Source organism: Chelonia mydas, chromosome 11, assembly GCF_015237465.2.
Source record: "Chelonia mydas isolate rCheMyd1 chromosome 11, rCheMyd1.pri.v2, whole genome shotgun sequence".
NCBI classification, from domain to species: Eukaryota; Metazoa; Chordata; order Testudines; family Cheloniidae; genus Chelonia; species Chelonia mydas.
The window spans coordinates 65,881,264-65,942,211 of record NC_051251.2 but is presented as its reverse complement, the minus strand read 5'-3'; the positions used below and the strand labels follow the sequence as shown (position 1 = coordinate 65,942,211).

Here is a 60,948-nt window from a genome sequence, read left to right as displayed (position 1 = left end):
ATACCTAGGCTACAGCAAGATCCCAAATTGTTTCCCGCAGAAAATGTGGGATGTGGAATAATGTTCTGCCATGTGGAATAATGACCAAGCAAAATGAGAATGTACGTCATGGTGGAATCACTGGAGAATTCAGTTGGGGAAGCAGAGAAAAAAGAACCATTCACAGAGCCACTTGTGAATGCTGCAAATTGGGCAGCTATGCAGAACTGCCAAATCTCACTCCAGGGCTGGGCCTCTGAGGTTCTGAGCATCCCTTGAAAGTGAATGCCTTGAACTCCAGTTGGCATGAGCGTGATCAAAATTAGGTCCTCCGTTTGAAGGCTGTTCTTAATGGACAGCATCTCACTTTGTGCTGAAGGGGTTTGCAAGGTGATTCAAACAGTCAGGGAGGACTTTGCACAGTTAGTCATAATGCTGTAAATCTCACTCACCTAAATTGTCTTAAGTTCCCAGTCTGCTCTTTGGCTGAAGGCTCTGGGCCAGGTTCCCTGGTCTACATAAGTGCACCGCAAAGATGAGGTTAACATGGATGAAGATGCCATGGGAGAATTTCCTCTGAGTGCGGAACGTTCTTCTGGCATGAAGTTGGGCCAACAGCCCCATGCCATCCCTAGGCCCCAGCATTAGGAGGGCGGGGGGAGGGAATGGATCAGGGTGGTGTTCATACTAATTTAGATGGAATGAATAGGTGCCAAAGGTGTTAATATAAACCAATGACTGTCCAACATTAAACTGTGTTAAACAAGGTTCATGGTTTGGTACACAGAGACTTTAGCTTGCTTAGTACTATGGCAAACACACTGTTAAAAATCCTTTTAACTTTTTTTATGAATGATACAGAAAAAAAGAAAAAAACAGGTAAAACATCTGTAATGTAAAATATTAAGTAAGGCTTTTACTTTAACAACATTTCTTATTCCCTTTCCCTTTAGCTGAGAGAGTTTTAGAAGGAAAAAAAACTCCTTGTCTGACAGTTTTTAGAGGGTATTAAAGATGGTATTAACTGGTTATATTTTGGGGAGAGTGGGTAAAGGAGAAGAAATTAGATGAGGTGAGCTGAAGTTGCTGCTGCTGCTGTTGAAGTCTGATCCCATTTCATCCAAGTAGTATTTGGGATTCAGTTGAAGCTGGTCGTGGGGATGATGCCATCTGGATCCCTCTCTTTAGCCCAGTCAGTCAGGACAACTCACAGGATCAGGATGATGAAAGCCTGGGGGCCTGCAAAATGATAGGGGTGGCAGCCATGATGATGAAGCTTGCTCCAGTAGCCTCTGTTCTTCCACATTTTCTCTCCGAAGTCTCTTTCTTTAAGGATCCGAAAAGGGAATGATGGGTGGAATAGTCCATCCCCTTGTTATTTTGTCCACCAATTAGGCCTAGTTTCTGACACACCAATTTTGGTTCACTGATTTTTCTGGACCCACAGAGTCTTGTTTACCAAACATGATCTTAACACAGTCCTTGAATTATATCAATAGGCCTTTCTGTAAACTAATCCAGTCTTTCTGTCTCCCTTCCATACATTTCCCCACCGACATTTGTTGTTATCAGTCATAGAATCATAGGACTGGAAGGGACCTCGAGAGGTCAGCTAGTCCAGTCCCCTGCACTCATGACAGGACTAAGTATTATCTAGACCATCCCTGACAGATGTTTGTCTAACCTGCTCTTAAAAATCTCCAATAATGGAGATTCCACAACCTCCCGAGGCAATTTATTCCAGTGCTTAACCACCTTGACAGGAAGTTTTTCCTAATGTCCAATCTAAACCTCCCTTGCTGCAATTTAAGCCCTTTGCTTCTTGTCCTATCCTCAGAGGTTAAGGAGAACAATTATTCTCCCTCCTCCTTGTAACACCCTTTTATGTACTTGAAAATTGCTATCATGTCCCCTCTCAGCCTACTCTTTTCCAGACTAAACAAACCAGTTGTTTCAATCTTCCCTCATAGGTCATGTTTTCTAGACCTTCAATCATTTTTGTTGCTCTTCTCTGGACTTTCTCCAATTTCTCCACATCTTTCCTGAAACGTGGTGCCCAGAACTGGACACACTACTCCAGCTGAGGCCTAATCAGCGTGGAGTAGAGAAGAAGAATGACTTCTCGTGTCTTACTTACAACACTCCTGCTAATACATCCCAGAATGATATTCACTTTTTTTGGCAACAGTGTTACACTCATCAGATGCATCTGACAAAGTGGATATTCACCCACGAAAGCTTATGCTCCAGTATGTGTTAGTCTATAAGGTGCCACAGGACTCTTTGCCACTGTTACACTGTTAACTCATATTTAGCTTATGGTCCACTATGACCCCCAGATCCCTTTCCACAGTACTCCTTCCTAGGCAGTCATTTCCCATTCTGTAAGTGTGCAACTGATTGTTCCTTCCTAAATGGAGTATTTTGCATTTGTCCTTGTTGAATTTCATCCTATTTACTTTGGACCATTTCTTCAGTTTGTCCAGATCATTTTTAATTTTAATCCTATCCTCCAAAGCACTTGCAACCCCTCCCAGCTTGGTATTGTCTGCAAACTTTATAAGTGTGCTCTCTATGCCATTATCTAAATCACTGATGAAGATATTGAACAGAACCAGACCCAGAATCGATCCCTACAGGACCCCACTCATTATGCCCTTCCAGCATGACTGTGAACACCGATCACTACTCTCTGGGAACTGTTTTCCAACTAGTTTTGCACCCACCTTATAGTAGCTCCACCTAGGTTGCTTTTCTCTAGTTTGTTTATGAGAAGGTCATGGGAGACAGTATCAAAAACTTTTACTAAAGTCAAGTCTTATCAACTTTTACATACTTTTTACAGTTGAGTTCACAATTGGAGTAAATCTGTAAGCCCGGTTATGACAACAGTGAGAAGAAAGTATGGGAGAGCATAGCTCTGCTTTGTCTGATCCTCCAGTGGCATAAGGTCCTACAGGGCTTAAATTAGAGCTGCCTCCCTGCAGGTGTAACTGGCACTGGGTGGTTTAAGATTTGCTTAGTTTCTGAGATAATTTGGCCTTACTAATGTTACAAAATTACCCCTCTCCTGAAAGGCTTTTAGGGACTAGACTAGAAGGTTGTTCCAGGAAATGTGGCCAGCCATTTCCAGACTGTGTTGATAGGGTTTAACTATTTTAAGTTGTTGCTAAAAACCAAAGTTGATTGTTACAGGAGTGCTGTGTAAAAGAGATGTCTGCATATATGTAAATAGGCCAGATGCCAGTAGATGGTGCTCAAGAATATGTGGCAGAGTTCCTGGGTTTTGTAGGACCAATAAAATTTGTTGGTTGCCCTGCAAATGGCTTCCTTTGTGCAACTCTTGACATTGATCTTGAGAATGTTTTCTCATTGAACCTTCTGCTCTTCGTCCATGTGCTAATTTCTTCTATGTACTGGACCATCTTGGTGATGAGACAAACTCTAAACAAAGTAAGAGAGGTTGTAGCGATCATATGAATGATAAAAAGATGTTTGAAGAGATGGACTTCAAAAAGGGACATGAAGGAAAAGAATCAAGAACATGTGCTACAGATATTTGCAAGTACACAAGATAGCAAAACCGAGATCACCAAACCCAGTGTAGGAAATGAAAGGAGGGATAAAGTAAAAGGAGTGGGGGGAAATGTAATGAGTAAAGGGGAAGTGGCTTGGGGAGTATCTGGAATGGCCAGGTGTGTCATGGCATAAATACTTACAAAGTTAAAAATCCTTTGAAATAGTCTTAAGTTTTACATTGGGGTAGTAAAGCAAAGGTCAATGAATTTTCTTGTCTTACACGAAAACAACAGGACATGTGTTATTGAGCCATCTGAACCAGCAGAATGTTCCAAAGCAATAGGCTGGCTCCTGAATAATCTCTATCCTGGCATTCATCCTTCTAATGTTCCAGAAAGGCCTGACTTCCTCATATCCTGGCTCTGATGGTCTTTGTCAGAACTATTCACTCCTTTGCACAGAGGTTTCAGAGGCGATCACTATAACATGCAAATATAGGAAGGTCAAGACCTAGAATTCTGACCTGTGGGGTAAAACCACAATCATTTAGGCAGCCCTAGTCAACTGCATTTTATAAAGGAGAAAGCCATAAGTTTTTTGTGAATTTTTCTTCAGTTTGGGCTGGTGAAGGTCCCACTGAATGGGACTATCCATATCTGCAGAATCAGGACTTTAAAAATTGATTTAAGAATCATGAGGTGAAATTCTATGGCCTGTGTTATGCAGGCACTCAGATGATCATAATTGCCCTTTCTGGCCTTATAATCTATTAATTTATTTAATGACATAGATGGTGCTTCTTAAATAAATACAGGACTGAGTCCCTGCTAGGGAGCTTTCAGTTTTGGACGTGGTCCTACAAGCCATCATGGGCTTGATCCAAAGCCTAGTGAAGTCAACTGGAAGAACTTCATTGACTTCAGTGGGCTTTGGATCAGACCCTTATAAGTAGCCCCTACTCGTGTGAGTAGCCCCACTACTCAAGTGAATAAGGGTTGCACGCGGCAGGATCAGGCATCTGAACAAGCATGTCTGTGTAATCACATTTTGGGCTTAGAGAGATGCATGGGCCGGATTAAAGGAGAGATTCTTTCTTGACTCTTGACAGGAAGAAAGAGTGAGGAGGCTCAGATTTATTGATGTTGGATTGTTTGTGAGGCTGCATCATTTAGAAATCCAGGTAAATCAATAAAAAGTTTGGCTCATGATGGATTCAAAATATAGGGCCTTATTTTCTCATTGAAATAAATGGGAGTTGAAAGCATTGGCAAGAGGCACTCGGCACCCAGCTGATATAGGCCCTAATCATGCATTTTAAGGTCCAAAATCAGAAAGATCCTTAAGCCTGTGCCTAACTTGAAACACATGAAGTCAAATTTGGGGCCATTCTTATGCCTAAAGTTAGGCCGGTGCTTAAGTACCTCACTGAATCTGGGCTATAACTCTGAGGAGACATTAATATATCGCATTTCTGTGGGTGAAGATCACGCAGGCGCCTCAGGGAGGGCAAAAGGAGAGAGAAAATATCATGTGCCGATGATAACTGTTGCAACAGAGAGCTCAGTAAATTACAAGAAGCTGGTATCAGATTCCAAGGGCAGGTGGAATTTCTGGATTAAGAGTAACAGAAAATCAAATAGTAACCCAAAAGTGATAACATTCGCTTGAGTCTGTAGGTGGCTTTTTATGGATTTATCTGTTATCTGCTAGAAAAAAATATGTTTCTCTTTGAGGTACTGCATTATACTGATAGTTATACAATCGGTATCTATGACCTGACAAAACTGAGAGAGATTTTCCCCCATGACAACTCTTTCAATATACAGCTGTATGTTGCTCTATACAAGCCTGTTGTTTCTTGTAATTATATTGGCAATATAATTAAACAGGCTTCAGGGAGTTTGTGATGGGCTGTCTACCCCACACAGGACTGGAAGAGCTTAAAATGGTGAGGCAGGCCTATTAACTCCACATGCTGCTTCTGGGCTGGAGGAAGTGCTAGAGAGCAGGGAACTGATTACAAGCAGGCTCAGTTGGGCAGGAACAGCCGGGGCCTATAAAGCCAGGAAGCTGGAAACAGGGGCTGCTGCTGGGAAAGGGCCGTCACTCCTTGGGACAGGGAGGAGTGTCTAGAGGCTGCAGAGACGAGTAGGCTCTCCCAGCTTCAGGTCCTCGGCTGTGCCCCACCAATGGCTGAACAGTTGAGCTGAACCAGTATTCAGGGATGTAACAGAGTGGCTTGCCTGATGCACTGGAGAGCTTGGAACTAAGCCAGCCTTGGTGACAGGATGGGCTCCACCTGAGAGGAATCAGGTGATCCTAATACAAAAGGAGCAGGCAGTTGCAGTGAAGAGGGAAGCCCAAGAAGCTGCAGCTAGAGCTGTACACACTGTGGAGAGCAAGAAGAGTCCTGCAGGGCTGAAGCTCAAGAGACAGGAAAGAGGTGAGGAAATCTCTTCAGGTGGGGAGACCTAGGAGAGACCCTGTCCAGGCAGGGGAGAGACTGCAGCGGCCCAGCTGCAAAGACATAGAGAAGGACATACTCCGCGCAGGAGGCGTGGGGAAGCAGAAGGTTCCTCAGGGAGGTGGCAGCTATGTTCCGCTGAAACTAGGATGAAGACTGAGTTCACATCCCATTTTTAAAAGACATTGTGAGATAGTGGACTGCTGGGTGGAGAGACACTGAAGTGGGGTTGAGAGGCCTACAGGGTCAACACCTATCTGAGGACTGAACCCCAGGAGGGGATTGTTTAAACTATCTGTGAACTGAGTGAATTCCAAACGGAGCCTAAGAAGGGGGAAAACAGAGGCACTTGCGAGGCACTCAGCATAACCCTCCAAGAGCCATCAGGCACTTTAGGTGGCTGGCCATGTTACAAGGGAGGAGTGACTTGGTGTTGGCACAGGACAGAAACACATCACTACACCTTCCAGAGGAATTATGGCTTCTTTAGCACCAGGCCCTCCATGGGAATGTTCCTGGGCCAGCACCACTACATCCCATATATATAGTCTGTGTCCTTGTGGCACAAGCTAGCGCTGAATATTCAGAAGCAAGATATAGAGTAATCATTTAGATTTCGCTGTTTTATGGAATCTATCTAGTTGTTTATGCTGTGCCCATCACTGTGATATGGAGAGGTATGTATGTCTGAACCATGATGATAGAAATAATTCTTTTCAAGGAAAGTGTATAAAGTGATGGTATGTCCTAGTTTTTCATAAATGTCCCAGAAACATCTTTCAGGACATCTGGAATATCCTGGTTTTTAATTGAATCCATCAAAATGTAGTAGCTTTATACCTGCAGGTTGTTTTTGGTTTTTTTTTTACAGTCTATTGCTATAGAATAGAATTTGTTCTGTGTTTACCAATAGTTCAATGGAACAAGTGTTCAGTGCTACGAACAGTGTTTGGAGTGAAAAGTGGAATGAATGGAGATGCTATCAAAGCTGTTCTTCTGTACAAAGTGAATGTTAATCACCCTGTACAGTATTTCATGCATTCAGACAGTTACAGAGGGGATATCTCCAGTCCACGAATAAACCTGTGTCCACCGTTGATTTACAAACTGGCTGTAGCATCACCAGTGCAGATCTTGTACTTTAGTTTTCTGTGTATTTTGCAATCCTAAGATGTTTTTGCCACAAAAATTACCCCACTTCTGGATTTTCAAAATATGGTCACTTTGTATGACCAGACCTAGAAAAATGGTTAGCAATGAAAACATACTGGTGACTTGTTAAGGGGAAGGGTTTTTAATATCTTCCTAAAATGTAATTGTTGCTTGCGATCAAATCACTGATTGATTTTACTTTAGTCACAAATTCCTTCTGTGACATTCATGTTCCATTACACACATCCAGCAGGAACCAGTCATGCTTTCAAAGATTTGCACAGAAGATATTCCTGAACTACAAAGTATGGATCAAAGTCTTAACTTCCCCAAACTAGAGAAGGTTCAGATCAAGGGTTTGTTTTAGACCCATCTCTGATTTGCTTGGGATATAGCCATAAACCACCTACACTTGAACAATTGAATGGCAGGATGTAGATTCCTTGCAGAAAATTAACAGAATATATGGGTCTGTTAGAGGCCCCAATTCAGGAAAGCACTTACACATGGGCATATGCCCTGTTGACTTCAAGGGTGCTTGAAGTTAAGTACATGTTTTAAGTGCTTTCCTAAGTAAAGATCCTGGTTCAGGTTAGCAACATGGCCTTCAACCATGCAAACCAGGGCTGGCTTACAGGTGAGAGCGGAAAACATGTGAAACTTGGAGGTTTCAAATGGTTTTCATCTGATCACAGGCGGTATAGTTTCGCTCACATGTGAAACTCAAAGCAAAACTGAAAAAAGACTTGGCACTAAACCTTGTGAACTGAAACTGCTGAAAGTGGCACGTCTCTTTATTCTCCCTTCTCCGAGCATAGTTAACTGCCATTAACATGCATAAACTTCATTATCTTAAATCATTTTAGGGCAACATTCTCAATAACGTAGCTAAGGGAATGGAAAGAAAAATATAAATCTGCCCCATTATTGCTGATCAACCAAATTACATGTGGTGCTGCTGTTATTCCACCCATATGCCACTGAGATCATTAGAACGTTCAAGCATGATTGGTGTGCTTTATGGGCCACAGGTAGAATAGTGAATGACATGCAAGGGGTTAAAGTAAGGTAACAATATTGAGATTCCACAAACAAATTCTAAGCTAAAACAAAAAGTGAGTCTCTTGTTTGCCTCGTGGTGTTGTCTGCGGTTGAAAACCTCCTGAACTTTATCCTAAATACAGTTGCTCCTTTTTGACCTGAGAGGCTAGTCAAATTTCAGGGCCCTGTGGATGTTCCACTTGGAAGCAGACACTGATGCAATCTTGCTTATTTACAAGGCATGCATAAAGTCTGGCATCTCCAAATGCGGGAGGAACCAAAATCAAGGGATTGCTTCTTTGGTTAAAGCCCCAATTCTCTTTGGTCAGCACCAGACTCCTTCTCCACTCTTTCTAGGGTCACACTCACACTGTGCTCACAGGCTACTTGGTTTTCTTGCTGTTTGCTTCTGCAGCATACTGTTCCTTCCCCTTCCCTGCCCCCTCCCCCCACCCATACCACAGACTATACTCAGCAAAACCCCTCTGCCCACTCAGTGCAAACTCCTGGATGGGTTCACAACCCCCTTTTGTCTTAAGGGGAGTGGGGGCTTCTGATTAACTCAACCTGACAGATATGTTAATTGAAGTGTGCATCCACATCCAATCTCAATGAGGTTTGTAAGCCAAGCAGTCACCAGTACCTTTCAGCATAACCTTCCATATTTACAACAATATCCAGGTACAATGGGGCATGCTAAAAGTAGAGATTTTTAATTTTAATTGTTAACTTCCTTATATTTATGTGTTTAGGATACTAAGTGCCAAACAACTGTACTCAGATTTTGTGCACACAACTGTGTGTCTAAAATACACACTTGTTTGAGCAACTGGGCATTTGTGGGCACAACTCAAGGAGCAAGGCGTGCAGGGATACAGGTTATGCATACATTACTTTTTTTTACATGCACACCTTTAAGCCTCATTTTGATAACTTGACTTCATGTAATGCAGATTGTTTGGTGCCCTGTGGATTCAAATCTGTTCTCAGTTTTAGCATGGAAGATGAATACAACATTTTGATTCTCAAGCGCCTACTTGCATTGAGAAGTGACAAGTTATGTCAATTTCCCCAATGATTGTTTGCAACTGTGTACCATCTTTTGATACTATTTATTATGCATTTGTGTGTGTGTGTGTGTGTGTGTGTGTGAGAGAGAGAGAGAGGAAGGGGGTTGAGGTTGAGTTGAGAGTTCGTTCTGCTGCTTCGCAACGCAGTCTAATATTTGAGAGTCCGATAGTAGTCTGTTTAATGGAGTGGTTTGGGCTGGAAGACACCAAATTTTCACCTCTGGAGTACTAAATACCAGTCTTGTCTTAGTTCGCAAATTAAAACCAAAGCATAGCAAACACTGAAGTTTGTTGTGACTGCTAGTGTGACATAAAATCCGGATTGAGGAACAGCTGTGTCCCCTCAATTTGCCAATCTGGGGTGCCTTTTGCACTGCTTCTCTATGGGAGCAACCTCTCTTGGCCTTGCTTTCACACAGCCTCTAGCATGTAAATTACTCCCAGCTGAGTTATGAGTGCTTCTAGCCAGCCACTCCTGAGCTGTATTGTAGAGTGGCATCAGTAAATTCCCAGTCCCAAACTTGTCCCCAGAAATGTGCGTCTTGTACTGCCCAGTTCTGTCCTTCTGTACAATACAAGCGCATAGAAAGTCTGTCATTTTATTAATAGAAAATTATATGCACAAACCCTGTTATCTCAAATGAAGTTTCCCAAATACTTCAATCCAAAGACACATGGGTTTAGATAAAACAATAAAACAAATTTATTAACTACAGAAAGATAGATTTTAAGTGATTACAAGTAATGAGGCATAAAATTAAGAAATTGGTTACAAAGAATTAGTTTAGGTATTAGTTTGCATTTTGACTTATCAAGCTAAGTGAATTCAAAGCAAAGATTTCTCTCACCATATGCTTACAGTAGTCTCACTGAATCTTTCAGCCAGGATCCCCAGCCCCCAGTTTAATGATGCTCCTTTTGTCTTTCAAACATGGTTGATGCCAGGAGGGGGGAGAGGAGATTTGCGGCCTCTGTTCCTCATTTTTATATCTTTTCCTCCTCTTTGACAATCATCTTCCTGGGGTTCAGGCAAGAGCCAGTCTTTTTACATGGGATGTACATTTCTCGCTTACACCCTTCTTCCTGCCAAAGAATGGCTGCTAAAGCAGGTGATAGTTCGTTTGATTTTGTTGACACCTGGCTGAGGCATCAGTTTATCTTTGTCTCTGAGGAAATGGTTTGTGCCTGCTTGTCCAAACTTGGAGCATGTCTCAGCCATGTCATACAGTAGAGTCTTATAACTTTACATACAGTGTTGCTACACACATTTTACCAGTACAGTAATGATCAGCAAAGTGAGTTTTCAAATGATGCCTCACAGGGTATACTTTTTACAAAACTGTGATAAATCTTGTACAAAGGATGGAACGTGAGGGTACAGACTGTCACGCCTAACCAAGCATATTTTCTGCTTGGTTCAATTTCAGCAAACTCAGATGACTAAGGAGAATGCCCCACAGCCTATTAGCCTTCATAAATCCTCTACAGTCTTGCTGCTGATGTCTGGGGGCAGGAAGGAAAAGGGGTTGATGGCCTAACTACCCTTCACTCTTTGTCCCAGAATAAAGTCACTGTTTCCCTCCACTGTACCTAGTAAGGTCTTTAAGGGGCTACTAGGTCTGGGCTGTTTTAACACTTCCTTCGAGTCCATTTCCAAAGTTTTTGGAAAACATAGCACCTGATCTAGAGCCCATTGAAGTCAATGGAAAAACTCCCATTCATTGCAATGGGCTTTGGATTGGGCCCATATCCCTTCAAATTCAAAAAGCTTCACTTTTTCTGTCTCATTTGCCTCTGCACTTTCAGGTGTCAAGTGAGCCCTGAAGATGTCACCAGGAGCCTGAGACTTGCAGTGTTTACAACCCAGTGAAAAGCAGAATGTGTAAGAAATCTTGTTCCTGTGGGCTTTCCGGCAGAGTTTCTAGGCCAAAGATGTTCAGGTATGTTTGAATACATTTTGAGGCAGCTTGCATGAAGGCTACTGTCTCTAACCGCATTCTTCCTTTCAGCCAAAAATATTTTCGCCTCACAGACGTGATATTTCTGACACTAATGCAATCCTATTAGGGGTGAGGTTTTTCCAGTTCTGTCACCTTGCCCAAGGGCTGTTCACTCTTAAGCATTGTTGAAGGGTGTGAAATCTCCCCAGCAAATTGTCCTTTGAACGTATGGGGCCAAGTTTTCCAAAATACTATTCACGTATTGCAGTCGTACCTAGGCATCCTAGTGTAGGATCAGGACCACATTGTGCTTGGTGCTGTACAGACAAAACAAAACAGACTGTCCCAGCCCTAAAGAATTTACACTCTGAGTGGAAGATAAGAGATGACAGGTGGATACAAACACATAGGATAAGCACAAGGAGCCAAAATAGCTCAGCTCCAATTTAAGCACAAAACTAACACACACCCAAAAAATCCCTCATCATGTTGGCTGTTGAGATCGCTTGAAAATCTGGCCAAAAATGTCACCCTGGGAGCAGCTAAGAGCTGAGGACCCTTGAAAATATGGCCCATCGTGCAGAAGTTTAAAAAGGAAAGGTCATGTTCATCTACAAGAAAACCAGGGGGTAAAAATGACACATCTGCTCCATCTTGTGGCAAGCACTATAACTGCACATGCCTCCTAATAATTCTGAACAAGTATCAGGAATCCTGATATGCTAAAGTTTTCTGAACCTGAATACCTGATCTCAAGTCTGGAATGGAGATTACCTTTCTTAGTGTGGCTGGTTTGTATTGGTGACACATGTTAACTTTCAAGTCAATTTCATGATCTATCATAAGATACTCTGTCAAATAACACAAGTGAGTTGACACTAAGAGAATTAATGAGTTATTTGTATTTCCACAGCACCTAAGAGCCCTAGTCATGGACCAAGGCCCCTTTGTGTTAGGTGCTATACAAACACAGAATAAAAAGACTCTTTTTCCTGAAGAGTTTACAATCTAAGTTATAGGTCAGGTAGGCAATTTTCCATTGCATCTTTTCTCAACAGGAAATTACCATTTCAACTCAATGAATTGTTTTAATTTTTCATCTGAAAACCAGAAACTGAAAGCTTTCAGTTTTTCAATGAAAAGTAGACCTTTTCCATAGAAAAGAGACTCCAATCTCCAATTAGTTCTACTGAGTTACAGATCACAATGGGATTTGAAAATATGTACACAAATAATTGTTTCCTCATCTCCTTATTTTAATAGAAGTAACATTTAAATACAGCTAATAGATAATTATTATAAATTGTAAATTACAGAATCTAAGGATCCCTTGATCAGCTGAAGATTTAAGGCCCGAAACTCAAAGTCTAGATTTCCGTTTCAGTCCAAGTGATCATAATTATAAAATCTTATATTAATGTAACATCTTTACATTAAAAAAGATCCCAAAGTGTAACTATGGGCTAGGTTTACTATGGGTTTTCATTTTCTTCCACAGATCTAATTCAGAATGCAGGGTCCCTGGTGGAAGTAAGTCCACCATGGATGAGGGTAGGCTGAAGTGGCAAAAACAGCCAGTGCTACTGGAGGGCTTGGGGCCATAAAGGGTAGTATAGCCCAATCCTTGTTAAAAGTCTTAAAGCTCCTGAGCCACTCTGGCAGAATTGTGTTTTGTATTATAGGCATGAAAAATTCACCATTTTGCCAAATTTTGGAAACTTGGCAGTGCTGAGTTTTGCTTTGAGACTTTGAGTTGGGTCAAACCTGCAGTTCAGCACAAAACTTGCTGGGTTGGGGCATAATCTGAGGCACATGAAAACTTTGCATGAAAACCTGTGAAATCAGACCCTACAGTTTCACGTGGTCTTGGGGTTTCTTCTCCCATCTATGTTGCCCACGGTCACACAGGAAGTCTGCAAATCCGTTAACCTCTCTGTGTAGGATTTTGCAAAAGGCAGATAGTCAACAGAACTTGTGCTCCTAACTGCTGTCGGTAGCTTTGAATCCTCCATGCCTGGGCTAAACCATCAGTAAGTTGTAAGCAATGCCTACCTTTTAGGTGTGCTATTTATTTGGTAGAACCCAAGATTGCAGTAGTCACTGCACAGAATTCTGAGGCAAAGATGTAATACTTTTAAGTAAAGAAAGGTTGTGTGGCAGAGTAAATAAGGGCACAGGACATGGAGGCAGGAGCCGTGAGTTCTGCAACTCTGCCACTGACTGGCATTGTGACCTTGGTAAACTTAGCAAGATTCAAAAAAGGACTGGATGTTTATATGACTATAAAGAATAGCCATCGTTAAAATAGTTAACGTAAACGTACACTTTGGAAGAAATATTAATCCTTATGCTTCCAGGTTTAAAGCAACATCTACTGCAGTTTTTCTTGTAGCCTCTTCTGAAGCATGTGACACTGACCACTTTCAGAGACAAGATGGTGGACTGATCCAGTCTGATCCAGTATGGCAATTCCTATGTTCCCAAGACATAGTCCTGCCCCAGAATAGCTGACTGCATGAGGCCCTGATGATCCGGCAAGCTGATCCGTGGAGGTGAATCCCTGCACCTGTGCTGATCCCCGTTATAGTAAGCACACATTTTAAGTGATCAAATTTTAATAGTGAAAAATCAATGTTCTTTCCTGGAAACCATGGGAAACTGAAGTCAAGCTGAGAAATACCACCATTTACCCAGCATTCTTGTGAGCTTGTGAAGAAAATGAGGCACTGTGTTTTTGCACAATTTGTAAAATCTACCCCTCTTTTTCATGTGGGAACTTAGGGTCCAGTCCTGTTCTGACTGAAGTCAATGGCAGTTTTGAGTGTGACTAGGGTCTTAACTTGATCCAAGAAGACCAGCAACCTAAATCACTGATTCAGAAAGGGGGGAACTATTGCCCGTTCTGTACTTTCTAAGGACTTGCATGAAGACATATTGAAAATAAATGAGTTTGTCAGTGGAGGGCAGGCATTGTCTAACCCATGTCTGAATCAGATAAATTATTTCTCAGCCATCTGCTGTACACTAGATGGCTCTTTTGTGGAGTGGCACAAAGGAGTTTTAGCCCAACTTGAACAATAATCCTGATCTAATTGGGTGATCACCTGTGCTGAAAAAGAATAGAGCTCTTGGGCTGACTCTGTACATATGATTACATTCAACCATTTAAGACCCACATTGTAGGGCTGTTGGAACAGTTTTTAATGCAAAGGGGTTTTGACTCAATAAACCTTTTTCACAAAAAGTGTCTGCATTCCGCAGAAGACTTCAACTGTTCATCAAGAACCGCTAAGGCCCAATGTATTTCAGCCACAAACCCAAATCTTTTAATTTGGAAATACTGCCATGGTGCCTCATGGGAGTTGTAGTTTAGTCCTCACTTTCTTCTATGGGCCAACCTCCCCAGCTGGACTTTGTCTCCCATCGTGCACCATAGCCAGGGACTACCTTGATGCTCGGCCTCCCTTTTACAAGAGGGAAGACTGTGGTGCATCATGGGAGATGTAGCCAACCACAGAGCTCAGCCTATATAAATTGGGAAGCATGAGGTACCTGAGCTACACCTTTTTCATCTTCAAACTTCAGGAATGTGAATTTGAATTTCTGCCAAAAATTTATACTTTCTGAAGGGGAGAAATTTTTTCCTACCAGCTCTACTCATAATATGTACTTGAGGTGAGGACAAACGTCCTGCATGATCCCTTCCATGATACAGAGCACAGTTTTTCCCAAGCATTCATAAGGAATTTACTACTGCAAATCCCTTACCATGATGAAAAGTCTTATAGAGTTTAATAAATGATAACCCTTTTTAGGGTTTTAAAGCCACCCTATAGAATTAAATGGAAAATACTACTATAAAATTCTATAGGATGTGTCAAAAACTATAGATGGTGGTATCTTCCCCCCGGTCTCTTAGAATAATTGCTTTTAGAATCTTCTTATTAAATTCTATAGGACTTTCCCATAAGGGTTGTTAAGTCTCATGAAGCTAACATTGTGTTACCTTAAGCTGTAAGCCATTGCTTCCAAGGGAATCACTGGCTCTTGGTACTGCAATGTGTCTTGAACTCTAGAGATGGCCATTTGAACCACTGTGATAGCTACCGACGTGGAGGGACATTCAGCCTCTTTCATGTAATTAATTTAAATATTGGCTTGAGAGTAGTTTGCTTAATATTGTGTAAAGGAAGTACAGTAAATGAAGGGTTAATCGTGTTGTATTCTCTTTCATGTCACTAGACAGGAACCCAGCTGCTGATGAATCAGGAAACTACGATTCATAATGGAAACACTTTTTTTAGTTAAAAGAATCTGATTCTCCATATCCTCACCATGCCCACACGTTAACAGTAAAACCTTTTCAATGAAATTGGAAAGGAGAGTAGGGTTGCTCTTAGTCACCGTTACTTCTATGACTGTGGGTGGTGGCAGTGGTGGGTGCTAAGTGTGATTGTGTCCATGCAGCGTGGAGATCAAAGTGACTGTGGTGTCATCACCCACAACAGGTGAAGGGCCAACCACAATCTCTCCAACAGCTCTGTGTTCTGTGAAAGGTTCATACATTCCAGTGGAAATCTGCTACTACTTGTTCTTTAGAACACAGCTGCAGCAGGAATAAGTAATTGAATGCAAACCAGCAAACATAATGCCATGCATGGCAGCCAACATGTGGCTTGTGATCTAACAAAGGCGTGGGGGTGAATAACTACACAACATAGCTCTGAATGTATGTAGAAGACACAGCAGTGGAAAATGCACTTAATTGAAAGTGGCCTTTAAAATGTTTTTCAAGTTGCAAACACTGATACTTTTGATTATTTTAATACAATAGGTGGAGCAAACTCTTTCTGCACCCTGTGGATTACTCAGTATTTCATCTTGCAAAAAGCAAACTGTTTCCTAGATGCTGCTTGTGCCACTTGGAAATGTTTAATTAAAGCACAAAACCATGTTGATTTTGGAGTAGTTACAACTGGCGTGAGACAGCATCCACTAAGACATTGCTTACACTTAAATATTTCAGTCTCTCTGCAGCAACATCCAGCACCATTTAAACATATTTTTGCTGCATGGATGACTTAAAATAAAAAATAAGAATAGGGGAAGGTGTTTGTTACTCTGCATCATTCCCAGAGTGCCCTCTTCTGGCTCTTTGCAGGCTTGCAGCCACACAGCCTCATTTTCCCCAGCTTTCTTCCTCTTACAGTTCTACGCTTCCGGGGGCATTCAAAGTCCAAAACTAATATAAAACAACATGAACTCTTCCCCTCCCTCCAGGAGGTCTGCTAGACACCAGTCTTCCCCAGTTGCTGGCCCAACCCAGCCTTCTGCCTCACAGTGAGAGCTTCACGTCTGCTCCCCCTGCCTGCTCTTCGAACTGAGCCAAGTTCTTCTTTTGTAAGACCCTGCCTGGAGCTTGCTTCCTGCTCTGGGCATCTTAATCTGAGCTAGTTGGAACCTCAGTAGCCCATTAACCTCTTCCTGCAGTGTGGAGTCTTGTGTGACTCATTACACTGGTACAGACCTGTATAATTAGGTTGTCTTACACGTTCCTTTATAATTTTTTTTCCAATCTTTTTTCTTACGCCTCCATTGTTTGCAGCAGGCCTTTGATATTTGGCTGGCAAATAGCTCTCAGGCTACAGAAGCACCTTTTCCGTGTCCCATGAAATCCCATTCCGCTTTTGCTGAGATATAGACGGTTAATTGCAATTTCCCTTCTCTCACTAGTATTCCTCTGGAAAACTTTGCCAGCTTGGCCCATGGTATGAAAGGTTTATTGCACAGTCTTCCCTTATATGATCGTTTATGTAGGATTCCCCGCTCTTCCGCCCCACCAGGACCCTGGCTTCATTCAGTGCACAGGATGGATGCACAAAGGGGGCAGAATTACAGTTGCAAGGGCAGCCATAAATGTGGCATTTCGTAACATTCAACTACTTGACTTGGCGTCTCAAATAATGTTATTTTAATATAGCTTTTTGTATGTCATTATTTAGGTGATGCTGGCTCTCAACAGCCCCAGTCAGCATAATGGGGTTCCAGTTGTGCTAGGTGCTGTACAAAAACTTACAAATATAGGAACCCTTGCAGGACAAATCACAGTCTCAGGCCCTGATCTGGCCATTAATAGCATGGGGGAAGACTGCTGCACAGCATGGGACCCCACTGACTTGAGTATATTTTCAGTTCAGTTGATGTCAATTTAATTGCATTAAATTAATAGGAATTCGGTGCCCTGTCCCCCTACGTGGCTTTGAAAACCTCAGCCAACAATTTTTGGTTTCCTCCTATAGTTAATGGGGTCCATGAGTCTGGCAGCAATTGCTGTTCTTGGTGATTCAGCAACAGTGAATTGATTGCTTCCTCACCCTGTCTTCCCATCAGGACAAGGAAGCCCATATCAATGTTGCTTTTTCCCCAGCTGACAATGAAGATCTTTTCCTAAGAACAGAAATATTAAAGGAGACTATTAACTTAAATCACATATTGCAAACAAATATATTATTGTACCTATTTACTAATAACAACTTGGGCGGGTGGACCGAAGTGACCACATTAGAGCCAGCCCATGCGGATCTATTTGCAGAATCAGGGCCTTGCATTATTGAAGGTGAAAGAATTGTATACGTCCAGCTTGCTTTTCGCTGAGCTTCTCACTATGAGCTGTTAGATGGGTCCCATCAGTCTGTACTGATGGCAACTGGCTAACAGAGAAAATCAGTCTTTCCTGTGTGATCCAGCTACACCTGTTTCAGAGTAACAGCCGTGTTAGTCTGTATTCGCAAAAAGAAAAGGAGTACTTGTGGCACCTTAGAGACTACCCAATTTATTTGAGCATAAGCTTTCATGAGCTACAGCTCACTTCATCTGATGCATACTGTGGAAAGTGTAGAAGATCTTTTTATACACACAAAGCATGAAAAAATACCTCCCCCGACCTCACTCTCCTGCTGGTAATAGCTTATCTAAAGTGATCACTCTCCTTACAGTGTGTATGATAATCAAGTTGGGCCATTTCCAGCACAAATCCAGGTTTTCTCCCCCCCCCCCCCCCACACACAAACCCACTCTCTTGTTGGTAATAACTTATCTAAAGTGACCACTCTCCTTACAATGTGTATGATAATCAAGGTGGGCCATTTCCAGCACAAATCCAGGGTTTAACAAGAACATCTGGGGAGGGGGGTAGGAAAAAACAAGGGGAAATAGGTTACCTTGCATAATGACTTAGCCACTCCCAGTCTCTATTCAAGCCTAAGTTAATTGTATCCAATTTGCAAATGAATTCCAATTCAACAGTCTCTCGCTGGAGTCTGGATTTGAAGTTTTTTTGTTGTAATATCGCAACTTTCATGTGCAGAACCCCCTCCCCAGCTCCCTCACAAGTTTTTAATTGAAGCAAGGTGATACCAAAGTACTTCTGTGTGGGGGGAGGCAGTTGTATAAAAAAAATAATAATCAGGGTTAGGCTTCCTCTACCCAGTGGTGCAAACTCCTGTTGTGGACACCTGTCAGTTTGTACGAGTGCACCTTATCCCAACTTGAAGCCAGGGTGTGCTGCACTTGTGTAAATCATGGCTACACTAGGAGTTAGCTCAACCCAGTGTGGAGAGAACTTTTCGATTCAGCTCTAGAGGTGTTGGGACTGACTGGATGGATAAAGCTTGGGACCAGATTCAGATGGTTACACAGTAGTAAATCCAGAGGAACACCAATCCGAGCTCCTTGGCTCCTGGTAGTTGCCTCCATGACTGATGTATAAGGGAAGAATCATCCATCGGTGGAATGGGATCACAGGAAAGACAAGGAAATAAGAAATTATGTTCATGCTTTCCTAAATAAGTAAACCCTCTGTTGCAAATTAAATTGTATTTATCCAGTAAGTACAAATAGTCCCACTGAGTCTTGTATAAGAATCTTAATGTTAGTGTAAAGCTTTTCCAGGAAAAATTGCCAGATTTATTGGGTTTCTCTTCTCCCTATATGTCAGATTCTGATACCCTTACTCCTGCTGAATAGTATCTTACTATACAAATGGTTCCAGTGAAGTCAGTGGGAATCCTTATGGAGCAAGGTACTATTCAGCATGAGTATTGGTATCAAAGTCAGCTCCAAAGGTGTGCGTGGTATTTGCAAACTTCAAGTATTACCCCGCTCTCAAAGCACATAAGCAAAGGTACAGTCAGGGAGATAAATTCTCCACTGGCTGTTGCCCCGTTTAGGGCTTGATCCTACAGACTTATATGCAGGCAGAAACCAAAGAAGCCAACTGGAGCTTTTCCTCAGGTCTGAAGGATTGACATTAGAGCAGGAATGCCACCAAAGCTCAGCATCGTGGCTGGGTTCCTAGACATAACATCATCCAGTATGAAATTAAGTGTAGAATCTATCAAATGTGATAAAACAAGGATAACCAAACCTATGTATTTTTAAAAGCAAAACTTCCTGTTTTCAGTGGGTCAGACTTTAAAACTAAAACCAAATCAGATACTGACTGAACAATGGACATACATCACTTGCATACTGAGCATCAAATGCTGCTTTCAATTAGGGCCTGATCCAAAGCCCATTGGAGTAGAAAAGAGATTCCACTTTGACTGACTCCAGTGGGCTTTGGACATGGCAAAGAAGCAGGGCAGGATTTGTTTCGGCATATTCTCCGCTGTTCAGAATACCACTGAAAACCTAACAACACCAGGTCTGAGCAGGTATTAAAAAGGCTTCAATTGGTTTGTTTTCCTGTGGATCCAGCTACGTTTAATGTCTTTGCTCATAAGACTAGCAAAAGAACAAAGAAACAACTGCTCCTTAGATTGTAAGCTCTTTGGCACAGGGACCATACGTGTTAATGATGCCTAACGCATAGCAGCCCTGATCCCTACTTGGGATCTCTAGGTGCTACTGCAGTTAGGACTCAACTACTGCTAACAATACGGCAGTGCATTCAGCTATCGCCACCTAAATCTAAGCCATGAAGTTGAGAACACCATTCACAGATCAAGGGAGCTGCATCTTTAAAATGGCTTCCCTCACTTTCCAGCCTTTATTCTGTTCATAGTGTTAATTGCTCCAAAAAGCTGGTGTTCTGTGGTGACCTGCGCAGTGAATACTTGAGGAGTCCTTCGTGCAAACTCATAGCAGAGCCCTTACACTGCTTTTGGCTTTTCCTGCCGACCACTGTACAGGACTGGGCTAGTGTGAATGTCTTGCAGCATTGCCTTATGCATCTGTTTGTAGTTCAGAGCCTGCTTGCCTTTATGTTATAATACTGGTACACGTCTTCAGGTAGCGTCAATTAGTGTCGCTCCATTGGCTGACATCTGTGGATCTGGCCTATAAACTACTGGTTTCCTGGGTTTAACTTGGACATGAAAACGGGCTGGATTAAAATGGTTCAATCTGGGAGTAGATTTTGAAAAAATCTAATCTGCTTTTTATCTCATGAGAATACACGCAAGACTAGAGAGAGGTGTGGTGAGCTTTTTCTAAAGCTCCCCTCCTACAGGAAAAATGTGCTAGCCATGAAGATCTGGCTCTGAGAAAGATAGCATGGCGGTGCTTGCAAGAAACTGTCAGAGCTAGGGAGGGGGAATCCTGCTAAAGCTCAAAATAGAAGTAAGTCCCAGAAAGTAAGTCCCATGTGCAGACAGCCACATCCAGCTCCTGTGGGGGGAAGGAGGAGATACGGCCCATTGGTCTCTCCCTATTGCAAGTTGAGACCATATTGGTGTGTGCTCTGTGGATCCATTGGCCATTGCCCTGGCATGCATACTCTCCCCTTCTTGAGACGCTGTAAGGCTCTGCGGAAGGAATCTCCTCTGCTGCACACCTGAGGGTACAGAACCCTCATGTAGGGACCCACCACAGCTTTAGCTCTCTTGTGCTTCAGATCTCACGTTCCAGCTGTCTTTATCCATTCTGCATGTATCTAAAGACTGCCCAAGACTGGGCCATTTGTCCCTCTGGTGGCTTGAACTGCTTTTACTATGTTGAAGGGAAAAATCACCACTGAACTTTGGTATTTATTTAAAAACGTTTATTTTTGAAAGCATCACAAAACATTGTTATATCACAATTAGTTATGCTAGCAAGTACGCAAAGTTGTGTTTCCTGGGTTACCATAACATACATTTCCTTCTTTGCATATTCTTCCAAATGCTACTCTTCCACCCGCACACATTTAGTGTATCACTGAAGTGACTTAGGATTTTCACTGATTGCTATGTTATGCAGGAGACCAGAGTAGCAGATCATAATGGTTCCTTTGGGTCTTAAAAATCAATGACTGTACTCTGGATATACACTGGCATAACTGAGATCAGACTCTCTGGACTATTACCATTTGGTATATATGAAGAAATCTGTTGTATGCTCTTAAAGTATTAAGCCATATAGAGATATGGACATTGAGTCTTTGTCCTTGGTTAATTTTTGTGCTGCTTGTTTTTATTACAGGCAGAAGGAAGACAGCACTGCTTTCTAATGTGATCAGTACATAAAAGAAGTAAATGAGTTCTACCCCTTGTAAATACTTAGCAAGTATATATGTCAATGACCCAGTACTTTCCAGAATGTAACTATTTATTCCTGGCTGGGGTATAGGGATTGGGCATGTCACAGTGCATTTTTAAAACAGCAGCGGTGTTCACCGCTAGTGTAAACTGATATAATTATGACAAGCAGGGTATAAATACTTAAAGGGTTGAGTGAATAGGAACTGGAATTATTCCAAACACCCAGTGTTTTTGTATCTGTTTTGTCAAGGGTTTAAAAATGCATTTATGTGACCGTAGAACTTGGAGACACGAGTGAATTAGAAACTATGCAGTCACACAGGAAGACAGAGTCCCTTTCCCAAAGAGCTTACAGTCTAAATAGATAAGACAGACAAAGGGTAGAAGAAAGCATTACCCCCATTTTACAGATGGGGAAATGAGACACAATAAGCGATTTGGCCAAGGTCACACGGAGTCTGGCAGAGGTGGGAATTGACCCTAGGTCTCCTGGTTTTTCACATCAATGCTGGAACAAGACTGTCATTCTTCTCTGTAAACAAATGTGTCAGTGCATGTACAGCACCAGTATGAAAAAATGAATGGCAAAGAGTCGTCTAATAAGGAGACATCACTATCCTAGTTGTTTGAGCAGCAAGCTGGAACTGGGAGAAAACTGACCTACTCCTGACTCTGCCACTGACTTACTGTGTGGCCTTCCACAAGTTATTTAGGGTTTTCAGAAAAGCTTAGTTCCAATTTAGGCACCAAAATCAGTGGCCATATTATCATTTTGGGTGCTGAGCATTTGTGCAAATTTGCCCGTTAATCTTTTTACCTCTCTGCGAAGGATAATATTTATCCATCTTTGTAATAATGCTTATCAACCTTTGGTGGTGATCTAAGGCCTGGTCTACACTGACATGGTTAGGTCAACACAAGGCATCTTACTTCAATCTAGCTGTGGATGTGTCCACACTGAAACTGAGCTCCTGAAGAAATAAGTGCCCTGCTACGCTGACTGACCAGTAGCAATCTGGCATGGCAAATTTGCACAGTGCGATCACCACTCACTTCTCCATTGTCAGTGCAGCTCTCATTTTGGTGTCCCTGCACTGGAGGGCTGGGGCAAGCTCCGCACACATATCCAGGAATGTGGCTCCGGGCTTCTGTCAGAGATGGCGGTGAGCAAGGAGGGACGCATGGGTTTGCACGGATTTTGAAAAGGTATGAAATATTATGGGATGCCGATGAAATTGTGGAATGGAGAACACTGCATTATGGGAGGTTGACCCTATGGTCCCAGGCACCCCTGCACGACTCATTTCAGCCCCATGAGGCATTGCAAAAACTTCCCCAAACAATCTGCGTTGGATGGAGGCGAGTTGCACAGTAGGATAGATACCCAGAGTGCATTGCACTCTGCATCAATAGAAGCACGTCTGGTGAGGACACACACTGCTGACACAAGAAGAATAGTGTGCACACGCACAAGTGATGTAACAACTGTAGTGGCTGAATGCCGATGTAGTTGCCAAAATTTTGCAGTGTAACATAGCCTAAAAAAAGTGCCAATTATTTTATAGAAGCATAAAGTAGAACATTATTTTTAACAGCCTCCACTCTTCATTGTATTTTTCAGAGAACTAATTATTTTGAACAAATTAAAACAACAATTAGGTTACAAACAAGAAGTCAGCTATGGTTAAAAACAGAAACCAATGAAGCACTCCAGACAAAATAAGAACTGAAACAAACCTTTGCCAAAAATTAAAACTTAATACAACTGAAACTTTTTGATGAGATTCAAAAATGTGTAACTCTCCTACCTCTGCCATTACCAAATGTGTATGCCCCTCTGTACTTCCTGGTTCTGTTTCGATATGTTGTTCTCATAGGATTTTTACCGCCACAGAAAAGTAGGAAGACTCAGTAATCCTGTGGGGAAAAAAGAAATTGCATAGAAACAGGCTAACCAAGACAAATGTGTTCTTAAGATAAGATGACCATCTAAGCACTTGGAAGCTTATCTGAACTGAGCCTTTAAGTGATTTTTTCGCCCATCACTTGCTAAAAAAAAACACTAAAGCAAAGAAATTCAGAATTAAGAACTCCATAGACTGGCACAGCACCCTATCTTTCACACTGGTTGCAGGTGATAGATACTGTGGTAAGTCAAATTTTCTGGCTTTCCTCTGGATTTTCTTGTGGGTTTTTTTTTATTATTATTATTATTTTTTTAATTTAAATTGGGCTCTGTCTTAACCGTGATGGACATAGTGGTTTGGAGTCACGCCTGTTGAAGTCAATGGCAAGACACGCCCCTCCCACAACTTCAATGGGTTTGGGATCAGACTCCTGTATTCGAGTTTAGTTTTAGTCCATTCGTAAATCACAATTCATAGATCCCTGATTTTTTTAAGGTCTAATTGCTTCAGATTTTCTTCCAGCACTTCAAAATTGCTTAATTACATTAGCCACGGTGAAAATAATTTTCTTTCATATCCTTGAAACTTCTTAATACAAAAGAAAGGATTATGCATGACTATGCTCTAATCTCCAATAAATGATCTCTCTATTATTAAGGAGTGTACATTCAGGATCATTGTGAAGCTTTCTATTCAACCACTATCTACTTGAACAAAACCTGAAGCCTGAAGATACAAGAATAAATTATATGCGGGGCAATCATAAAAAAAAAAAAAAAAAAACCCCTCTCCCACGGTCTTTCTGTTCAGTAAAGGGATAAGCTTAGTTCTCTTTTTTTGATTGCAGCCAATATAATTTATTCTTGTATCTTCAGGCTTCAGATTTTGTTATTTCACTATGTAGAACACAGTTTATAAATGTTCTAATTAGAGAGATTCTCATCTGTATGGGCATAGATAGGTAGCAGATTTGCTGTGACCACAGTCTATTATGCTGACATGTATTGGCTCATTGTTTCCTTGTATGTCACATCTGTCTGTATCTATTCAAGCTCTCTGGGGCAGGGACTGTCTTTTCTTCTGGGTTTCTTCAGCACCTAGTACAAGGGGGATGGTCTATGATTAGGGCTTCTAGACACTACAGTAATGCAAATAATAATGTGTGCCTATACACAGTCAATAGAGCCACATCAGCAGAGAAATGGACACAGTTTTTTCTTAAATTGAAACAGTTGAGTGTGTGTTTATGAAGAAAAGAGAAGCTTCTTTAGCTTTGTGTGTGTGTGTGTGTGTATGTGTGTGTGCGCGCCAACAGGGAGGTGCACAATGTAATATGTACACAACATTTTCGGAACCTGTAACTGCCCTAAAAATTATGAAGCATGCAAAATGCCCTTTCCAATAGTTTAATCTGACACAGAAGATTAAATATGGGAGTAAGAAATTATGTACAGTCAAACTTTTACTACATGAGTAGGGCTTCATGGAAATCACTGATAAAGTTGACAAATTTCACAGCATGTTCATTGCGAAAATACTACATTTCATGGTTGGTCACAGATGAAGAGAAGAAGAATCCTATTAGAAACCTGTAAGTCACTGACACAGCTCAAACAGATGGCTATTCAAAGTTATACAACTGCAGGCAGGGGTAATATGAATAAAATGAACACTGCAATGTCGTTTTAAAAGCAGGTGCCATGGAGACTTTTGTTTCTTAGGAGGGCACAGTCTTATTGCTATTAGGGTACAATGGTATTTGCAGTGTGTATAATGTTAAGAAATGTATTGAATGTGGAAATCATGCACAAGATACAAAAGTTCAAATGATGCTTTTGTTTGCTAGATAATGTTAGGCAAATTCAGACTAAAAATAAGTAGCAATTTTTTTCACAAGTCCGAGTAAATGACCATTGGAACAACTTATCAAGGGATGTGGTAGATTCGTCTTTAAATCAAGATTGGATGTGTCCAAGGTATGCTGTCGCTCGACGAGAATTTATGAGCTTAGCACAGCAATAATGACTGGGTGAGGCTCTATGGCCTGTTTTACACAGGTCAGACGAGATGATCATATTGGTCCCTCCTTGCCCTTTAGAATCAATGAATCATTTAAACTGGCGCTACTCCATTGAGGTGAATAAAGTTGCAATGATGTGACAGAGCAGAAGTTGTCCTAGTGATGTTACAGTATATTGGATACATCCTTGGTTCCCAATCAGTGGGACACTGGCTGGTAATAGTATTTCAAGCTTTTGTGACTGGTAATTAAGGCACTCCTGCCTGCTCTCAGTTGGAGTCTTTCCAGCCCAGCCATGCGCTGGGGGCAGTGTGAAGCTCTAGGAAGAGTGGGGGAATTGTGGCTTAGAGCATGCACATCTACATGGGAAGTGGTGGGTCCTGGTTGATACTGCTGAGGTCCACTTTTGGTTAAACTGGTGCAGATACTTGAAGAGACACGTTATAGCAAGAAGAGGGATTTTGTGTTTCCTAATGACAGAATTAGGTTTGCCTTCTTTGGAATAAAGAGAGAAAATGTTATATTTGCACACATCAACCCAGCTCGAGCATATTCCACTCAGTGTCTGTTATACCATTTCTCCATTACAAACCAGGGCACCAGCATATTCAGAACAGGGTCATCTATACAAGTATCATAGATCTTTAAAGCAAAATGAGACTTAACAGCATGACATAGGGTATGTCTACATTGCAATTAAAAAAACCCTGTAACATTGTGTCTCAGGGCCCGGGTTCGCTGACTCAGGCTATAAAATTGCAAAGTAGATGTTTGGGCATGGGCTGGATCCCAGGCCCTGAGACTCTGTGAAGGGGGAAGATCTCAGACCCCAGGATCCAGCCTGAGCCCCAACATCCATACTGCAATTTTATAGCCCTGCATCCCGAGTCCCACAAGCCTGCATCCGCTGAACCCGGCCTGCCGGAGTCAGGCCATGAGTCTTTTATCACAGTGCAGACGTACCCATAATGACTCTAGCAGATGTCTACATCCATGATCAATGGATAATAAAATTACAAACTGGTATGTAGGGCAAAGGAAAGAAAGTACAGTTGTGTTTCAAGGCGTCTCCTTACCAAGTGGAGGAGAAATAGTATCACAGGTACAGGAATATGTAGAATCCTGTGCCAAAGATATTTAAAGAACCTTTAAATAGAAAATTTGTAGGAGGGAAAGAGTTGCTATGTGGTAGCTGTCCTTTTCAAGGTACATAACTGGTATGAAACCAATAGACTAGAGTAACCAGACTGAGAAACTGTTAACTTTTTGCTAAATTTCAATATGAACCATCACTTCTTGATGACAGCCTACCACGGAGGCATGCTAAAATGGTCCTCGGCGTTCTTTTCCTCCAGTGAGGGACAACCAAAAATTGGCTTGTGTGGCTGTGTGAGAGAGTGAACACTCAATTTTTCCTCTGAGAAGTTTCTGTTGGCTCTAGGCACAGATTGGTTTACTAAAAATACCTTTCAAGAACTATATTGTATGTCAGGGTGTATTAAATGATGTAAAACCAAAGGCATTGTGAGTGTCTATATAACAAGAGGACATATGGGACGTCACTATAATAGTCATTTATCTGGTAGACTGCCGAAGGTCAGTATATTTCAGCTATTGGCAATGAGTATTCCATGCACTGGGAGAGAGAAATGTTGTCGTCAGCTTCTGTCAGGGCAGATTAGCAACCTTAGATGGATGAGGAGATTTTCAAAGGCACAAATGGGAGTGAAGTGCCCAACTCCCATTGATTCCCAGCTGCCCTTTGTGACTTTTGAAAATCTCCTGCAGAGTTGTACCCTGCCTCCATCCCCCTGAGCTGTTGTAGGCTATGTCTACGCTATGAGCCAGAGCTATGATTCCGCTGCTCATCTAGACATACCTGTGGTAGGACAGTGAGAACTAGCAGGAATATAAATAGTGATGTACTGCAGTAGCATGGGCAATGGCAGCAGAGGCATGGCTGAGCTGTGCAAAGTATGTACCCATTCTTTCCAGACCGGTTAGTACTCGGCATGGCCTCTGCTGCCCAGGCTAACATGGCTACACTATTTATACTCACACTAGTTTTCATCAAGCTACTGTGAGTAGGTGTACACAAGCAGGGAGATCATGCCACTAGCTTACAGTTCTATGGCTGTGTCTACATTACAAGGCTGGAAGGGACCTTGAGAGGTCATCTAGTCCACCACCTTTATGCTGAGACAGGAGCCAGTATTCTTAGATGATCCCTGAGAGTGTTTCTCAAACCTGTTCTTGCAAACCTCCAGTGACAACCTCCCTTGGCAACCTATTCCACTACTCAACTATCCGTAAAGTCAGAAAGTTTTACCCAATATCTGACCTAGATTTCCCTTGGCGCAGATTAAGCCCATTACTGCTCATCCTTCCTTCAGTGGACATGGAGAATAATTTATCACAGTCCTCTTTATAACCGCTCCTAATATATTTGTAGTCAGTTAGCTGGTCTCCTCTCAGTCTTCTCTTCTCAAGTTGAAATATGACCATTTTCTTTAACCTTTCCTTATAGGACAGATTTTCTAAGCCTTTAACCATTTTTGTTGTTCTCTGAACTCTTCTAATTTGTCCATATATTTCTTAAAGTGTGGCACCCAGCACTGGACACACTACTCCAGCTGAGGCCTCACCAGTGCCAAGGAGAGTGGAACAATTACTGCTTGTGTCTTACATATGGCAGTCCTGTTAATACATCCTAGAATATCAGCCTTTTTCCATTATAACCACCAGATTCTTTTCAGCAGCGCTACCACCGAACCAGTTAGTCCCCATTTTGTATTTGGGCATTAGATTTCTCCTTCTGAAGTGTAGTACTGTAGGCTTGTCTTTGCTGAATTCCATCTTGTTGATTTTGGACTAATTCCAACCCTCTTAAGGTCCCCTTTCTTTTTACTTACCTGTGGGCTATTGTCACCTGCCCCCTTTCAACATACTTTAAAGCCCCCCTCACTAAGTTAGCAGGTCATTGTCCCAAGATTCTCTTTCCTTTCTTTGTCAGGGTGACCCCACCTCCACTTTATCAAGGTAATTTTGAATTCTAATCCTGTCCTCCAAAGTCCTAGCAACCCCTTCTGCTTGGTGTCATCCTCAAATTTTATAAGCATGCTCTCCACTCCATTATTGAAGTAATTAATGAAAATATTAAGTAATACCAGACTCAGGACAGACCCCTGCGGGCCTGAGAGACGTCCTCTCAGGTTGACCAGGAACCATCTCTGTCCACTGCATGGCCGGCCCACAACATTTTGGCACCTGAGGCGGGGAGCTCAAATGATGCCCCCATGCCCCCTTGCTTGGGCCAAAACTTTGAAAGGTCTCAATTCTGCCTCCTTCCTGTTCTACTCCTCTCATGGTACTGCTCTGCTACCTACCCCAATAAAGGAGAACTAACAACTTAAAATGCCTTGTTCAAAAATTTTAAGTAACACTTCACTTTCAAACGCTTGAACAGCAAATGTAACTTTTCTTGTCTGCATAGTAAACACTGGCATTTTTATCTGTTTGAATAATCAAAGTGGTGCTTTCCGTGCCTTCTTGATTACAAAGATTTGAAGTGCTTCCTGCTGAAGGTCCACAGTCTGGGCCAGTTCATGCTCTATTGAGATGGTTGCAAGGCCGACCAGCCTCTCCTGTGTCATTGTGGAGTGTAGATGTGTTTTTATTAACTTCAGCTTGGAGAAGCTGCATTCTCCACTGGCAACTGTTACAGGAAGTGTTAGAAGTATGCTCAGAGCAACAAAAGCATTTGGAAAGAGGGTGGTCATTTTATTTGTGCACATATATTCCAGAACAGACTTTGGAGTTGATCCTGCTGAAATGTATCTTGAAAGGGCTTTCAGTTCATCACCTAAATCACTCGCATCAATATCGCGCATGTCATCATGTATCAACACTGTTTCTAGTGCATTGCTAGTGTAGGTCTTCTTCAGGTATAGTGAGGAGTTTTGGAATATCAGACAACATCCCAAATATACTACTGGGTTCCTTGAGCTGCATGAAACGTTCTTCAGCTGACTGTATTGCACAATCTAGCACCTGGTTAAAGAATTCAACTTTGAATTGTTGTTTGCGGTCTCTTATGGGATTATTCCGTGCCTCATAATCAAAATGTCTTCTTTGGTGACTCTTGTATTCTTGAGTGGGTGGGAAAATAGCTTCAGTGTGAAGTTCCTCCGCCAACTTCTGTGCATTCTTCAGAACATTTTGAAATCCCTCATCTGACCGGTAAGACTGTAGGTATGACTTTGCTTTGTCCAGTTGTTCCATTGCTCCAGATATATCAAGGCCAACACCTTGGAGTCTCTTGCTTACAACATTTATTTCAAACAGTATGTCATGCCGCACTAAGCCACACAGAAATCTGAAGTTATGTATGTTTCTGGTGATTCCATCTCCCTCTGTCACTGTTCTCCCACGAACAGTTCCTGTCACAGCATTATCCTCCATAATGGCAACTATGGTATCATCTATCTTCCCAATTTGGTGTTTGATAGGCTTTATCACCTCCACTCAACTTTCCCATCGTGTGGCACTCCGTAGTTTCAGTGTCAGAGAGGATGTTCCCAGATGTTGCTTCAAAATTTGCCATTGATGAGTTGATGCAGAGAAAAATACAGAGATGCTTCGAATTACATTAAAAAAATTCAGCAGCCTCACGAGAAGCTGATGCTGCATCACTGATCACCAAGTTCAATGAATGAGAACTGCATGGGACAAAAAAAGTTCAAGGGTTTAACTCTCAGACCCGTGTCTGCACTCCTCTGTTCTTTCCTCTCATGTTGGCACCATTAGCGTAGCCCTGACCTCTCGTGTCAGCTATCGCAATTCTCGTATCTTCCAGCTTTTTAAGAAGCACATTTGTCATACCAGCTCCTGTAGGATCATCAATGTCAATACATTCTAGAAAATGTAGACAGTCTCTGACAGTCACCATTGCAGGGACATTTTCACTAGGTTCTGTTGTTGTTACAAAATGCACCATTAAAGTCATTTGTTCCGTATGGCTGATGTCAGGTGTGCAGTCCAGAATAACAGAGTAATATCTTGCTGACTTCAGATCTGCCACAAACTTCTGTTTAACTTTTGTTGCCAGGTACTGTATGATCTCATTTTGAATTGTTTTTCCAAGGTAGTGGTGTGTGTACATTTCTTGGGTGGTGACTCTTCTTAGATGCTCCTGGAGTACAGCATCAAACTCAGCCATCGGCTCCACAATTTTAAGGAAGTTTCCATTGTTTGGCACACACAGCTGATCTGAAGTGCCATGCAGTGCTAGGTTTTGGGTAGCAAGCATTCTCACAGTGGCAATGCGCCTTTTCAGAACATTTTGCCAGTAAAGAGACTCTGATGCAATCTTCTCTTTATGCTGATCACCTATGGTGGCCTTTAACCTTAGTCTCATCTCAAGCTCTTTCCACCTATGGAATGCTCTCTGGTGATTTGCTGCCTTCTCCTGGCATGCCAGATTTCTAGCCAGATTTTTCCAGTCCTTTGTTCCTGTAGAACCCAATGTGGCTGGAACATTAGACTGGAAGAGTTTGCAACAAAAACAGTATGCAGCATTCTGGGTTTTTGAGTACATATTCCATGGCCTCTCCATTTTGTCACCATTGGGAATTTCACGCCAGTAATGTGTTGGATGGAAACTTCTATTTTCATTGTCTTTGGGGAACATGAAGTTTTTCACTTGCTGTGGCCCACGCAGTTCAAGGAAGTCCCTCAGGCTACTGCTCAAGTGGGTCCACAGTCCTGGATCATCTAGACTTAAGGAACTAAACTCAGCAGCAGCTGTTTCTTGCACCTCCACCACACTCTTCTCTGATCTACACTTTTCTTCAGGAATGTGCATGGTTACATCCATTTGAGATGGAGATACGGATGCTACAGCAGCGGCCAGGTCACCTGCACTCTGACTAACTGGAAAATCAGGCATCTCCTCACCACTCACATCCTCACTGGGGCCGGAAGGCTCACCGTGAACATTTGTGTCTATGTATCTCAGGAGAGCGCCTTCCTGCTTAGATAGAAAAGCTTCCTTTGCTCTCTTTCTTTTTCTGAATGCTGCCCCGGAGGGGCGTTTTCTTCTTTCACTCATGACTGCTGTTCTGTGCCAGCTATAGTGGCTCTCAACACTCAGTTGAAGGGGACAAATAAACAGGCTGGTAGCAGGACCTGACTGAGGGAAGATATCAGCGTCTTAAGGGCCTAACTGGCTCCTACTACTTCAGTTGACTGCCTGTTCTCCTCTAGTGGGTTCAGGGAAGCAGCAGGAAACAGGAAGCTCCCTGAGAAGCGGGTGTTAATCAGTCCAGGCTCCTGGGAGTGCTAGAGAGGCTCCTCTTCCTCTGTCTCCCTGCAGCTCCTGCTGCTTTCTGTTATTCCCTCTTACCTTTTCTCCTGCCTGCCTGTTATGTCTCTTGTGCCCTCCTTCCTCCAGCACAGCACTCCCCCATCTCTGTGCATCTAGAGCAGAGAGAATACATATGCACCAGCAGCAGACACAATTTTCTACACTCTGGGTCCTAGTGGTGCCCCCCCCCCCACAGTCTGGCACCTGAGGCGGCTGCCTCAGTTTGCCTCATGGTAAGGCCAGCCCTGCTGTCCACTATGAACTAATGCAACTCCCATAAAGCCTGACAGAAGGACCTCAGTTTGATAAAGATGGTTTTCAAAATGTTATTGAATTTCTATGCTTCAGGCTCAAGAAAATAACTCCCACTGGCCAGAAGCTCCTGAGATGCAGAACGATTTATACATATACTTGGATGAAGGATACAAACAGGAAGGGAAAGGTTCATACCGAGAATGGTATTGGGTTTTGTGAAAGTATTGAATTGCATCATTCCTGGAGCTGGTCACAAAACAAAAACACATTTTCCTTCCCTGCAAAAAAAAAAAAAAAAATCCAAATTAAACATTTTCATGAGAATTTTTTTGATGGAAAATTTTCAGTTTTCAATGGAAAGCTGGAAACAAAATTAATTATTTCATTCCAAATGTTCCATTGAAAAATGTCAACATTGAACTGCTTTTTTTAAAAAAAGAAGAGTTCAATTTAGCCCAAACTACATATATTTAAGGGGAAATAATTCAAACAAAAATTTTGATCAGCTCTGTACCTAATGACTGGTACACTAATGAGTGGGATCACAAGACCTGTAAAGTAAACAGCTACCAAAAATCAGCGGCCCCAAGAAGAGAACATACAGAAGTGGAGGAACTTAAGGTGAGGAAGCAAAGTGAAAAGTTTCTGTACAGTGGGCACACTGCAAAATTGGCAGTCGTGTCTCAGATACTGCTGCTGTTTCCTGTTCTAAATATAGAATAATAGGGATAGATGATCATTTTCTACCCCAAACTGGACACACGAGCGTTCCATTATGCTTAGTCTTATTCTTACCAACAGGCTCACAATTCTATTTGTACAGCACCTAGCACATAGTGATATGAACTGCAAGGGGGTGCAGCGACAGAAAGAAACTGTAAATGTGCTTTAGAAAGGTGCTAGGTGATTGTGAGGGGGCGCACATACCCTGCACCAGATAGAAAGGGGTTAAAGAGCTGTCCTGGGCTCAGTTAGTCCCACCCTGCTACACCTGCACAGACTGCTGGACTTAGGAGGAGGAAAGCCCAGCCATTGAGGACTGTCAGAGAAGAAGAGCAGATAGGTCGCTGTTGTGTGGGAATCTATAAATTTCAAAAGAAACTTCATGTGAACTCTGTAAAATTTGCCAGGTTTGTAATGAAATCAGGAGGTGTTGCCATCACTCCTGTACGTAGAACTGTCCCTCAGCACTTAACAGGCTCCAAGAACCGCCTTCTGTGTGGTCCCAATGGCTTACAACCCTCTCCTCTGTCTCATTTCAATGAGGGTTAGGTACCTAAATACGTTCGTGAATCTCACCCCTGCTGTCTGTCTCAGATACTTATATGGCCCCATTGCTGTAGTATTTGAGTGCCTCACAATCTTTAACATATACATTAGGGCTGGTTGAAAATTTTCCATCGAAGCACTTTTTTGTAATTGGAGTTTTCAACTAAGCAGAATTTTTTATGAAGAATGTCTGCTTTCCTCAAATTATCAGTTTTTCATTGGAAAAGTAAAAGTCCCCAAACTGAAATGATTCCTTCTTCCGTGGCTGAAAACTTAAATTTGGAGTTTCAACAAAAGGTCAATTTACTGTGGAGGAAAAAGCTCTGACCAGTTGCAGTAGTTAGCCTTGCGACACCTCTGCGTGACTGGAAGTGCTTTTATCCTCATTTTACAGATAGAGAACTAAGGCCCAAATCCTCAAAGGTAGTTAGGCTCCTAATTTCCATGTAAGTTAGGGATCTAAATACGTTTGAGGCTCTTATCCTACATGAAATGCCTTAGGTCACACAGAAAGATAGGTACAGCTGTAGGGTGGGCCCCTAACTTCTGAACGGTCTTTCTTCCCTATAGGCTGACGTACTCCACACCCTTGGGTTCTTTGAATGTGTATCAGCTGGCTCACTCCTCCAGCTGGAATCTATGAGAGACTCCTCCAGTCCATCTGAAATATTTTAATGGGAGTCACCTGTCTTCCTACTTTGTTCTCCCCCTCCACCTCTAACTGAGTAGCAGCAGGACCACTGAAGAGATCCTCCATTTCTGCTGCTGGTGAGTCAGTGATGTAACATTATTGTGAAGCCTGATTCCCTCCCTCAGCATGCGTGACACAGAATCCTGGGGGTTGCTGTTGTACCTTACACCCCAGGATGCTCTATAACAACAACCTTCTGGGCTGCGCTATTCCTCAGGAAGGCACGTGGCTTTTAGTGCTGCAGCAGTGGGGCCAGAATAGCATTTCTACGGCTGGTGGGTGAGGTGAGCAGGCATGCAGCTCCCTGCCTGAAGAGATTTCTAATAAGTTGAATGTAATAGGCCATCTTGCTGCCTTCCCCTCCCCCAACAAAACACTCCAGCTGAAGGGAATGGGCCAGTTGAGCGTCCTCTGAAAAGCCCCGGAGCACATGCCCACTTTTGGAAGATGCCTGGGAAAATGGATTGCTGACAACTGAGGCACTTCGGAAAGCATTTATAGGTAAAGAGGAGGGCTAGGGGGTTGTGTGTGGTGGAAGAGGGAAAGGGCTGGGCTGTTACACAATCCATGAGTTTTACTAGGTTGGAGTTTCACCGTGAACCTTTCTGAAAGACATGCTTGCGATGTTTCAGGCCTTTTCCCCATTTTCCTTTCTCATACTGGTATAGTCCTGACTAAAGAAAGCTATGAAGAAGAAAAGGAGTACTAGCGGCATCTTAGAGACTAACCAATTTATTTGAGCATAAGCTTATGCTCAAATAAATTGGTTAGTCTCTAAGGTGCCACTAGTACTCCTTTTCTTTTTGCGAATACAGACTAACACGGCTGCTACTCTGAAACCTATGAAGAAGATATTCCTTCTGCATTGTACAATAAGGCTTTCACATGTAATTATTTTGCTTTTCTACAGTGGTGGTTCCTCAGAGAAATAACCGTCCCAATCAGCAGGAACAACGCATGCAGTTTTTCCAGTTGCTTTCTGACAAGGTGCAACTCTGGACAGACATCCATGTTATGGTAGCACATGGACTTTGCTTTACCGGGCTACATGGCATTACTATGCTTCATATAATTAGCAAAGGCTGAAAGATAGGGTCTGTTTGGCTCTAAGCCATCATGAAGGTGTGAGCCCATATTGACCTTTTTGGAGTTATTCAATTGGGGAAGTTTGCCATTCATTAAACGATTGAAACCCAGCAGGAAGCCTTATGGAAAATATCCCATGCAGGATCACAGTATTGCAACTGCAGGGCACTGCAGTACTTTCTGGAAGTGTTTAGATACGTTAATGGGCTCCTTATGGCATTTGAAGAAACAGAACTTGGCATTCCTTAGTCAGTAGCTTGATGAGGAGAATGTTTGTATTTAATTTGTACAACTTTGCAGTAATCAGTCTGAGACTATAGGAAGCTGAGTGGGGAGAAAACACCATCACACAAGTCAAGCAATGCAGAATGAAATTATCAGTTTAATGAGCCATGAAATTATCCATTCTGTTGTATAGGAAATTAATTGTAACTCACATTATAGCCTGTCATAGTTGATAGAGTTCAGTTGGGATTGCACAAGAAAGCATTTGCCTTTGCTATGTAGACTCTGACATGTAGCTCCAGGAAGACTTTGAAGAGATTTTATCTGCCCTAGGACACCAAAAGGGTCTAAAGGCTGCTGTTTCCATAGCAAAATCATTATGGTTATTCCTTCATAGCTTCCTCAGCCCATCTATCACCTCCAAGGCAAGATGTGTGGTGGGCTTCTAGGAGTAAAGTGTATTATTGAGGTCCATAAGCTTTCTTCAAGGGAAAGACACCACAAGTTCTGTTTGTTTTCTGAGGTGTGTATTGTGATAATCATTCGGCAATTGAGAGCTGAGAAGCTAGTGCACTCAAGTGCCTTCCATTCAGTACCCGGAGTAGGGGAACTGTTCAGAGTATCCATTAAATGTACAGCTTGTACTCTGAAATCACTGACACCCTCCTACAGGAACTTGGGTACTAGATAGCCTATCTGACAGCCCGTGGTTTAAGTAGCTGAACTGTGAGACAGCCAATGGTATAAGCACAGGGCTGGCTCTAGGCACCAGCAAACCAAGCGCCTTTCAAGGGGCGGCACTCTGGCCCTTTTTTTTTTTTTCTGCACTTGGGGTGGCAAAAAACCTAGAGCCGGCCCTGTATAAGTAGCTAATCTAACTCCAATAGATGTCAGTGGGAGTCCTCCCATGAGAGATGGCTCAGTCTCTAAGGTGTTACTAGGTAATATAGGAAGAGCTGGAGGAAGAATGTGGAATAAATAGCCACAATCACTTTTAGCAGCTTCTAAGCAGACTTGCACTTGAGTCACACTCATGCCCCCTTTTTCATGATGACCCGTGTGATTGAAGATTTGTGCATGCAAATGGAAAACAGAATTTTGGTCTGTAGCCAAACGGTATTTAATCCTGAAATGTGATTTATTTTATGGGTATGTGGAACTCCTTTCCAATGGAAGCAGTTGATACAGGTTAGGTCATCCACACGCGAAATAGAAACAATACCCTTTGATGCAGCTGACATGTCCAATTGTAAATACTCAAAGGAATACTCACAGTAATCAGTTTGTGAGCAATCCATAAACTGAAATGTGTTCAGACAAAACATCTGTTGAACAGTTTCAAGTAATGAGCGAATTTGTGAAATCCACAGTGTGTGCATGGAAAATTTTGCAAATGGGGCAAAGAGTTAAGTTCAGCAAATAAACTAGGAGTTGTTTGCACAGTTCTTAAATATGTAACATATTCTATCCTTGATCTTTGCCTCAAATGTCCATTACCAATTATGGGAATTCTGCGCATGGTACAAGATAAAAGTAATGGCATTAAGAGTTTATTATTTGTATTACAGTAGCATCTAGAGGCCCCAATGGAAATCAAGTCCTATTGTATTTGTGATGTATATACACATATTAAGAGACAGTCCCTTCCCCCAAAAAGTTTATAGCCTAAATAGATAAGGCAAAAGGTAGGAGAAGCAAAATACTATTGTTTTCATCCTCCTCTTACACTTCGAACAAAATGTACTACATTCTGATTATAACAAAGTAGTAGTGAATTAGCTATAAAATACTGAAAGAACTCCCGGTTTTCAAAGGTAGGTACATACATATATTTATATGTATCTTGCCTATATTTGCAATACTCAATGTACTATTACTGCAAAATTTACCCAAATCGGATGTGTGCAGACAAATACCTGATTTGTGTGCATATATCAGACACATGCATGCACAATGCAAATGGATAAGTTTGATTCTCTGCAGCTAACTTTGAAATTGGTCCCCTGAAACTCTTCAAGAAGACCAGAATAAGAGCAAGTCAACCCTTATTGTGTAGCTCTTTTTGCTAATATTTTCTTAGGAATTTGAGCTTCAGGACATATTTTGCAAACATTTAAAAAAATCTTTAACATGACTTTGCAAAAAAGGAAAGCAGCAAATGGAAAGTTATCAACATAGATAATCACTCTTTGGGCCAGCTGCGTAACGAGCATTTGGTTTTTATATAGAACCCAGAGTAAAATTACTAACAATTCAAAATAAATAACCAATATATCGAATTTACAGTGTAACAAACAAGCATGTTTAAACAAATATGATAAGGGGAAAAGTGAGTATGGACATTGATAAATCCAGTTAAAAAAATGATTGCTCAGAAAATGGAGCTGTGGTGTCACTGCACTTCCACCAGGACCGGATTATGACATTCTGAGGCCCTAGCTATGTCAAGTGTAAGAGGCCCCATACTATTAAAAATGAATTTATTATTTCCACAGAAAAGGCATAGAATATATAAACATGAAAGCTTCATATTTGCATATATAGACAAAGATGAAGTTTTAAAAATAGAACAATAATCTTCATTTTCAGCAGCCCTCTCTGTAACGATGACATCATGACCGAAATAAATGGTAGACAAATTCTTTGAACTAATTGCATATTTAAGTAAAGTAGAAGTAAACAATACAATATAAAAAATACAAAATAAAAAAACCCCACAGTAAATAATACAATTTATGAGAAGAGTTCTCAGGAAATTTTTCTTCTCTGTTGGGCCATCTAAATTGTGGAATTCCTTGTCTGAATACGTAATGAGACTCTTAGAGGATACAAGAGGCAACAGAGGATATAGGAGGCGGATAACCCACAATCTTGAAGATCATCTATTAGTTATATTGATATGAATTACACCCAGGTAATAAGCAAACCATCCGAAATTTGTATGCGGGTTGTATTTTTCCAATACATTGATTTGTTTTGTTTTTATAGAAGGTTATGCTGAATTACCTAATATTGGTACTAAAATTAGTAGCAGAAAGTTTTTATTGAAACCAGTGAAAAAATAATTTTATATTCTAAATATTGAGATTTATATATCTATACAACAACAAATATTTTTATTAATATATATATGCCAATAACCTGTATTTTACCAGGATATTTCTGTGAAAGTTAGTGCTATTTTGTCTATGTTCTCACAGGAAAACAAGAGAGGATATATAATTATTTTTACACAATGGATAAGAAAAATTATCCTTCTTTTCACATGAAAAAACATTTGATTACTTTTGTTAGGGAAATACAAAGTTTATCCAGACTATATATAAAATATATTTACAAATGTTTATTCCAATTTAATTTTCACTACGAAACAATGAATTGTTGGGATTTTTCTTTTGCCATACGATAAAAATAAAATGTATTATGCATATATGTGATTTATAAGTCTGGATAAGAATTTTTACAGCGCATACTACCTGTAATAAAATATTATCTTGCATGCTCCAAACCTTCTGAGCAGAAAATACTAGTCTTTTTTCTAGGCAGACATCTCTCTTTGCGTTCGCTTCTCTATTCTCAGTCCTCCCCCAGAACCATTAATTAATCTCGAGTAAATACTTCAAACGCACAGTGACAAGCTAAATGCACAAAAGAGAAAAAGAATTTCTGGTAACCTCTAGACAGGCATTGAGAAAGTGAGAAAAAACTAGCCTATATTCAAGCAAATATAATGAATATTATAGGCTTTAATAGCAAATAAATCGTATATGCACATAGTTTGAAATAACTTGCTCACCAAGTACTCAGAATATTTTGATATATATGTGCATCTTCCTTCACTTCTCTCAAAGCCCTCTATTTATCCTTTTGTCAGTGTGTTCTGATATTTACTGTGAAGGTTCCCAAAACTGACGGAGGGAGGCCAACACAAATTTATCCTCCTCAAGATCCACTCGACCCAAGTCCAAAAGATGATCACCTGCAAACTCAATCATGTGAAGCATGGATAGCGCATGAAGCAGAAAGCAGTGTGCACACTAAAATAGACAATTGTCCATCTGTACGGATCAAAAGAAGGAAGACCCCACTAACAGATGAGTAGGAGCTTGGCAGGATGGCTTCACGACACTACCATCTCTGATCTCACATTTTCCCTGGTTTTATTGGCAGTGAGATTATTTATTTGAATAAGTTCTGAAGGCACAGTCAGAATTTTGCCAGTAGCAGCTGGCCAACAAAACTCTGCCTTAGGAGACTGAAAACAGACTTACTCATAGAAATACTAATTTTACAAGTGCAATTATGATTTTTTTCTTGGCCCTGGCCTCCCACCAGGATTGCCAGGTGTCTGCTTTTCAACCAGAATGCCCAGTCGAAAAGGGACCCTGGTGGCTCTGGTCAGCACCACCGACCAGGCCATGAAAAGTCCAGTCGGCACTCCTGCAGGGCTAAGGCAGGCTAGTCCCTATCTGTCCTGGCACCGCGCTGCACCCCAGAAGTGGCCAGCAGGTTCGGCTCCTACTCGGGAAGGAGTGGGGAGGGCATGGGACTCTGTGCGCTGCCGCCGCCCTGAGCACTGCAGCCCATGGGACCTGGGGGAGCGGGGCTCATGGTGCCTGCACGCAAGAGCAGCACACGGATCCTCCTGGGCCCTCCCCCCCGCTTAGGAGCTGGACCTGCTGGCCGCTGCCAGGGCACAGCGTGGAGCCAGGACAGGCAGAGAGCCTGCCTTAGCCCTGTTGCGCCGCTGACTGGGAGCCAACCGAGGTAAACCCACGCCCCAACCCTGAGCTCCTGCCCTGAGCCCCCCCCAAACCCAGGGCCCCTCCTGCACCCTGAACCCCTCATTTCTGGCCCCAGCCAGAGCCCTCACCCCTCCCACATCCCAGCCCAGTGAAAGTGAGTGAGGGTGGGGGACAGCAAGCCACAGAGGGAAGGGGAATGTAGTGAGTGGGGGGCTGGGGGCGGGGCCTCTGGGAAGGGGCAGGGCTAGGGTGTTCTGTTTTGTGCGATTGGAAACCCTACCTCCTGCCTGTCAATAATGAACAATTAGTGAAGGGTAAGGTATTTGTGTAGCCAGATATGTATATTTTTGTCATATTTGAATGAAAATGTCTATATTTGGAGAGAATCTTCTTTTTTTCCAGATCTCCTTTATCAACCGATTCTGATAAAATTTGAAATGGAATCAGTTTTTACTTTTTTAGAGGCCTCTCATATTGCTAATGTAGTGCCCATCTTTAAAAAAGGGAAGAAGGAGGATCCTGGGTACTACAGGCCAGTCAGCCTCACCTCAGTCCCTGGAAAAATCATGGAGCAGGTCCTCAAGGAATCAATTCTGAAGCACTTAGAGGACAGGAAAGTGATCAGGAACAGTCAGCATGGATTCACCAAGGGCAAGTCATGCCTGACTAATCTAATTGCCTTCTATGACGAGATAACTTGCTCTGTGGATGAGGGGAAAGCGGTGGACGTGTTGTTCCTTGACTTTAGCAAAGCTTTTGACACAGTCTCCCACAGTATTCTTGCCAGCAAGTTAAAGAAATATGGGCTGGATGAATGGACTATAAAGTGGATAGAAAGTTGGCTAGATTGTCGGGCTCAACGGGTAGTGATCAATGGCTCCATGTCTAGTTGGCAGCCGGTATCAAGTGGAGTGCCCCAAGGGTCAGTCCTCAGGCTGGTTTTGTTCAATATCTTCATTAATGATCTGGAGGATGGTGTGGATTGCACCCTCAGCAAGTTTGCAGATGACACTAAACTGGGAGGAGTGGTAGATACGCTGGAGGGTAGGGATAGGTTACAGAGGGACCTAGACAAATTGGACGATTGGGCCAAAAGAAATCTGATGAGGTTCAACAAGGACAAGTGGAGAGTACTGCACTTAGGATGGAAGAATCCCTTGCACCGCTACAGACTAAGGACCGAATGGCTCGGCAGCAGTTCTGCAGAATAGGACCTAGGGGTTACAGTGGACGAGAAGCTGGATATGAGTCAACAGTGTGCCGTTGTTGCCAAGAAGGCCAATGGCATTTTGGGATGTATGAGTAGGGGCATTGCCAGCAGATCAAGGGACGTGATCGTTCCCCTCTATTCAACATTGGTGAGGCCTCATCTGGAGTACAGTGTCCAGTTTTGGGCCCCACTCTACAAGAAGGATGTGGAAAAATTGGAAAACGTCCAGCGGAGGGCAACAAAAATGATTAGGGGACTGGAACACATGACTTATGAGGAGAGGCTGAGGGAACTGGGATGGTTTAGTCTGCGGAAGAGAAGAATGAGGGGGGATTTGATAACTGCTTTCAACTACCTGAAAGGCGGTTCCAAAGAGGATGGATCTAGACTGTTCTCAGTGGTAACAGATGACAGAACAAGGAGCAATGGTCTCAAGTTGCAGTGGGGGAGGTTTAGGTTGGATATTAGGAAAAACTTTTTCATGAGGAGGGTGGTGAAACACTGGAATGCGTTACCTAGGGAGGTGGTGGAATCTCCTTCCTTGGAAGTTTTTAAGGTCAGGCTTGACAAAGCCCTGGCTGGTATGATTTAGTTGGGGATTGGTCCTGCTTTGAGCAGGGGGTTGGACTAGATGACCTCCTGAGGTCCCTTCCAACCCTGATATTCTATGATTCTATGTAGCTTAGTTATCTTATACCTTAACTCGGCACTGATTTCCACTTACAACAAAGATCACACCCAGCCATCTTATCTAGAATTCAGAGACGTAGTTGTGATGATACAGCAGAAAAGGGTTTACACAGCATCGTACCAGGACAATTGATTTAGCTCTTGGTGTAAAAGGAAAATGGGCTACTCATGCAGAATCGGTTAGATGTGGTAATAAGAAAGCGTGGATTTTTTTTGTTTTTTGTTTGTTTTTTGGTGCATTTTGTTTTGATGGAATATTGTAATCAAGAAGAAGCTTTTGAATGTAAGAGGAGAAAAAAACCCTTTACACTTAAAATATAAAAATAAAAAAAATCCACAGTTCAACTACAGTTGGCTGAAAATGCAACTGTTAGTGGCTGCATGTGAAATGATTCTCAGCTGTGTAGCTTAGCCTATAAAGACATATTTCTCTCATTGAAATCAATACCAAAACTTTCATTGATTTCACTGGGAGCAAGAGGAGAACCCAGGTGATTTCTGCCTGTTGGAAACTTTTAATGGACTTGGGGCAATCCTTCAGAGGCGAGACTAAGCCATTGACGCTGATCCTCAGATGGTGTAAATCAACACAGCTTTACAGAGGTGACTGGAGCTTCATTGACTTATACTTTCTAAGGAGTGAGGTCAGTGTTTCCTAATGCTTCTCTTCCATTCATGGATTTTTTTCCCCAACATTATCCACTCCACTGGCCACTCATGAATTTTTTTTTATTAGTAAACTCCATAGACAGTGATATTGCAGGCATTTTTGATTTCCTTCACCAAGGTGACATCTTATCTTTATCAGAAATGAAGTCCTGTGACAAGTGAGTATCATGCAGTATGTCACCCACTTTGAAACTATTCTATATTTTTGATAAAACTATGTTTGGAACTGTACCTCACCGTACAACAGTAATATCTACAAAACCTAGCCTAGATCTCTAGGAGGCCTTACAAATTACTTCTCCATGTATATGCGACTGTCCATAAAGAAAAGGCCAATGCATTTCCCGTCTGCAATACTGCATGTGTGGGCCCTGATCTTGCACTTTTCAAAAGTCAATGAGAGTTTTGACCTTAATGAACCACAACTGACAACTTTGTCCTGACAGTGACAATCCCATGACATGCTGAATTCTTGCAGTCCCTGATCTGTGATTCTTTCACTGAGTTGATTTTTGTGTGTATGGGTGTGCAGGCGTAACAAAAGCATATGTCTGATCAAACCCATTGAAGTGGGGATATTGTGTCCTACAGTATAAATTTGATTTATGGTAATTGATTATTTTGATTTTACACCTCCCAGCAAATCCATAAGCTGAATTTCTTTATGCTGTTGTCATGCCTCTTATTTTCTCTTGATTATCTGTGTGAATGGTGGGGTTTTGTCTACATTATTTCGTTAGAAACCTTTCTTTCTGAGAACTCTGCTAATTGGAAAGACACCTGCAGTCTGAGTGGGAAATGGATGGCTACTTTGAACCTCACAATATTGTTAGGCAGTATATCCATTTATTTCCCAGAAGAATGTTAACCTTTTGGTTATGTTTTAAATTATTTTTAATCAAAAGCCATATGCCACAGAAAAAGTGAAACGATTATTGTTTCATTTACTTTCCTTATTTATTCTGTCCCCGGGTCATTCAATTTACTGCTAAGCATATGCTTTCCTTTGGTAAAAATAAAGCTGCCACCAAACACACGGGCAAGGGATGACACTATCTCTTCCAAATGTGTTATGGTGTAATGTTACATTTACTTTTGTAATGTAACCTTTACATTTTATCTCCTTGACTCATTCAACCTGCACTGACTCTAGGTCTAGACTCATATTGCTAGGAAGAACAATAATGAATTTCCAGCATTTGCAATAAATTGATCATTAGATGGTCACTATGTGCCTTTTTTTAGGAAGCAGACCAGAAAATTGGATTTCTTTGGATTCTTTGTCAATCTTTGTCTAAAAATAAGCCATTGTGATTACTTAGATATAGCAGATTATTTGGTTGTCTCATTACCAATGACATCTAAAGTGAAAAGACCCTTGACATGTTCTTCTAGCTGGCAACTTTTGTCTTAAGATTTAATTTCAAATTTGAGCATAGCCCTTGTCCTTTCAGAAAAGTTTTACAATTTTCTGCACTAGCTGAGAATGTACATGACCTTTGCAATACCTGCCTTCTAAGGAGTGACATAACATTGTTAACATTGACCTTTCTACAGCAAATGCACTAGAGCAGTGCTACTCAAAGTGGTGGCCCGCGGACCGGTGGCGGTCCGCGAGCCATCGGCTGCCGGCCTGCGTGCACATTGGGGAAAAAAAATTGCCGGTCCCCCCCCATCAGATAGCTTGAGAAGCACGGCACTATAGTACCTTTCCCCATGGCCTTTATCCAGCCTTTGAGTACAGTTAGTGAGACGTATTTTAAAAAACATATTTATCTTACTGTACATACAGCCTTTTTAATTTGTTTTATTGTTAAATTGTTTTATTTATTTTGCCACAGTAAGCAGTGAACAGTGACCAAATTTTCTAGGTCAAGTCTTGTGGTGGGGGTGAAATGCAACATAAAGATATTAACAAAGGGAAGAGAAATAAAGACTATTCCACTAGACACTGTCAAAACTTGAGGGCATTTTTCAGTTACTTTCTTGCACCTATATTTGTTTCAGACAAATTAAGTATAAGGATCCCTGTGTTGTACGTATTACGATAGTAGTCCTAACTGGGATCCATGACTCATTGTGTTACCTGCTGCCCCAAAGAAATGACAGTCTAAATAGACAATGCAAAGGACTGGAGAAAGCCAAAATCATTATCTCCATTCTAAAGATGGGGAACTGAGACAGTGAGACTAAGTGATTTTCATGTAGGGAGCCAAGAGCTGACCCTCATTCTCCTAAATTCCAGTGCTTTGACCACAAGGCCATCCTTTATCTCATAAACGGAGAAGCACAGCCAAGTTATGTTAAACTCTGACTTATATTTAACCTCTCATCTCTCTATTTTTGTATCCCCACTGTTATTATCTAACAGGCCTCTCTTGAAACCGTTTGATAGACATCTTTTTATAGGAGTAACATAGCATATAATGTATCCAAAGCATACTCCCTCACTCCTGGGTTATGACCTCATGTTTTTAGATAGAGCTGATTGAAAACTTTGCAACTAACATTTATTTTGTCAAAAACTGCTGATTTGACAAAATTGAAGGTGTGATGGGATGGACAAGGCCCCTTGAGGACCCCTGCTGGAGGCCTCAGGGTCCTACCACATCCTGTCCCAGAAAAGAGCAGTGGAGGTGGGTCCTCCAAGTGGCCTAGAGTAGCTGTATGATATGCAGCCAATTGGAGAGAGGCTGTAAAGAGAAGCCAATCAGGGCCCAGCAGGGCCATATAAAAGGAGCTGCAGCATTAGAGATGGTCAGTTGCTGCCTGGAGCTTGAGGATCACGGCTGGTGCTCCTGGCTGACTGAAGGACCTCAGATAGAGCAATTGCTGGACCGGAGGAGCTTCTGAGACTGAGTACAAAACTTCAGCCCTATGGTAAGGGTGAAGCGTACATGAACTGGCCCAGGCAACAGAAATGCAGTTTAGTTAAAGTGACGCAGCAGACAGCTGCTATTCATAGGGTCCCTGGGCTGGGACCTGGAGTAGTGGATGGGCCCAGGTCCCCCTCCCCATTAGCCACTGGGGAAATGTCCCGAACATGATACTGTGGTACACCCCCAGAAGGGGAGCTGAACTGTTTAGTGTCCCAGCTGGAGAGCTGGGCCCAGAAAGGGCAAAGAGTCTGCAGGGAATTAAGCCTTGGGAGCATGGCCATATACCAGGGTCAAGGACTATTTGAAGGTTAGCCCAGGAGGGGCTGTGGGACTGACTTAGGACTGAGCCCAGGGAGGGCTCCCAGAAGACACAGGCCAGTGGAGGAGCGGTACTGGGATAGGCCCTTGTTGGACAGTATACCCCAGAAGGGGTTTGTGTTGCTTCACAGACAGACTATGCGTGACACTGCCAGAGGACTGAGACACTGGCGATGTACTGCAATCAGAGAGGAAGTGCATGCAGGCACACACATTCAGCCAGGGGTGCTCACAAGAGGTGGGTGCCACCCCGTTACAGAAGGATTTAATGGAAACTTATTGATTTGTTAGAAATCTTTTTGGGAAAGTATTGAAACATTTTGATAAGATCAAAACAAAATATTTGGAATATTTCATTTTGCAAAAAATTCCTAGATTGTGATTTATTTATTTATTGTTTTGGTCCCCATGAAAACAAATTTTGAAATCTCAGAATTTCCTATGGATGAAATTCCATTTTTTAACCAGCTCTATTTTTAGAAAACCAGAATCTCTGGTAATTATTTAAATTGGAGACCCTCCAAGGAGCAACTAGATGTTCTAGGAAGTACTGGTTCTGATTTGATCATTTTTTTCCTTCATAATAACTTTCCTCCATAATACCCCAGCAGAGTGTTACTGTGTGATGTTGCTGATGGGAGGGGAGGGGCATGTCTGTGACATATCTAAGGTTATGGTCCCTTAACTGTCTCTTACAACTGATTCAAATGGGGGATTCATTCACACATCAGTTGGAAGAAGTTTTCACTCAAGCCTTAACAAGGTTGCACCCAGCACATAACAGTATTATTTTTGGTGTCAGTCAGAGATAGAAGAGAGAGCCTGATGGGCTTGTAGTGAATTATTGACTGAGTTCTAGGCATATGGAGATAGGAGAAAAACCTAGGCATTTCTTTCTTAATTCTATTCTTTTGAGCGGATGAAGTGTGTCCTTCCACTTAGCAGAATTTGTTTGCTAATTAAATATGTGCTTAAATCCATCTCTGTTCAATAAAACACAGATGCATGTGCTTAACTCTCTGCTTTGCTGAAGCAAGGACTTAACAAATAATAAATAGCAATTGCTCTTACACTTGCACATTTGTATGTGTTTTAATGATTTAAAAAAACAATTCCAAAGGAAACACATACTGGGCTTAAGTTTTGCAAAATAATAATAATAATTTTTAACCAACCTAAATCATTGACCAAATTTAGCTTCACATCAACTAGCTAAATTGCATAATACATAAGAAAATGGCAAAACAATACCCTCAAAATACTTTTGCATGTATACCCTCAAACTCCATCTTCAAATACTCAGAAAAGGGCATGTACATGAGTGTTTGCAGGATCAGGACTTTAGTATGCTATCTGAGGCCATAATTCAGCAAAACTCATAAGAACATGCTTTACTTTAAGCATACGCTTTGCTGGATTTTTGCCTAGATTGCTCAGCACCTTGCTGTATTGAGCCACATTTTATAGAAATGATATTTTACAAATGTTTACAGTGGAATTGTTGGTACTATTTTTCCACTTTCTATAAATCCAGTCTCCATTTGTACCATGAGTTGAACCAACAGGCCCTTTGAGTGAGAAATAAAAAGTGAATACATCTTAGAAACATCTAAAATCATTTTATCCATAGGATGTTGTGATTTTTATGACCACAGTCTACCAGGGCTAAACACACAAAGGTCTCATTATTTATTACAATTTCTGATTTGTACAGAAAATGATGGCTATATGGAGCAAGGATTCACTATGCAAGATACACAAACATAAAATGTGGCATAAATATTAGGAAACTGATCTTCTATAGCAGGAGCTTTTTGCTTTTCCCTAGAGGTGTGGCTGGGCAAGTTTACTAATAAGCAGTTTTTAACAACTATAATAATTTTTAAGATGTAAGTAGTTTTGATAGGTACTGTATGAATTAGAATTTTAGAAATTCTTGGTTTCATACATCTGTTTGACTTAGGTACTTGCCCCCCCCCCCAATGTTCCTTCTCATAAGCAAATAATAAACGTTGTTATTGACTTTTGGAAACTTTTAACTTATCGAGAGAGAGGCTGAAGTGCCTATTATTGCATGTCCCTGCTTGTTTCTTTGGGGTTGGAAGATGCTAAAATTTCCTGTGACTTTTCACTTTGATTGGAAATTTCAGTAAGTTTAAGTTAAACAGCGACATCTAGTGTCTGAAACTACACATTTGCTAAGACTCAAATCCTTTGAATTACTGGATTTGCCAATACTTAAAAGGAAGTAGTACTCTCTATGACAGATTTGGAGCTGATATGTAATAATGTTATGAATATTGAGATGTAACAATTTTATGAACATTGTAGGAAACTGAGTCAGTGAGCGGAAGTTATTCCAGTATGCCAACATTTTTATGGCTGACTTAGAACAACGCTTCCTCAGCTCTCTTCCCCTAATGCCCCTACTCTACTTGCGCTACATTGATGCCATCTCATCGTCTGGACCCATGGAAAAGAAGCCCTTGAGGAATTCCACCATGATTTCAACAATTTCCATCCCACCATCAACCTCAGCCTGGACCAGTCCACACAAGAGATCCACTTCCTGGACACTACGGTGCTAATAAGCGATGGTCACATAAACACCACCCTATACCGGAAACCTACTGACCGCTATGCTTACCTACATGCCTCCAGCTTTCATCCAGACCACACCACACGATCCATTGTCTACAGCCAAGCTCTACAATACAACCGCATTTGCTCCAACCCCTCAGACAGAGACAAACATCTACAGGATCTCTATCAAGCATTCTTACAAGTACAATACCCACCTGCTGAAGTGAAGAAACAGATTGACAGAGCCAGAATAGTACCCAGAAGTCACCTACTACAGGACAGGCTCAACAAAGAAAATAACAGAACGCCACTAGCCATCACCTTCAGCCCCCAACTAAAACCTCTCCAACGCATCATCAAGTATCTACAACCTATCCTGAAGGACAACCCATCACTCTCACAGATCTTGGGAGACAGGCCAGTCCTTGCTTACAGACAGCCCCCCAACCTGAAGCAAATACTCACCAGCAACCACACAACAGAACCACTAATCCAGGAACCTATCCTTGCAACAAAGCCCGTTGCCAGCTGTGTCCACATATCTATTTAGGGGACACCATCGTACGGCCTAATCACATCAGCCACCTTATCAGAGGCTCGTTCACCTGTACATCCACCAATGTGATATATGCCATCATGTGCCAGCAATGCCCCTCTGCCATGTACATTGGCCAAACTGGACAGTCTCTATGTAAAAGAATAAATGGACACAAATCAGACATCAAGAATTATAACATTCAAAAACCAGTCGGAGAACACTTCAATCTCTTTGGTCACTCGATTACAGACCTAAAAGTGGCAATTCTTCAACAAAAAAACTTCAAAACCAGACTCCAACAAGAGACTGCTGAATTGGAATTAATTTGCAAACTGGATACAATTAACTTAGGCTTGAATAGAGACTGGGAGTGGATGGGTCATTACACAAAGTAAAACTATTTCCCCATGTTTATTCCCCCCACCCACTGTTCCTCAGACGTTCTTGTCAACTGCTGGAAATGGCCCACCTTGATTATCACTACAAAGGGTTTTTCCCCTCTGCCCGCCCCCCCGCCCCCGCTCTCCTGCTGGTCATCGCTCACCTTACCTGATCACTCTCCTTACAGTGTGTATGGTAACACCCATTGTTTCATGTTCTCTGTGTATATAAGTCTCCCCACTGTGTTTTCCACTGCATGCATCTGATGAAGTGGGCTGTAGCCCATGAAAGCTATTGCTCAAATAAATTTGTTAGTCTCTAAGGTGCCACAAGTACTCCTTTTCTTTTTATTGTATATTGGATTATTAGAATTTCTGGTATGATGGTATTGATCTAACTTATATTCGAGCTAGTGGAATGTTTATTATCTGCCTAAAATGCTTAAATTCTGTGGGGTCTGTACATGAAGGTGAGGGAATGCCTTCCCAGATAAGAACACTGAAGTACACACCTGAAAGACAGTGAAACAACCTGTTAGTTTCAAAGATCCTGTCTTCAACCAGTTGCATACCTTGTTTCGTCAAAGCTCGAAGTTACCAGATCAAAGGACTATGAACAGTGGGGAAAAAATGGCTTATTTCTGGTGGAGGGAGCTGATTTTGCCAGGTGCTGTCCAGCGAGTTACCCATGAGCTCTGACAGGAAGACACTCTGACACAGTGAGAGGCTCTGCTGAGGAATCTTTAAGGAATTAGTCCTGGTCACCCATGTTGAAGATGGTTAAACACATGGTAAACCTGACATGCACATAGTCTATTTCATTGTTTTTAAAATCTGTTTTCTCTTCAATACTTTTGTTCTAAATAAAGAATACTTGGCTTTGGTCACTGATTACCACTGCCATTTTCACAGAAGGAACAGAATTGCGGGGTCTGGACAGAAGTCAGACCTGCTGAGGTAATTGTGGTCAATACTCAGGGGACTGTAACCCTGTAACTATAACCTGGTCTGAGAGGTGTGAATTGCATGATTTCATCCCAAGAGACGTGCTGGCTAGAGGCCAGAGATCTAGAGTGGATGTGCTCAGACAGAACAGGAGGGGTCAGAGGTGTAACTGACCCAGTAACTATGACACCTTCATCAGAAGAAGAAGAAAATACTGGATACTAAAGATCTTTGTTCTAGCTGAGAAAAGCAAAACGAGAACCAATGACTGAAAGTTAAAGCCAGATTTTAACTAGAAATAAGGCACACATTTTTCTTAGGGTGATTAATCGTTGGAACAAACTACAAAGGGGAATAGTAGATTCTCAATGTTGTGATGTCTTCAAGTCAAGGTTGGACACCTTTCTGGAAGATGTGCTTTGGTTAAACATGAGTTATTGGACTCAATACAGAGGTAACTAGATGAAATTGAAGATTCTGTTTCAAATAGATGATCAGACTGGATGATCCAATGGTCCCTTCTGGCCAGACTTTTCAAAATGAGAATTTATTCAAGCAGTATTACCATAGTTAAAGATCTTAGCCTTTTGAATTTACATTGGGATAAACTTGGAACATATACCAGGTTTCAGAGTAACAGCTGTGTTAGTCTGTATTCGCAAAAAGAAAAGGAGCATCCGATGAAGTGAGCTGTAGCTCACGAAAGCTTATGCTCAAATAAATTTGTTAGTCTCTAAGGTGCCACAAGTACTCCTTTTCTTTTTGGAACATATAGTGGGTTCTCAACAGTGATGGTGACTTGAAGGTCCACTAGGCTAGGCTTCCTGTCCGGACTACATCTCCCATATACACCCAGAGTCATGTGACTCTCATGATGCACCACACAACTCAGTCAGAGGGAAATTTGTATTGCATTATGGGAAGATGTCTTCCAGGGAGCCTGGCCCATAGAAAAGAATGGGGGCCTGCACTACAACTCCTCTGAGGCAATGTGCTGATAGGGAAATGCAGCTTAATGTTTTGGTGAACTGATTCAAAACATGTTTTGGGTCAGTTCAAAAATCAAAATATTCCAGTTGGTTCATACTGACCTGGAACAACATATTTCATTTAGATTTTCCCTATGGAAAATTGATTTTTTGGGGGTGGAGGGGCAAAATTTTGTCCTATGGAAAATTTTGACTTTACTGAAATTTTATTTTCTGACAGAAAATTTCCAACCACCTCTACAAGATAGTGCAAGAGGGAGGATCTCCTTTCCTCTTCCATTCTTGACTTGTCTTGAACCCACATCAATATGAAGCTGTAAGCAGGATGGGGGTGGCATTGAGGGCTACAGGTATGTAGGGTGAAGGAGTGATTTTAAATACAGGTGGGGTCTGTTTTGGGGAAGAGGTGGAATTGGCAGGCGATTTGGCTTCAGGGGTGGGGTTGGAAGCACAATATTGCTAGGCCCATCTTGCTGTAGTATTGGGAGCTCAGCAACCTTGCTCTCACCGTATGGCCAACGTTTATCCTAATCCTAATCTGGATTTGAGCATTTCTTCCTCAGGCCATCTCCAATAATAACAGAGTACACTGGTTTAATTTAAATGCCTGTCTCCTTTTTGTTTCATTAAAAGAAATGAATTAAGGGAAAAACCAGTCACATTCGCAGTATGTTGCTAACTGGTATTTGTATGGCGCTTTGTGTATTAAGTACACTGGCTCTCCATTTTCCCGTTAATTCTCATCTCCCTTCTACACCTACCACTTGGGAATTAGTAATACTTCAGGGAGGTCAGCTTTCTTTCCCAAAGAAGCAACTCTGCTTGGCTGGATAAACACATTCTGAACCATGTAGGTATTCAGACATTCTCCCTCCATCGATGGCATTGGTAGCTACTGCTGTGTCAACCATTCACTGGTCCTCGATCCATAATAAGAGCACCCCATTTTCTACCTCAGGAGAACCCAGGTTGGTATGTTCTTGGGCATATAAATGTATTACAGTGGGGCGGGGGGGGGGGGAAAGGAGGGAAATATACTCATTTGCTGTGTGTGTCTCTCTCTCTCTCTCTCTCTCTCACCATCAGGAATATTAATAGGATTTTGGTGTGAACTCAAAGGGGATGAGAGAGTCCCAGAATGTGTTTGTGCAATCTACATGGCCTGACCTCTGTCGAAGAACCTACCTTCCTGCACTGGTTTCACTTTTGCCGACACACCAATGTTCACTGAAGGCTTGCAGGGATTAAACTGGCAGCTGTGCTGAGGTCCATGGATGTGCAGCAACTGGGAGTGGCATGAATAGTTATCCCTGACCCAGGGCCATCCTCCGAGTGGATCACCATCTCTTGAATTCACAGTTTGCTTTGGAGTTTCTCTTTTGGTGTGTGGCTTGTGGGGGGGACTGTACGGCTTGATGGGGAAACACCTGAGAAGGGTTTGGATTGTCTTCCGCAGGTGAAAATCCCCTCTACCCAAGTTGTTCAACTAGGAAGAGGACTGAGGTTGATGTCCGTCGGGGAGCAGTCAGGTAGTTTTGCAGGAACAGATAGCAGAACATAACATAAGAACAAACGAAGGGAAACATTTTTGCTGCTTTTATTTCCATCTTTGAAACTCTTGTTTCCAAAATGAAAAGAAAAATTGTTTTTTGATGAAAATCTTAAAAATTCTGCCAAAACTTTTAGAGAAAAATTAAAGACTGTTTCCCCCTACACTAGGAATTTAAACAAATAATTCTTGACTAGCACCATGGATTGTCACCTTCTCTGTTGTTTGCAGCTAGTTATAGTCTTAGTGCAGTGGGGAAGTGAAATGTTAATGAGGGGCACTCCGCTGACGAGTAATGCTATATACGTATCTACACAGGGTTCTGCTTAGATTTTGGTGGATGTTGCAGAGAACGAATGAACATTTGCTCCCATTTTTAAATGAATGTATGTTCAGTGTGTTCATAACCCTTCTGTGTTTGCTCTGCAGGAACATTCACTGTATTCACCTGCAGTCTGTTTCAGGGCAGAGTAACAGCCCGTCAAAACACCTCGCATTTCAAAAGCACAGATAGGGTAGCCCCACCTGTAGCTAACAGTTCACAAGCAGTTGGCAGCCTGAAACGTGTTTTGCTGGTAGCATTAACTGAATAAAATGGTCCTTAGGGTAATTCATGAATAGGAAAAAGAATTAAATACAATGAATATACTAATGAGTGCAAATAATTTGCCCAATTCTGACTTCCTAGCATTCCCATCACTGTGGATTGCAGCTCATTTGTGTCAGCCTAAACTCAGCAGCTGTGCTTGTTTTATCTATTTTAGGTACTTACATGCCCTCAGTTACTATAGTATCTGAGCACCTCACAGGCCTTAATGGTTTTTTTCCTCAGAAAACTCCTGTGATGTAAGGAAGAGCTATTACCCCATTCTATAGGTGGGAAACGGAGGCACAGATATACTCGGTGACTAGCCCAACATCCCCCAAAGCATCTGTGGCAGAGCGAGGAATTGACCCTAGGTGTCCCAAGTCCCAGAGTACTAACCTAAGCCCTAGGCTTTTCATCTCTTGTTTATACTTACCTAAGTATTCAGGCACCCACATTGTTCATGCATGGGATAAGACCCTAAGTAGTTTTGCATTAGTACTTCAAAGTAACGTTATTACTTTAGACCATCCAGATTCCGGAAGGGACCACTATATTGAGTTTCCCCTGCCCAGCCTCCCCAATTTTTTTGACTATCGAGTTGGTCATACATTTTTAGCAGTCAAAAATATTGATTAAATGTCAAAATTGGTGATTTTTTTTTGGACAATTTTCAAATAGCTGTTAAAAACAAAAAGCTCCCTGAAATATTTTACTTGTTTTTGAGCAGTTCTAGTCCAAAGTCCTGTCAAACATTTAAGAGTTCAGTCATGCCCAGATCAGCAGTAGCCCAGTGCTTGGTTCACAGAAGACCCATAGCTGTAGTTGGCTCAAAGTTGGGGTTCTACGTTAGGCAATTCAGGGAAGGCCTTGGGCTATGGGCTGTGACTGCCATATCTCAGCAACCCAACAGCAGGGGAAGGCAGCAGTAAACATGCCTCTGAAAGTTGGAAAACGCTGACGCAGATTCCACACGTGACACTCTGTGCATTGGGCACGGTGCGGGGAGGGACTACTGTGGATATTAAAGCTGAGCAAGGAACAGACTTTTTTTTTTTCTGCCTAGTGATCAAACCAGAACATCAGGGAAAATCGTTTCAGGTCAAGCTGAAACAAAATTTGGGGATTTGTTTGTCCCACTTTTGGGGTTTTCCTTTTTTTTAATAAAATAAAAAAATCAATAAAAACTAGTTAAATTTCTAAATGAAACATTGTTTCAAAATGGAAGTCAAAATGGTTTCTTTGGAAAATATCTAAATGAAACATTTTGACTTTTTCCACACAAAATAATTCGGCCAAAACTATTCACCGAATTTGAACCACATTCACAAATAGTTTTGATCAAACTGAAACTGTATTTTTTGGGCAAGTAAAAAAAAAAAAGATCCACCCAGCTCTAGTGAGTATCGAGAGGCAGCAGAAGGGCAATGGTTGGGTTTTTTTTTTTTTTGTTTGTTGGAGCAGTTTGAGGGCATAGTCCCCAGCATCAGAGCCACTCCCGAGTTCTGCTCTAATTTATGCTCCGTTTCCCCTGTAATGTACCCCCACAGTCCTCAGTTATCTGAGATGCTGGCGTAGAGAACTGTGCTCTGTGTGTATGTTTCTGCTTTACTTGAGGCTCTTGATGGAAGAAACGATATAAATCCATGATAATAGTTCCTGGAAATGGCTCCTTTCTACATAAATCTTCTCCTGTGTGGCCTCTGCCTGGTATGTTGCGTGTGTGCATACCTGCAGGCAGGAGGGCTACGGAATATAGTCAGGTATATGTAGAGTGGATCTGTGTGGACAGTTTGTGGGGTTGAGGAAGTTTAGGCCCCAGCTGGAAAAAGCATTTTAATTTTAAGCATGTGAGTAGACTCAAAGGCAATGGGATTATTCCCATGCCTAAAGTTAAGCATTACTTCAGTGCTTTGCTGGATCAGCGTTGTCATCCTGGAAGGAGGTGGCCTGAGATAGAGAACTGGGGGAAAACACTAGTAAAATGATCAAATGCTGTTATAGTTCAGACCCAACTGAAATGAAATATCCACACCTCATGGAAACGAAGGACACGAGGAAGAAGGGATTTCTTTCATTTAAAGAGACATTGAATGGTACAAACAGCCATTGCTGAACTCATCTTTCATTTACGAAGCTCACGTTTATTTCCTGGATACTTAGTATTCCACACATTATTTATTCTATCTAGACTAGATTGGGGGATGATGTGAATCATGAATGGGAATTAATGATGAGTTGTGCTTACATATAACCTCTTGCTTTGCAGAGGCCATAAATGGAGAATTAAATCATAACGGTTTAACTATTTTTTTCTTCTCTCTTTTTGTTTTGAGAGCACGATTGTTGGGGTTTTTTTGTTGGTTTGGTTTGTGGGTTTTGTGGCGGTAGAGGTGGAACTGTGGAAGGGAATACTGAAGAAAAATGATACTATCACCATGTGCCAAATACAGTATTTCAAAAACAGAAATGACTGCTTGATTTGACAACATTTTCTAGTACAAATAAGCAGGCAGCATGATATCTGTTCATAACGTTAAATGTTTGTTTCTTACCTTTAAGCAGCCCACTGAAAGAAATTGCTGGCTTTTGTTTTGTTAGACTCCTGTTTTTTACTTGACAATTTTTGTTTTAGCATTTTGAAGAACGCTTTTCTGCTATATCACAAAACAGTCCATTATCCTCTAAATTGAAAGATGTTCTTATTGCAATGATGTTAGGAATGAATCTGCTGCAAGAGACCAGATGGCTATGGAGACTAAACTTAGGTACATGTTAGGCTTTTTTCTAAAGGGTCGAAGTTTGTTTGGTTTTTTTCTTGTGGTCACACCTCTGTATTTTACTTATATTCAATTCTAGTTTGAAAAATCACTAATATAAGCCCCAATTCAGCCAGGTCTTAAACGCAAGTTTAAACTTTAAACTAAGAAGTCTTAAGTACCCTAAGCCTGTCTTGAAATCAGTAGGACAACTTACATGCTTGAAGCTAAACTTGAGTTTAAGCATCTTCTTAAACAAAAGACAACAGTTTCTACTTACCGTGGTTTATGTGTAAGGTACCATTATTAGAAAGTGGTTAATAGTAATAGTATGCTGGCCTGTTCGTTTGAAGCATTTACAGTCTTCCTGATTTATACAAAGTACTTATTGCCTTGCTGCTTCTCAGAACTGAGGTTAAAAAACTTAGCAGCTAAAGGTGAAAATCCACAGTTGTGATTATTAATGTAGCTTTTATTTCATCATCATTCCCTAATTATTGTTGACGGACAAATAGGAAGTGCCCTTGCAAGTGACAGCTATTTCTTCAGGTAGGTAGCTCGTCTAGTAATTTTTAATTGGCATTGTAAAATGACTAATAAAACGTTGGGTATTTTTTAAAAAGGTCAACATGAAAATGGCAGAACAAACATAATGGCATGATTAGGTACAGCTCGATCTTTTCTGCTTAATGGAAATCTTAGTCATTCTGTAAAATTAATAGTACACATCATAAAACACATGACTTTGCCCAGCAAACGGAAGCACATTAGGGTTTGCAAAGCAGTTCCTTGTAGGTTTGTTTTATGAAGTCCAACCACTCGAAAACTCATTTATTTACGCCTCTGCAAATCCTGAAACACTTAAGCCGGTGTAAATTCTGATTAAATATTAAGTAAAAACATCTGGCTTTCATGTACACTTTAAGGTCAATTCAAATAAGATATTGCAGAAGATCATTATAAATTCAGATATAAATAAATCACGTGGCTGCCTCATTTTAAAACATTTTTATCATAATGTTTATTGTGTTGCGAGCAGCACTTGAAAGAACAAGCATAGAAATTGTCTGCGTGCATGGAAACATGAGTGTAAACACATACAATCTTATGTAGGCTGATTTTAATAAGTCACTAGTGATTTTGGATGCCTCTGGTTTTGGGGCTCAATTTGAGACACCTTATAAAGGCCCTGAGTACAGAGAGTGGAGGTGAAATCCTGGCCCGATTGACTTCAATGAGAGTTTTATTCTGGGTTTCAAAAGGGCCAATATCTCGACCCTTCCAGTACAGAAGGTGCAGAATAGGATGTTGGTCAGGATGAGGTGAGGTATTTCTAAAAGCAGTTCTCTGGGGCTTCCAGGGAATGATATTTCATAGAGCAGCTGACCCCAGCCATCCCCTACAGACATGGAGCTTTTGTCATACGGCGCTTGTATATAAGGACTTCTAAAGAGAAGCTCCAACAGTATGGAGCATAGTGTAGCAGAATTTCTCCTACCTCATTTATTCTGCATCATGCAGCTGAGGGGATGATCGGCCTGTTACACTGCCATTAATCGTTGCTTTTCTCAGTTGGGTTTAGAGGGTTCGTGGATACTAAATGATCCATATGGGAAAATAGATCATTTATCAGAAGTAGAAATTAGAACTGACTGAGTAGGTTGGACCACAAATTGAGAGCGCCTTTTTTCAACTTAAATGAGCGCTCTGTTGTATTCTCTTCTTTTGAGAAAGTGGCCTGCTCTTGAAATCAACGATGAAACCAGCACAGTTGGCTGGGATAATTACAGAGTGTGATGGGGGGGAGTAGGCCCAGAGGCCCCCTGCTGGAGGCCTCAGGGTCCTGCCATACCCCATGCCAGAGCGGAGCAGAAAAGTTCTCCAAGCAGCCTAGAGTTGTTGCATGGAAGCAGCCAAAAAGAGAGGCTGCAGGGAGCAGCCAATCAGTGCCCAGGAGGGCCCTATAAAAAGGAGCTGGAGCATCAGAGACAGGCAGTTCCTTGCTAGAGTTGGAAGACTGCAGATTGTGCTCCTGGCTGGTCAAAGGGAACTGCAGGACAAGAGACAGCTCAGGGCTAGTAGAGACTGGGGGAGTTAGGAAGAGCTCCTGGCTGGCTGCTGGGCCTGAACTTAGAAGGGCCCTGAGCTAAGGGTAAGGTGTCGGTAAAGGCTGGGGCCATGGAGAAGTGGCGCAGGGAACTGAAGTCCCTTTTGCTAAAGGGACACAGCAGCGCGTGGTTGTTATTCTTAGGGTCCCTGGGCTGGACCTAAAGTAGTGGGTAGGCCTGGTTCTCCCCTCCCCCACCCCATAGGCCACTGGGGAAAGGCCTACAGTTGGGCAGCTGTGGACCCCTCTCCCCCGCCCGAAAAAAAAAATGGGGAGACTGAACTGTCAAGCAGCCCAGGTGGAGGGCTGGGGCTAGAACTGACCCAGAGAGTGAAATCATTGTCTCCTGGAAGGAAGCCCAGGGTACGGCCTGATACCGGGGTTGGAACTGATTTAAAGACTGCAGACACACCTGACCAGAAGGGGCTGTTCATGAGAGGTGGGTGCCATGCCATTACACAGTGCATGTTGTTGAACTTCATATACTGTTATGTATATTATAGATTTCTGTTCTTATTGCTACAGTTATGGGTCATTTGCAGTTTCCTGTTTAAGTAACTATATTTATGGGATTAGAGGTCACACACAAATTTGCCCCTCAGCCAAAACTTGGCATATGAGGTCTTAACTAAGGAGCAAATACTCTTTCAAGACTTCATGAACATCCAGCTGGCTGATCTTTTTTAGGTCTAAGGAAATAAAACCAATGCATTTTGGACCATTTTAGATTTTTTGGTATTCTATTCTGACCATTACAAACACAGTCTTAAAAAAATTGCAGACACTTGGTAGACCACTTTATCCTTGGCTACACAGACTATGTTTAAGAAAGCTGAAATCACATCTGGGTTATTAACATTTAATAGTCGCTCCTATGGACGTGAAGTAATTACTTCTCCTAATGTCTTTCTCTGCCAAGGATTTCTGTTGTAACGTTTGATGCAAAATGATTCTACTGACATTATAAACTATAATGTAATGTCTTATAATGTCATCTGTTAGTACTATGAAGGAATCATTATATTATGGCTTATATTAGATTAGACATTCACAAACTAAACCAAACCCCAAGACAAGGGACTGATGGCAACAGCATCTCATGTTTCAAGGCGTTGGTTCAGCTGAATATTTGCAGTGTATGTGGAGGCCGATAAAGTAATTGTGTCAAATTCTCTGCTGGCATAAGGGTGGAGTTCCATTGACTTGACAGTGGAGTTTTGCCCCTTTACACCAGCCAAATGGCCAGCCCATCGTAGGTGGATCCAAGGTTAGAGTCTCCTGGGACTTTTTAAATTCGTGGCATTTGGTGAAGTGTGGCTAAAAAACAATGCAGTTCAGAGGTACCTTTATTGTGTTGACGCCTATAAAACATCTTGTTCCCGACGTGGGTTAACCTTGAGACCTGCTGGGATTGTACAGATGGAATTTTCACTGCATCATTCTATGCAGTGAAAAGGAAGCGGGCAGGGCTACGTTTTGTGCTCCCTGCTCCATGAATCACACAGGGAGTTCCAACCCTCATTCAAATGGTTCCCCCAAAAGCCACACATATCTGGGAGGATTTTCAGAGAGGTAAAAGCCACCTGCATAAAGGCCTATCCCTCTACGTTACCTTCCAAACCTCTTGCCCCTAAAATGGTACATTTTGCAGCAGTGAAAACATTGTCCTTTTGTGAATAAGGTCCGTTGGTGGTGTTTTGTGAGAGTTAAGTGGGTTCATAAGCACCTGTCTGAAAGCATCTCTTGCAGCACCAGGCCCTACAGAGCTCTTACTTTAAGTAGTAGACTCTGCTCATCAGACATGCATTGCCTGAGAAAATTAAACCCCCTGAAGGTTGACAGGGTCGCATTGATTTTGATTGGCTTTGGATCAGGCCCCCAGTGAGTTACACTTCCATCAGCCAGCAACATGGTCCCATCCGTTCCAAGTAAACAGTTTCTCTCGCGCTCTCTCTCTCTCTCTCTCTCTCTCTCTTTAAGAAAGTTGGCCAAGCTTTTGGGTAGCCTCTTCACTGAGGAATGTGGATTAGCAGAAATAGCTAGCTGGCATTTAAAGTTGGTTCTGGCCTACTGACTCCTGTCAGAGGAAGAGGAACAGACTTGGCGATATTAAACAAATGGTGAGCAGTATTTACTAGCAGTATTGTCTCCTGGCATGTCTGCAGTGAACTTCAAATGACTCAGTTCTGGGTGATCAACTTCAGCCAACCAGAATCCGTCTAATATTTATTTTTTAGATGTGCCAAAACTGGAACTTTTTATCTGAACCCCTTTCTGCTTCAGTAGTTCAGATATAACAGAACCTGAGCCAACCTAGATTTTTATTTCACCTAAAAGTTCACCCTTCTTGACTGACCCCTAATTTTGGTTTCTTGGCTGTAGTGCTTTGTGGGGTGGAGAAAGAAGGTATCAAAACGCATCCATCCTCCTTCAAAACAAGCAGCTTCCAGATATGAACTGATTCCTTGCAGAGAGCAGGATGGCTTTTTTTGACTGCAC

At 41.9% G+C, this 60,948-nt stretch overlaps 1 long non-coding RNA gene across 1 annotated transcript; it reads left to right on the top strand.

Annotated features, from left to right (window-relative positions):
• The first annotated feature begins 5,583 nt into the window (after nucleotides 1-5,583).
• LOC122462504 lies at nucleotides 5,584-14,217 on the top strand. The gene is made up of 3 exons (XR_006285066.1): nucleotides 5,584-5,941; nucleotides 11,032-11,165; nucleotides 13,558-14,217. It is a non-coding gene; the product is annotated as an uncharacterized LOC122462504 (long non-coding RNA).
• The last annotated feature ends 46,731 nt before the right edge of the window (nucleotides 14,218-60,948 follow it).